Here is a 61,837-nt window from a genome sequence, read left to right as displayed (position 1 = left end):
ATGACATATAATCAAAGTTCATATATCTTATTGCACATTTAATAAAAACTCATATGTAATTTTAATATTTGAAAAATCAAACTCTTTACCATTTGTCTTAGAATTACTAATTCTAATAAAATTTTGGGTAAAGTACGCAAATGGTCCTCTGACTATATGATAGTGCTTTATTAAGTTCCTCAACTGTTAAAGTTACAAAATGGTCCCTTAATTATGGAGAGCTACTTTATTGAGTCCATCGACTATTAAAAGCTACAAAATGGTCACTCGACTATTCAATATGTTCCAAACTCGTCCTTTTTTTGCTAAAAATTTAACGATTAATTGAGTTGTATATTAGCATGTTGACTGAGATATGATAGTTGTTTGAGATTATGAGATCATATTTTATCATATCTCAGTCAACAAGTTAAGTATATCTCAGACCATCGTCAATTTTTAACGGAAAAAGATAAGTTTGGAACATAATGAATAGTCGAGTGGCCATTTTGTAACTTTTAATAGTCAAAAGAATAAAAAATAACTCCCTATAGTTAAGAGACTATTTTATAACTTTTAATAGTCAAGGGACTTAATAAAGCAATATTCTATATTCAAGGGACCATTTGTATACTTTACCCTAAAAATTTTACAAGTTAATAAATTTATATGGTGAGTTTATAATAGAAACTTAGAAGCACCTAAAAAAGAATATAATATAACTGGGTCAATTTTTTCATTAGTCTACATATAATATCTAATTTGTGAATTTAATTAATATATTACAATTTAATTTTTTTAGTTCTTGTACTTTTTAGAAATTTAGAATCTCATTCCTGACCTAAATAATAATCCCTAAATTTATTAAATTAAATTTCTTAATTGATCTCTATATCATGCGGAAGTTGTAGATTTAATTTTTATTTTCTAATTTGGTTATTTTAAGATCATGTGATTTTGTTATATTATTCTTTTACTGTTTAGATTAGTATTGAATTTTAAAATTTTAAAAATATAAGGTCTAAATATAATGAAAATAGAGTATGAGAATTAAATATGAAATTTAGTTATAGTAAGAGGACTAATGACGGAATTTGACCACATATATACATTATAGACTAAAGTAAAGACGCAAATATAGTTATGCCAAGGGCTTATATGACATTACGCTTTCTATATGCTTTTAGCTTTCTTTTTTAGATCAGAACTCCATTAGAAGTCAAGCTTTGATGACTTGAAACTTAGCCAGAAATGGTGAAACTCGTCGCCAAGCAGTCGTTGCTCCTTTTACTTGTCCTATGTCTTCACTTTCTCTACTTCGATTTCGCTCTCTCCGAGATCTACTTCGAAGAACGCTTCGAAGGTAAAAAGATGAAGGAAAATTAAACACTTTTGGATTGATTTGTTCTTAGCAAATTAGTGATGAAATTTCCGTTTTCTTCTTTTTAGGATTTAGTAACGCAAAATCTGTAGCTAAAAGTGAACATAGAGGATTCGTATGGTAGTGATAAGAAAAAAAGAAGATTCTGGAAGTTTTGGTCAAACAGTTTGACTTTGTTACTGTACTTGTAGTTTATCATTTTGATGATGGATGCTGGTGTGTTTCAATGATTTGAAGTGACTTTATATTGATTGAAGTGTGTTTATCATGAAAATGATTTTTTATTTTTCTTATTTTGGTTTCTATAATTCTTTTGGATCAATTTTTTATTTGCAAAGTAGCCGACCGAGAAGTTTCTGTTTTCTTCTTTAGGATTTAGCAACGGAAAGTCTGTAGCTTAAAGTAATTATTGAGGATTCATATGGTAGTGATAAGAAAAAGAAGATTCTGGAAGTTTTGGTCAAACAGTTTGACTTCATTACTATACTTGTATTTTATCATTTTGATGATGGATGCTGTGTGTTTCAATGATTTGCAGTGACTTTATTTTGAGTGAAGTGTGTTTATTATGAAAATGATTTTCGATTGTTTTTATTTTGGTTTCTATAATGCTTTTGGATCAATTTGTTCTTTGCAAAGTAGCCGAGAAGTTTCTGTTTTCTTCTTTAGGATTTAGTAACAGAAATTGTGTAGATAAATAAACATAGATAATTTATAGGTTAGTGATAGGAAAAGATAATTCTGGAAGTTTTCGTCAAACAGTTTGATAGTATCTTTGTACTTGTGGACTGTAGTTATCATTTACCGTGTGTTCTAATGATTTGAATTGATTTTATTAAGTGATTGATTATGAAACTGATGTTCGATTTTTCTTGTTTGGTTTATTTTATGGGATTTGGAGACAGATGGGTGGAAGAGCCGTTGGGTGTTATCAGATTGGAAAAGGAGTGAGGGAAAAGCCGGCACCTTTAAGCATACTGCTGGCAAGTGGTCTGGTGATCCTGATGACAAAGGTATATTTATACTGTTTTATGTATATATAAATGTTGAATCAGGAAGTCTAGTAATTTGAGGTAAAATATGCAGTTGCTATTATATAATTGATTCTGTAAATTGGTTGTGTTCTATCAGAATTGTTGTTGTTATTATTATTATTTTGAATTTGTTCATCTAAAAGGGGTCAAATATAGATGTCTTAATATCCAGGGCCGCATGAAACATAGTTACATATATGGAAGGCCAGCCAAATTTTTGCCTTTGACTCTGTGTGTCTACATATATGGAAAACACCACTGAGGGCTGACTATAGCTGATTTTTTTATGCTTGGAAATCTTGCAGGTCTTCAGACATACAATGATGCCAAACATTATGCTATCTCTGCTAAGATACCAGAGTTCAGCAACAAGAACAGAACTCTAGTGGTTCAATATTCTATCAAAATTGAACAAGACATTGAATGTGGTGGTGGTTACATTAAGCTTCTCTCTGGTTATGTAAACCAGAAGAAATTTGGTGGTGACACTCCCTACAGGTCGAGCAATTTGTTTGATCATATAATTATAATTGACTTGCAAATCCAGACTGAGATAATTAGTTATCTACAAGAGAAATTAGACTGTTGACCTGCAATTTGATTTTTCAAAGTATTTCAAAGATGGGTCAAGGATATAAAGCAACACAGCAATTGGCTTAGTGAGGAAACTATACTATTATTAAATGTCTGATTGACTTGGTGACTTGATTCAGTGATGCCAACTCAGCCAGTGACATGACAAAATAATAAAAATCTGGTTATAGTAATTTTATTAGATAAAGTATAAAAATGTCATTTAGTATGAAGAACTACCCACTAGCCAAAATTCTTTTTCCTCTTATGTTTATGTCGAAATCACATCTGTTACATGTGTATGCATATTTTGGTACCACATATCATTTTCTTGTTAAATTGCATATTTTACTTGACCTGTTGGAGGCATTTTCCTTTTTTATATATATTCTATAATTGAAGCCAATACTATTATAAGACTTGCTTCGAATTACTTCAAATGCTAGCTGATTGGGCTTTTGCCATGTTGCAGTTTGATGTTTGGACCAGACATTTGTGGCACACAGACCAAAAAGCTTCACCTTATACTATCCTACCAGGGACAAAATTATCCAATTAAAAAGGATCTACAATGTGAAACCGACAAGCTAACACACTTTTACACATTTATACTAAGGCCCGATGCCTCTTACAGTGTCCTAGTTGATAATAGAGAGAGAGAAACTGGCAGCATGTACACTGATTGGGATATCCTTCCTCCACGGAAAATCAAGGATGTTAAAGCCAAAAAGGTCAGACTAAGAGTCAATATGGGATATTCATTCATAGACAACAACTCTGAGATGATGCATCAATATTATCCGGAAATAATATAGTTCCTCTCATTGCTTTTTGAGTTCGCTTGTATGTTCTAATCTAATTGCCTGCTGCTTCAAAAAATTAACTCATTTTTCCTATTTCTACAGCCTGCAGACTGGGATGATAGAGAATACATTGAGGATGCTAATGATGTCAAACCAGAGGTAAGACATTCTTATTGTCTTTTCAGAATGGTGATATATGAAACGGTCATGTGATTTACTATGAACTAACTTTATTATCTGGTTTTATGTAGGGATATGATAAAATTCCTGCCGAAATTCCAGATCCTAAGGCAAAAGAGGTTTGTGCTCTTTATTAAAGTCCAATGGTCTTATTTCATATGGCTAAAACAGTTTCAGGACAGACCGCTTGGACTGATTACCTTTCTTTTGTATAAACACATTGGCTCTTTATTGATCATGTTGTTGATATGCTTTCAATGATAAGAAGTCATTCTTTACATGCCTTGTAGCCTGATGATTGGGATGATGAAGAAGATGGTATTTGGAGACCACCCAAGATCCCAAATCCAAAATACAAAGGACCATGGAAGCCCAAGGTACTTTCAAGCGTATAACATAAGATAGAAACTGACATTTCTTCAAAATTTCTAACCTTTGCATGCCTTCTGCAGAAAATCAAGAACCCCAACTACAAGGGAAAGTGGAAGACTCCATGGATCGATAATCCAGGTATGTTCTATTCACCAGATGTCAGTGGCTTGATGGTAAAATCACTAATTTGAAAGTTTGAAACTAGAGCATAAGCAGGGGATTTCAACTTCTCAAAATGCTTATTACAGTCTATTTAAGTGGTCACTGAGCTGCAATCCAAACTACTTTTTGCATTTCTAAACGTTTGCCTGTCGAAGATTGCAGTATACACATTGCAATATATATCTATGCCTGTCCTCAGTCCAGTCTCGAGTATATACTGTCTACTTTCTGTTCTCATTGTTTCTTCCTTTTTCTGTCTCCTTAGAGTTTGAAGATGATCCAGACCTCTATGTGCTGAAACCAATCAAATACGTGGGTATTGAAGTCTGGCAGGTAAGCATCAAACATTTCTTCATATGCTCCTGGTGGTTGAAGATAGAACTTCTCTTTTTATGAACAAAAGAAACAATCCTATTGTGCCAAAAGTGACAACTTTCCAAGATGGTGGTGGTTATCATTTTTTTTCTTCAGTAATGTTAAATGACATGGCGTGCCTCGTATTCCATGGTACATTTGCATGTTGGTTGGCAACCCATATTGAATGCCTAAGATCAGCTGTATAGCAAAACTAAATGGATTATATTTCATATTGCAGGTAAAGGCTGGTTCAGTTTTTGACAACATATTGATTTGTGATGACCCACAATATGCAAGAGAAATTGTAGAAGATTTTTCGGGCAACAATAGGGAGGTGAGCTGTAAATTTCCGGACTTCATTTTTACAATGAATTGAGCTGTCTAAGCACCTAATAATTTGCATTATAAATTTCAGGCTGAAAAGGAGGCCTTTGAAGAAGCAGAGAAAGAACGAAGAGCTCGGGAAGAAGAGGTTGTTTGCACTTATATAGTTTCTCATAGGGATTTGAATTGGGAATGAGCTATATTATATATGAATTTTGTTGAAATCTTTGAATGGCCATTTGTACAGGAGTCTAAAAGAGCAACAGAGGAGAGTGAAAAGCGTAGAAGAGAGAGGGACCATCGACATAGAGACAGGAGACACCGAAGAAGGGTATTTTATTTGTCTTCATCATGTATGAATTTTGTTGAAATCTTTGAATGACCCCAGGTGTTTATTGTTCAAATATGTGAGATCAAGTTAGATCGAGTTTCAATCATGATAAGCCAAGTCTATGGTTTATCTTAGGTTGCAGAATGTTTCTAGACGTCTCACAACGTTTGCTGATAATTGATTCTAATATACAATGTCATGTATATATGTGTATATGCACACATGCACAAACAGCCCTATGAATAGGAAGAAAGCATTTCTAGGTTACTTAGAAAGATAAAGGCGACGGATGTAATCACGAGTGAGTGAAGTCTGATCACTGAGACTGTCATCGTTGCACCATGTTAGAAAGAGAGGCTGAAGTACAAACTGTTAGAATGTTCCCTTATTTTCCTTGTATTCCAGTTTGATCTGATATTTATTCGATTTTGTTTTGGCAGCATGATCCTCGTGATTATCTGGACGATTACCATGTAAGTCCATTTCCCTCTGGCCCTTCACAGTAGTTACTTTTGGTTGAGTTTATATATGAATAAATCGATAAATGCAGTCGTGGTAAAAGTCTCTTTCGGGTTGAAGGGCTTGGGGTCGGGGATTTCATTCCCCTATAATTTATGGGAAACATTAAGAAATATGATATCCTTTGCATTTAGGTTTTGGGCAATCATAGATTCTTCTCTCCTTTTCATTTTTTTAAGAGCTTCGAATTAGATCCGCCTATATTAGACACGACACAAAAAAGTCAAGTAGGTATATCGGTATCCGACACTGCAGAATCCAAGTAACATATTCGAAAGCATCCCGACCAAATTTCTAACCACAGGTTCTTTTCCTATCTGTAGGATGAACTATGATGTGGCCTGCTGCTACTTTGCAAGTTTTCGGGGCTCCATTTCGATAAAGAAAAAGCGAAAAGCCGAAGCAATCTGCCGCTCTAATATAGTCAGCGTTACTGTCGTATACCGTCGACCGAAACATGTCCGGTACCGGTTATCTTCATCACTGTTGTTGTAACGTTAATGTTGTAGTGATGTGAAGATTTTAACTGGAACTGCTTATTCTATGATCCGCCATGCATTTGGATGTTAATTTTTTTTTTTTAAAAAACCTGGACCATTCAACTTAAACCTTTTCGCTCATATCATTTTAAAATTATTTTAAAATTTATTTATATAAAACTAATTTTAAATATATGTATTTTTATATTTTTCTTGTACGAAGACTTAATTAATACCTGAAAGTCCACATTTCTTCGGTCTTTTGACAATCTCTCTCTTCCCCAACACAATAATGATGGGATTGTGCCAACAAAATTTAGAAAAGTTAGGCAGCGGTTCGGTCGTCTAATCTAAAACGGATTGTTTTCTTCCATGTGAGATGAACCGGTCCCAACAAAAAAAAAACCCGCATCCATGTGATTCAAATGCACAGTTTTCAAACGACGGCCAGGATTTACTTAAGGTTGTGGGACTGTTATGTATTTATTTAACAGCTTACCTTTACGGGTTTGCCATATTTGAAAGAGTGGTAGGTAAAGCTAACGATGTCTCATAAAAAGGTGACACCAATTATGTCACCAATATGGGTCAACTTCACACTTCAAGATCATATTTTAAATTTTGGGTAAATTATATGTTTAGTACTTAAGCTATTGATTTTGTTCCATTTTAGTATTTAAACTTTTAATTTTTTTAAAATATTTAAAGTTTAGTTTCGTTTTATTTTAGTATCCGCTATTAAAAACTTTAGTTTCTGTTTCATTTTAACATCCCGTTCAAAATATAATGTTGAATTTTGAAAACAATTGGAAGTTTAGGTGCTAAAACGAACCAAAATTGATAGTTTAGGTATTGAACGCATTAAGTTTTTGACGGAGGGATACTGAAAGAAATGAAAACTAAACGTTATGTATGATTTTAAAAAAGATTAAAAGTTTATGTGCTATATGCATAGTTTACTCTAAATTTCTCCTATGTATATTTTGTTGATAACTTATTTTCATCATCCTAAAATGTTATAAATTATCTCTCCTCTAAAATTTTATAAATTTATTATCTTTAATATAAAATTCATGCGTTCGTCTCTATGTTTGATGATAGTTGATGTATATTTAAATGAATTCATCGTTTTTACGAACCAAATGAAAACAATAATTAAAAAATAATTAATATTTCTCGAGGTTCGAGTTAGAACACTATATATATTAAAAATATAAACTTTTAATGTCAAATGGTTTAATCAATTTACTTATTATTAAATGTTAATATTTTTAAATTAATATTCTATTTCGTAAATTTCCCTATAATTCCACGAAGTTTTTAGCTTTAATTAATTCTCACCGACAAGTAACTTTATAATAACTATAATAGTTCAAATCAAATTGAAAGAAGGGTAAACCACCTGTATAGTCACTAAGTTATATGAAAGGTTATTTTAGACTACTAACTTGTGAATTTTTCAATCAAGTCATCAAATTATTAAAATGGTTCAATCAAGTCACCTATTATTATCTGTTAATAAAAATATTGACGTGACAGTTAAGTAAATTTATATAATTATGCAATTGGTCCTCATTATATTCTACTAATTTGTCAATCATGTCAATAAGTTATTAAAATAATTTTAAACAAGTCACGTTAACTTTTCATGACCAGTGGCTAACAATTGACATGATGATTAAGAAAAATTTGTATAGTTATATATTTTATCAACTTGATTAACTACCACATTAACATTTTCTATCGACAATTAATTATCAGTAGCTTGTTTTAAATCATTTTAATAATTAAACACTTGATTAATAAAATTCATAGTACAATGATTAAAATAGAACATATCTTACATGCTAAACATAATTTAGTGACTACATAAATAATTTACCCTTAAAATAACATATACTAAACATGCAAGCAAACAAAAGTGTTCCTAGCCTAGGCCTGTAAATGAATTGAACGTTCAGCGAACCGTTCATGAATTGTACGGCAGGAAGTTCGTTTATTTATTAAATGAACGAACATGAACAAGATTTTGCATTCGTTTAATTAAATAAACGAACACGAACAAAGGGTTTGTTCGTTCATTTACGTTCGTGAACGATCGATTATATGCTCGTTTATGTTCGTTCGTTTATGTTCATTTATGTTCGTTCATTTATGTTCAAACAGATGGCAAGTTGAATATGTTACGAAGATTATTGAAGTTGATTGGATTTCAATAAGATTGTTTTGTTGAACAAATTCACTTTAAGACTTTATTATGTTCATATAGCTTATTTATGATTTATGTATGTTTTTTGTCGTATTCGAACAAATTAACTCTAAAGTTGCAGGTTATATTAATGAATTTTAAGTTGTTATTATTGTTGTTTACTTTTTTTACATTCATTTGTTGTGTTTGAATAAGTTTGTTTTTTGTGTTTGTGTTGTTTGTTTATATTCGTTTATTGTGTTCGTTTATGTTCATTTATTATGTTCGTTTATGTTCATTTACGTTCGTTAATCATTTAAATGAACGAACATGAACAAACTATATTCCTTAATGAACGAACATGAACAAAAAAAAATTGTTCATTTATGTTCGTGTTCGTTTATTTATTAAATGAACGAACATGAGCATACCTCTGTTCGTGTGCGTTCGGTTCGTTTACAGGCCTAAACGTTTCATTGTATGAAGTATGAACAAGAAAAAAACGTTTGTGTTAGTATTTAGTAGATTAATTAATTAATTTAAACCAAATACTATAAAAATTTTAAAATAATCTTTTATTTCAATTTTATTCGTAATATTAAATAAATATTTTTTATTAATGTCGAGTAAATACAAGACATTAAATGTTTAAAAATAACATTTAATTATTTAACATTAAATATTCATATTATTATCATTGTTGATGTTCGAATCTGATACATCAAAGAATAACGATAAAATCTTTACCACCAAAATCATTTTATAACTATAAATCAATTGATTTAAAAGATTTTTATTTCAATAAAATAGTCCCCAATTCATAAAATATCTCACTAATATCACATATTTCAAAATTTTATCAAACAAATGCAAAATCCATTTATTTAGTTAATTTTCCACCACCAATCTTTCATTCAATATTAAGATTATTATTATTTTCTCTAAAAAATGTTTTTCACACACCAAAACACACACATTATTGACAAGCTGACAGCCCACAATATTCATTGTCTCTCTCTCTCTCTATGTATATATATATTTTAAAAGAGAAAACTTTCTATAAAGGAGAAATTTTCATTTTAGAGAGAAATATGCAAATGCTCTCTAAAGCTTCGTCTTCCATGGCCTCCGTTACTTGTTCCAAGGTTTGCTTCTTTATTCATCATCATTTTTATTGATTTTTTCTTCCTTTCCCCTCCTTCTGTTTAATACTACTTGAATTTGTGTTATTTTCTGGAAAAGAAATGAAGAAATAACTGCAAAGATCTGTTTTTTTTCTTGAACCTTATCTGGGGAAAATGAAAACAGTCTTGTTGTAGCTGATTGAGGAAATGGGCTTGGGGAAAATGAAAACAATCTTGTTGTAGCTAATTGAGGAAATGGGGTGTTTTCCATTTGATTTTTTGTGTTCTTTTTTTCACTTTGTTTCTGTATATTTCCCTTTTCTTATGGCTTAGAGTTAGTCTAGTTTAGCTTGATGGGGAATCTGGGTTTTGGATTTCTTTGATCTATATTTTGCATTTTTATGCCAATCTTAACCACTTTTCCAAATTGTGTCATATGATTTTCAGTAGTTTTGCCTTACAAGAACATTTGAAGCTTTTGTCACCGCCTGTTGGTATGGATCATTTTTGTGCAAATGGGGTGATTTATAGTACAGAATTTTTGGTTGCTCGCCAACTGTCTTCGTCTTTTAAGAGCAGTCTTAAGGTGGGAGAGCTTAGTTCCTCACAAGGAAGTCCCATACTTTCCAATTTGGGGTCCAAGTACCTTCACCATTCCTTAGTTGCCTGTTGTCTTTGCGGTACACTATCTAATCTGAGATGAATGTTATAGAATATCGATTTGGCTATCCATGCTGCACGATTGCAACTAAGAACAATGGTAGGAAGCTCTTATGCCGAGTGATATGGATCTTTGGAGAACCATACCTCAAAAGATAACTATTAGGGTGATAAAGCTCGAGCCCATATATAAAGAAATTCCCTACTTCTCAATGTGAGATTCGAGCCACATACATGCAATTAGGCGCGTAATAAATTTGCATCATATTAATTGTTTCATACACATCATAAGGATAAAGCCTCAACTTCGACATGAACTTGTTGTTTTCTCTCCGTGCATTTCCTTGTATTGTATGTATGTAGACTGACATATGCGAATTGGCGGTTTACAATCATTATTGTAATTCAAAATCCTTTCTTTTGGGTGATTTTGTAGTTGACTATTATTTCAGGAACTTTATTTTGAATATATGTTGGCTTATGGTTATATTTGGAATCCTATTCTCAAATTTTATAGGTAAGGAGTGGCTTTGTGTGTGGCCAGGGTTGAGGCAGCTTTGCATAAGAAAAGGTCTCGAGTATGGCTTGTGGTTATTATCAACACCCCTCAAAACCTTGCGTGGAGCAAGTCGCTCTCTCAGGGTTGCTGAGTTTTGCAGTGTTTCCAACATGTCTTCATCATTACAAATTGAATTGGTGAGGATGCCTCTTTTGATATTCAGATTCTAAATTTTGTTATAATAATTCTTTACTTGTTTCTTTTTCTTGATTGTTTATTTGGCCTTCTCTCTCTCAACTCATAATTTCCGTTTGATATTGTTTTGACCTTGCAATAATGTTTTTAGGTTTGTTTTTGAAGGTTATAGTAACTGAATTTCATGTACGATATCAACATATTATAAATGAAATGTCACTAACCTTTTTGTTTTTCAGGTACCGTGTCTTCAAGACAATTATGCTTATCTTTTACATGATGTGGACACTGGCACGGTTGGTGTCGTTGATCCATCAGAAGCTGTGCCAATAACCGATGCTTTAAGTCGGAGAAATTGGAATTTGACTTATATATTGAATACCCATCACCATCAAGATCACACTGGTGGGAATGCAGAGCTGAAAGCAAGATACGGAGCAAAGGTATATAAATTGTTCTCTCTTGGTTCAGTTCCATAGCCCACTTGCAGTGCAAATAACGTTGTCCGTGAGCAAAGGTATACAATGTATGAGCTGGGCTTAGGCAATGAAAAATGGACTGTAGCCCAGCCTGGCTCATGGACAACATTATTTGCATTGCATTGAAAGTTGTTTTTTTCAGATAGTTTTTGGACCATGACATATATGAGTTTTCAACTGTTCCATAATGCATTTGAATCACGGATTTTTTAAAGATAATGAACGGTATAATCATAATAATAACAAACAGTTGTTGTTCATGTAGGTTATTGGTTCGGCAATAGACAAGGACAGAATTCCTGGAATTGATATTGTTCTAAATGATGGGGACAAATGGATGTTTGCAGGTCATGAAGTGCAGGTCATCGAAACTCCTGGTCATACCCGAGGTTAGATTCATTAGTCGATTTTTTTTTAAAGATTTGCTGTTATAATGTTTGAATGTGTAGCAGTCATATTGTTGTCCACATTTTTTGGTAGCCTCTACCTTCTCATTCCTCTTTATTTCACTTTTAGCTATGGGAATTTGGGTTTGAGTGTTGAATACGTGTGTGTCCAAGACTATGCTATGTTTCAATTTTTTAAAGTCTTTCATGTATTCGGAGGTTATATACCCGGACTCGTGTACAAAACATTGGATACAAGTGTCGGCCATGGTTACTTTAAGTAAAACGATGAGTCGGAGGAACATAGTTTATTATTATCAGTATTGAAAATTGAAACATGTCAAGCAGGACATATTAGCTTCTATTTTCCGAGTTCTGCAGCAATATTTACCGGAGATACTTTGTTCAGCTTATCATGTGGCAAGCTTTTTGAAGGAACCCCGGAGCAGGTAACCTACATCTATAATTGACGATATATTAATTTACAGTGTACATAACCTAAGAGTTATTTGGACTTAGGTATGGGGGTCGGATATTGGCTTGTTAAATACTTTTCCAAGTATTCCATGTATTGTAAGGTCATATTTCCATTCATGTGCAGTGCTGGACACAAGCGTCGGACGTAGATATTTGAAGAAAAAATGAAAAGTCGTAAAATGGGAATTAAATGCGATATAAGCCTGGATTTTTGATAGTATACATCATGATCTTTCATGATCCAGCAAATCATCTTTGCTGTTCTCGATACATATATTAATGGCTGAATTCTACTCTGCAGATGCTTTCTTCCCTTCAGAGGATCACGTCTCTGCCTGATGATACAAACATATATTGCGGTCACGAGTATACATTGGTTAGTCGATTTATCTTTTTGGTTAAAACTCATTAAATTTTCCCGGCTCGGAATACCTAAAGGAACTAGCCATATATGTACCTGTTTTGGCAGAGTAGTTCAAAATTTGCATTATCAATTGACCCCAAGAACAATGCGCTTAAGTCGTATGCAGCACATGTAGCTCACCTTCGCAACAAGGGGTTGCCTACGGTAATTTCCGCACTCCATCTTTTTCTCCGACCTTTCAAGGATTAATGGTAATGCTGGTGATTTTTAATTTTATGTGTGTGTGTGTTTTATGATTCATCTAAAGGATTAGATCATGAAATTTGTCGGAAAAACGACAATGGTTTATTTCACCGAGCTAAGGGTGTTCGTCGTTCCTATTTTAGAACACAGATGCTTTTACATACATGTGATAAGGACTTAGACTGCTATTTCCGTCCAGCATTCGATCTTCTTACATTACTTATTCGATAACATGAGCCTTTCTCCATTTATCGAACCATATATCGGTTCAGCTCTAACCTTGTTACATCAGTTGTTTTAGATATTCACCATTGGCATCATTTTTCTTTATCGAGTTCGAGTCGAATGAGCTCCACATTTGCCAAATAATGTTTTATTGACTATCAATATGCCGTTTCAGTTTCCAACTACATTAAAAACAGAGAAGGCGTGTAATCCGTTCCTTCGGACATCGAGTGCGGAAATCAGGCAAGCACTAAATATTCCGGTCGACGCGAATGAGGCCGAAGCCTTGGGTGTCATCCGCCGAGCAAAGGATAATTTCTAGGGTTTGTTAAAGACTACATTGGCGTATGTGTATAGATGTTGTTAGCCCTTCCAAATGTGAAATAAAAAAAAAACACAATATTTACCAATTCCAATATGCTTTGTATATTTTTTCCCCAAAGTTTGGGATTTGAATTTTTAAATCTGAAAGTTGGAGGATTAAATTTCTAAAAATAAAAGTAGAGGGATTAAATTCTGTGTACAAGCATTAAGTCTAATGATACATTTAGGTGGTGTTTGTTTTTACTGTGTAAGGTCTGCAAAGCTCTTATGCCTGTGTCGCGCAGACATTGAGCTTCGCAGACCGTTTGTTTTTTAGAAGACAGAAGCTCTTCTAACGTCTGCGCGTGGTCTGCGCGGCGCAGACGTGGTCTTAGGTCTGCAGACGTCTTTTAACTTCTTCAAAGAGGTTTTATATTTAATTTTATATTATATTATATTTGATTTTAATTTTAATATTAATTTTTTAAATAAATAAATTAATATTATATTATAGATATTAATTTTAATATTATTTTTTAAATAAATTAAATATTATTTTTTTAATATTATAATATAGATATTTAATTTTATATCATATAAATTATTTTATATATTATTAAAATTTTATATTTATTTTAATTATTTTGATTTAAATTTAAATATAATATTTTTTGGATTTGTTATTTTTAAATTATATTTAAACTTTTTATACAAAATGTAAGTATTCAAACCACATTACTTAATAAAAAATGATTTCATTATTTGATAATTAAGATTTTAAAATATAAAAAATTATAAATTATGTTTTTAAAATTTTAAAATATAATCACAATTAAATAAAAAATAATCATAAAATAATTTGATAAATTAAAAAATATTTTCTAAAAATATCATATAATTATAAAAATAAATTATGAATATATATTTTAAAAAATTAAAAGTATTACATAATTGCATATTTAAAAAAATCATATAATTTAATGATCATTTATAAATTTTATTCTATAAAACTTATAAAACTAATAATACATGTAATTATGTGAGACTTATAATAGAATTAATAAGGTGGTGTTTGTTTTTCTAAAAAATTTATTATTGTAGTTGTATGAATTATTTAAATTTCAGTATTGTAAAACTAAAATTATTTAAATCTCAGTATTGCATAGGGATGGCAAAAAAACCCGAACCCGACGGGGAAAATCGAAAACCGAATTAAACGGGTCGGGTTCGGGGATGATAAACTGGGACGGGGAAAACCCATTTATTTTAAACGGGGACGGGGACGGGGACGGGTTTGGTAATCCCCGCCCCGATTACCCGATTATCCGCCCCGATTACCTGCCCCGATACCCGACCCGATAAATATTAAAAATAATTATTTATATATATATATAATATTAATAAATTTAATTTAAATAAAAATATATATTTATATATTTAATTTAAATATATATATATATACCCGGCCCGATTCTCGGCCCAATACCCGGCCCAATACCCATTTAAATAACCGTTTATGCTAAACGGGGATACCCGTTTCCCCGGTTTTCCCCGATTACCCAACGGGGATCCCCGTTTAAATCCCCGCGGTTTTTTAAACGGGGACGGGTACCGGTTTTTTAAACGGGGACGGGAACGGGGGGACCAATACCCGGCCCGAACCCGGCCCGTTGTCATCCCTAGTATTGCAAAACTCTTTTAAGTTTAAAAAAATCAGTTTATTTATATTTTAGTTTATTTTAACAGTATGCAGACGTTAAAAAACAAGCAGTCTTCTTCTCGCATACTAGACTTTTGGTCTACCTCTTCTGCTGTAGATGTTTGCAGACTTGGTCCGCATACTGCAGACCTGATCCGCATACTACATACCTTTTACCTTTGCAAAAATAAATACCACCTTAGTCATCAAAAAGATTGATGAGGAGGATCATGCCATAATTAAGGTTGTAAACAAGAGTAGACAGATGATGAGTTATTTGAGACCGATTCGATTAAAATTCGATAAATACTAGATTTAAATGGATTTGACTTGAAAAACTCGTAAGTTGCTCGAAATATAATACATTATAATTTTATTTTTAAAATATAAATGATTAGTAATACTAATATTTATGTGTTGATATTTTTAAAAATATAATATAAGATTTTGATGTATTTAATGTTTAAGTTCGAGTTTGACTTTGAAGTTTCAATCGAGTGAAATATTTTGTCTGAATTTAAATCTAGTAGACCATATTAACACTAATATTTTGTTCGAGTTAGAATCGATATTGATCGATTTAAATTTATTTTTTTTTCGAATCAAACTCAAATAATACTTAAAATAAAAAATGTATAGTATAATAATTTCTTTCAGATCTCAAATTCTCTACGTGCTTTTCCCTTCCCACCATGTGATAACCTTCATTCGATTCCTTTCACTTTTATCTACACCACACACTGTAATCAATTCCCTCTTATTTACTTCCTTTTATGAAATGATTTGATTTTCCTGCCATTTACTCTCCTATTTAGTCTCAGGATCTGGTCTTAGATTTTCAAACCCATCATTTTCTCGGGAAAATCTTCTTTAAACTGCTGCTGTTGTTCTTCAGTCTTCTTCCCCGAGTTCTCAGTTTTTTTTTTTGCTTAATTCTTTTTGTAATTTGTTGTTTCCGTTTGTTTTTATACCCCTTTTTGTAGTTTGCTGATCTTTGCTGTCCTTAGGATTTTTTTTTGCTTGGGTTTTGCTTTTTCTTTTTTGCTGGAATGGAGAAGGATAAATCTCCTGGCTTACCGCCGCCGTCCGGTAGGTATTCGGGGTTTTCAGCTGTCGGAAATGCTTTGAACTCATTCGGTCAAAGTTCGGATTCGAATCGTTTCAGTCATGATATTAGCAAAATGCCTGATAATCCGCCGAAGAATTTAGGTCACCGCCGTGCCCATTCCGAAATCCTTACTCTTCCCGACGATATTAGCTTCGACAGTGATCTCGGAGTTGTTGGGGCGGCTGACGGGCCGTCTTATTCCGACGAAACGGAGGAGGATTTGTTCTCTATGTATCTTGATATGGATAAGTTGAATTCTTCTTCTGCGACGTCGACGTTTCAGGTCGGCGAGTCTTCGGCGGCCACTGGTGATCCGGCTACTGCTGCAGCAGCTGCCGGAGCGGGGACGGGGACTAATGGTGAAAACGCGAGTATTACTGTTGGGTCTTCTGAGAAACCTAGAGTTAGGCACCAGCATAGCCAGTCCATGGATGGGTCAACCAGTATTAAGCCGGAAATGCTTATGTCCGGTTCCGAAGAAGCTTCGCCTGCTGATTCGAAGAAAGCTATGTCGGCTGCTAAGCTTGCTGAGCTTGCCCTTATAGATCCCAAGCGTGCTAAGAGGTATCGTTTTCTTTATTTCTTTTTCATTCAGATTCTTATATATGCTAAATTGATTGAGTTGTAATCCATTGACAGCGTCTTTAATTACGAATTTAGTTAAAAAAATCATGTTTAGAAGGAAGGTAGGGATTAAGTAGGTAGGGTAGGGATTTTACTTCTTCTTACCATGATAATTGGTTACATGACTACACATTCCGTTTTACGAGCTTGCTGATTATATTTAGAATGAATTGTGATCTAACTCATGGCTGAAGATAGAATTATAGATATGTGTTACGAGTCAGTGAAAGAAGCGCACAGTGTTCGGCATGATGTTAATATTTCTCTGTGCTTGAATCCCAGCATTGAAAGACTTTCCCAACGAACATCACGTGGTGTTAATTTGTTTCTTAGCTTAAATCCCGTCATTAAGACTTTGCAACGTGTTTGGTTATGATGTTAACTTGTTCTTAACTTGAACCCCAGCATTAAGCCTTGTGCAACTTGCTCCACGTGGCTGGGTGTTAATGCTTAAATCCCAGCGTTAAACCTACGCAACGTTCTCGTCGTGATGTTGCTAATGCTTAAATCCTAGCGTTAAACCTACGCTACGTTCTCCTCGTGATGTTGTTAATGCTTGAATCCTGGCGTTAAACTTATGCAATGTTCTCCTGGTGATGTTGCTAATTGTTTCTTAGCGTAAATATCGGCATTAAGCCTTCAGAATGTGCTCCTCGTGATGTTAATTTTTTTCTTAGCTTAAATCTCAGCATCAAACCTTCTGAAATATGCCCCGTGTAAAGATGTTATTTTTTCTTTGCTTACAGCCCAGCATCAAGCCTTTTGCTGTCAGGTTAAGACCAGTTCCATAAAGATATGTTTACAGAGAGACTGTGTAACTAGGTTTTAATTTGAAGCTAGCTCGAAACTAGGGAAGTTGCCTAAGCTAGTGTTGGTTTTCTATCCACCTGTCCCCTTTTCTTCCCCTCGAATAAAATCTTCTTTGTATTTCATCTTTTCCCGAACAGGGATGAATATTGTTACCCTGGTATGTGTTTTCCGATTTTGATGCCATCTTTTCTTGTCTTTCTTTGTCAGGATCTGGGCAAATAGGCAATCTGCTGCTAGATCAAAGGAAAGAAAGATGCGATATATAGCTGAGCTCGAACGGAAAGTACAGACGTTGCAAACAGAAGCAACATCTCTCTCTGCCCAGCTGGCTCTATTACAGGTCGTTTCATCAGCTCAGCACCCTCTCCTTGTGTGCTTTCTAAATGTTGTGAAATATGCACACGCATATATAACAGGAATTCATGTCCTTTTGGTTTTTATTTTTATGTTTTTGTGTTCTTTTAATTTATTTAGATCTAATGATTCATCCGGCTCTTTTCTGGTAAATTACGAGCAGGGAGACACCAATGGTCTGAGTTCTGAAAACAGTGAGTTGAAACTGCGGTTGCAAACAATGGAACAACAGGTTCATTTGCAAGATGGTGAGCTCCTCCCGATTTTTTTTGTTAACTACCAATATCCTTTTTGCTTTTCTTTCCATATTATTTTGCCTGTCATCTTCCTCATCCCGATGAAAATATGGTGGTGATACAATGAACAAGGCTCTTGAATAGATTCCTCAATATGTGCTTAAATTGTTATTTCGAGCCAATTGTGATTACCTGTAGAACAAAGAGTAGGAAAAAGCATTGTTCAGAACATAAATGTATTTATTATTCCAATGTTATCGAGTGGCTCTCGATGTAGTTGTTCAACTTTTGGCTTTGCATATTGGTTACGTTTTAGCTACTTCCACTGTTTACCTAAATTAATGTACTTTTCTTTCTTTCTGTTTGATAGCATTAAATGATGCACTGAAGGACGAAATCCAGCATATGAAAGTACTGACTGGCCAATCTATGCCGAACGGTGGACAGATGATGAACTATGCATCTTTTGGAGCTAATCAACAGTATTACTCGAATAACCAGGCTATGCATACCCTTTTAACCGCACAGCAGTTCCAGCAACTTCAGATTCAATCCCAGAAACCTCCGCATCCGTTCCAGTCGCATCAACTGAATCAACATCAGCCGCATCAATTGCACCAGCACCACCAACTGGATCAGCCGCAAAATCAAACGGGAGACATCAAAGTTAGAGGTTCCATGGCATCCCCCAACCAAAAAGATGCTTCATCGGACGTCAGCTCGACAGCATCCAAGGATTGATGAGTTATATATGCCCATAGGACCAGGTATTTATGGGCATTCTCTGTTGTTAGATGTAGGACATATATTTCCTTTCCATTTGTTCACATCTCTGTCTCTTTAGGCTCTCCTATTATAACATCTATTTCTAGGTGTTATATTTATTTCTAGCTGGAGATGGACCTAAAATTTATGATAATATCATCCAGTATAGTTTATCGCTTATGAATTGTCCGATTTAGATTTGTTTTGTTGCATTTATCACTATGTTGAATATGTATTAGCTTGTCATGTGCTATGATATACAGATTCGATCTTGTGTCCGGCACTAGTACTTGTCATTTTTCTTATTGGAGAGTCGTATCTCCAAACTAATGTTTGAACATATATTGGACATTGAGTACAGTAGGAGCAACATAGATCATGATACTTCTATTCTATTGTATTGCATTTTAATAGAAATGTCTACAAAACAATCTGTGTTATCCGGATTCGGGTTTGAAAAACTGGTTACTCGTATTTAACATGGATCCCTAGAAGTTGAATCAACCCCTTTCAAGAGGATTTCCTGGTCTTCTGTCTCTACAATTTACTTGTAACTTTGTTGGTTTGGTTCATCAAAATCGGCACAAACATTCTCCGTCACCGGAACATTCTTCGCAGCCGGAATTGTCGTTATCTTCATCATTCAACTTCAGATTATAGGTTCCGGCATCTTTGTTCTGTTATCGCAAATTTCATTGTTCGAATCGTTGCTACTCGGATTTGGAATCCTAAATCGTATGGCTTCAACCGTAGGCTTAAATCCAAACCTGCAGCATCTCTGTTTTTGACCTCGCGGGAGGAGCTGTCGTCTTTGTTTTGTATTTTGCAAATGTCATCATTCGAATCGTTGCGACTCGGATTTGGAATCTCTAAACCGTACGGCTTCAAGCGTAGACTTAGATCCAAACCTGCAGCATCTCTGTTATTGATCTCACAGGTGGAGTCATCGTCTTTGTTTTGCATATCGCCAATGTCATCGTTAGATTCGTTGTGACTCGGATTTGGAATCTCCAAATTGTTTGACATAAGGCGTAGGCTTAGATCCAAACCTACACAATCTCAGTTTTTGACCTCGAAGGTGGACTCTTTGTCTGGAATCGACCTCGTCTCTTCACTGCCATCCGGTTTCCGACGTATGTCACAAAGAATCCGATAGTTGGGATCCTCTTTCTGTAAAGAGTACTCATGCATAATCAAATGGCCATTATCTTGGTTCACCGACTGCTCATCTTGGTCTTGAAAGTGAAAAGCTTATGAATCCCCAGTATCCGACCCTGTTTGTCAAAGACTTCTTCCTTGGAGCCCTGAGCAAGCCAAAAACCTGAACCGGCGATCCGATCGAATCTTGATTTATCCTTCTTCCTCAACTTGGTGACAACCCAAAACGACCGTCTCGAATGCTTATCGAAAATATTCCAAGGCTCTTTGTTTTCGCCGTAGATCTCGAGTTCGATAAGAGGCGATGGCAAAGGATATCCGTTGACGACTGCTGGTAAAAAAAGAAAAGAAAAGAAAATGTCTTGTTTGGTAAGACGGAATTGATATCCTTGGGGTACTGAAGATTTTGTCGATGACGGACGAATTTGCAATTTGTTATTTCTTTTTTGAGAAAAGAAAGTTGTAGACCAAGCAATACGAGTAAACTACACTTTTTAGTACTTAAATTATCAATCTTGGTCATTTTAGTACCTAAATTCTATTTTTTTTTCAGAATCTAATGTTTAGTTTTTATATTTCATGTTAGTATCATGCCATTAAAAACTTAACGCATTTAGTACCTAAACTTTCAATTCCCCCCCCAAAATTAACGTTAAGTCTTTAACGGGTTACTAAAATGAAACAAAAACTAAGCGTTAGTTATGGTTTTGAAAAAACTGAAAATTTAGATACTAAAATGGACTAAAATTGTAGTTCAGGAACTAAACACGTGGTTTACCCAAAAATGTAAAATTGAGAGAAATACAGTTTTCTTATTCATCAAGTTATTCAACAATTATATAAGTGTGATGAAATTGAATTTTCAACATCACAAATTTGTCCGATCACAGCCGAGGTCTAGTGACCGAGAATGTCCTGGTACCGTCGTACCCGAGAAAGCGAATCACGGAGCATCGTTAAAGGATTACTCAACGATCCAGACCTACATTGTACATATAACGGCAACATCTTCGGACACGAACCATACAACTTCAACGCCTCCAGTGAAACTGTACTCTACCATGTTTTACCATTTCCGATAAACCGATTATGAAATTGTCCGACTTAGATCCGTTACGCCGCTTTTATGACTATGTTGAATGGCTGAGCTGTTGAGGCCAGATATGCATTAGCTCATGTGCTATGTTATTCAGATTCAAGCTTGTGTCTGGTACGAGTACTTGTCATTCCTTTCGGAGTCGCTGCAATGATTAGATGTCATTTGATATATACAAAACAAAGATGGCGGTCTGAATGATGAAGAGACGGAGTCCGTTCCGGAGTGTCCTCCGAATCAAGAAGATTCGATCGATACCGTTATTTGCAAGTTAAGAAACAAAGAAGTCACATCCTAAACCAAATACAAAGAAGACTGGAACCCAAAATCCGAAGTTGAGTGATGAAGAGACATGACAAATCTGGTAGCGACAAATCTGGTTTGATTCCTCAGAATCGGCAAAAACATTTTCCGTTATCGGAACATTCCTCGCAACCGAAATTGTCATCGTCTCTTCATCATTCAACTTCAGGTTCTGGTTTTCAGTTTCTTTGTATTTGGTTTAGGATCTGAACCTGTGACTTCTATGTTTCTTAACTTGCAAATCACGCTATTGATCGAAAACTTCTTCCTTCGAGCCCCGAGCAAGCCAAAAACCAGACCCTGCTATCCGATCGAATCTTGATTTATTCTTCTTCCTCAACTCGGTGACAACCCAAAACGACTGCCTCGAATGCTTATCGAAAATATTCCAAGGCTCTTTGTTTCAGCCATTGATCTCGGGTTCGATAAGAGGAGAGGGCAAAGGATCTCCTTTGACTACTGCTGGTAAAAGAATCACGAAAATGTCTTCTTTCTTTATTTAAGAAACTAAGGTATATTGTACATATAACGGCAACATGTTCGGACACGAACTAGACAAGTTCAATGCCCCCAAGTGAAACTGTACTCTGCAATGTTCTACCATTTTCAATAAACTTAACAGAAGGCGACGAAGGATCGGTAACGGATTCGATCTCGTGAAAGTCGAAATCATATGCACCGGAACGCATCAAACTGAAAACGAAGACGAGCAATCCATTCCAGCATGGAAGCAGCCCAATAATTAGTCATACCATGGATCAAACCCCAAGCTATAGCACACCCCACAAGGATTCCAGACAAATGCCCGAGAAAGCTCGCTTGCAGAACGATGACCGAAGTGAAAATCAACGACCTGAAAGGTGCAAAACTGATTGGCAGCGAAACAAATTCGAAAAGATCCAACTTCGGCGAAGGTTGCTTAACTGACAGATCGTCATCCTGCAGAAAACAACACAAGAATAACCGACGGCAGTCACTTGCCGGAAATACTCGATCTTAAAGCGTCGAATCAAGACATGGTACGTTCCCAACACAAGCAAACCGGATAATACGACCAAAACAAGCGTGTACTGAAGATAATAAGCAACTCCAAGACCCAAATGGCCTTTCCACAACACCAAGACTCCAAAGGACACTCATATTGGAAACAAGATGAATAACACTTATATGCGAGAAAGCTGAAGTAATTATCCGCCAATGGTGGCCGTCGTCGGTGGTTTCGTAACTTAAACCGACATGCTTTTATCACTATGTTGAATGACTAAGCTGTTAAGGCCAAAGATATGTATTAACTCGTGTGCTATGTTATTCAGATTCGAGCTTGTGTCCGGTAAGAGTACTTGTTATTTTTTTGGGAGTCGCCGCAATGATTCGAACGATGACATTTGCGATATACCAAAACTTTGGACAAATGGTCTGTATTCAATGTATTAATATTTTCAGTCTGCATTTATAATGGAGACAAATACCAACTTTTTTTTCTTTTTAATTTTGTTTTACAGACGATTATATCGATTTTGATGTTGGTTGTCGTTCGTAAGTTATCTTTTTTTATTTTTTTGTTTTTAATAAGAATAATTATGTCTTTGTGACATGTTTCTTTACCTTTATGACACGTTTATCTCTACATTTATGATATGTTTTCTATGCCTTTCGATAGCTTATTGTTTTTCGTCGTTGTTTTCGTTTATTTTTTTCAGAGTTCAATTTGATATCGTCACGACTGATCAAGATGACGCTTATTTATTATCATGATGATCTTCTCTGCTTTGGACCCTCGGATTTATTTAGATATGCGTTTTGTGTTCGTGGACAGTTTTTTCACGTCACTTACCTCTGATTTACGATTTGTCGGTGGGCTTCAGTAGCTTATCCCTTTTAAATTAATGTAATTCATATATAATAATATTTTTTTTGAATTTATTATAGTTTAAATTGATATGATTCATATATAAGTGTAAATATAATTTAAATGTTATATTTTAAATTTACAAAATAGTGTTTATAATAGATATTTTAGCTTTTTAAATTTGTTTTTAACAGTAATTTCAAACAATTAAATTTTAAACTGCGTCAATTTAAATTCGTGCCACCTAGATAAAACTGGCCACCTAAATAGTTTAAATAATTCATAGATGAATCATATCCTAATCAATTCTACGGTCCAAAGCAGGAAAGATAATCATGATAATAAATAAACGTCATCTTGATCAATCGAGGCAATGTCAAATCCAACATTGAGAAAAAAATAAATGAATGAAAACAACGACAAAAAACCATAAGCTACCAAAAGACAGAGAAAATCGTGACATAAAGGCAAAGAAACATGTCACAAAGACATAATTATTCTTATTAAAAAACTAAAAAAAAATAAAGAAAAAAAAAATAACCTATGGGCGGCAACTAGCATCAAAATCGGCGCCGCCGTTGATTAAACAAAATTAAAGAAGAAAAAATTGATATTTGCCTGAATACCACCGATGCCAGACATACTTTGTTTTCTTTACAACTTGTGCCAATTTTATTTATCAATCTAACTTTTTCTTCTTTAATTTTGTTTAACCAACGGCGACACTGATTTTTTATATTGGTTGCTGCCCGCCGGTTATCTTCTTTCTTTGTTTTTTTTAGTTTTTTAATAAGAATAATTATGTCTTTGTGATATATTCTCTGCCTTTATGACACGTTTATCTCCACATTTGTGATACGTTTTTCTCTGCCTTTTGGTAGCTTATGGTTTTTTACCGTTGTTTTCGTTTATTTTTTTCTCATGGTTAAATTTGATATTGCCACGACTAATCAAGATGTCACTTATTTATTATCATTCAGATCTTCCCTGCTTTGAACCTTGGGATTAATTTGGATACACATTTTGTGTTCGTAGACCGTTTTCTCATGTCACTCGACTTTGATTTACGAATTGTCGGTAATCTTTCAATAACTTCATTCCCTATTGTAGTTCATTTATTGATGCAGTTAGATTTGTTCGTTTCTTTATTTTGTTCAAGCTTTTTGATTAGTTTTTTAACCTTTTCATTCTTTAGTTCTTATGTGATCTAGGTGACTTGTTTTTGTCTCTATGGTAATAAGAAAATGCCATAATTATATTTTAGATTTACGGTTATACTTGTAAATATTCATTGTAATTTTAAATATTTTTTATTTTTAATAAAACTAACGAATTTCTATAAAAATAAATAAATTAATTGATACAAATTTCATATTAAATTTATTAAATAAACGGTTTTGAATAAAGATGTGCTCGAACAAATTAATTTATTAACTAATTTATTTGAAGTTGATATTTCTTCTATAAAACATACTTAAAAATATTATTTTTTTACATCAAGAAAATAAGAAATATATTTATTTACTTATTGTATGATTCATTAATATCTTCTTGTAAGGTATGGCTCATAAATATACCGGTAAAGAGGACGTAAGCACATTGCCGAACCTCGTTAAAATTCTTGTGTTCTTTCGTTTACTTTGCCCGATTTATCAACAGTTCTTAAATAGAAAAGGACAAGCAAAATACACACAATTTTAAATAAACAAACACAAACATAAATTTATAATTCTTAATCAACAAGATCAAACACAAACATAAATTTATAATTTTTAATATGATAAAGCAATGTCAAAAACAATGCCATCCCTTTATTTATTTATTTATCGATAATTCATATAGCTTAAGTTGTAAGATCCGCCATGCTATGGGGACAACCTTTTTTTCAGCAGTCCTAAGTAATTTGTTCATCTAATTAATCAATATAAATAGGTTTCAATGTTCTCAAAAGCAAATCAAACCAAAATCTCCACACACAAGCACGCACATATATATATAGCAAGAAGAGTTAATACCTGCTCTCTGGGGCACATTTGGTCGTCAATGGCTAGGCTTAACATCAAAGCATCAGTGCTATTTAACTTCCTTCTGTTCCTGTCTTTTATTCTGATAATGACCATGGCTGAGAGCAAGCTCGTGAACAGTAAGTAATCATAAAATACAAGAATCTTCTAAATGATAGATTTCATGTTAAATCTTCAGCCTTTGTGTGTGTATGAAAGGGTTGCAAATACCAAGACCCGAATCTCGGGTTTACTAATTGTGATTGTATGAACCAACTAGGCTAAATCCGGGTTCGGCTTTTTGCATCTTTTGTTACCGGTTATGATTAACTCGTGGTGATGTTTTTGTGCAGATGGGATGGGAAGAGTGAAACTTCCGGAAGGGAAACAACCAAGGCTAGGTTGTGTAGGCATCTGGTGCCCAAAGAAGAGACACTAATAAGCTTTGAATTCATCAGAGTACTTTGGATTTCATGTACTTCTGGCACAAGAATAAACTGAATATATATATATATATATATAAGCAATGTTGAAGAATAAACTGTCGGATAAAACAATGTTTACTGGCACTAGATTATATTTCATGTACTTCTGGGCATGTTCTATTAATATTTTGTCATTCTATCAACATCAAATCGCATACAAGGGTAACAACTAGATTACCCTTGTTCCCCATGGTATAAGAGTCAAAATTTTAAAAGAGAATCGAAGAATTGACTTACGACTAATTATACGTACTCTTGTAATTTTTCTATAATATTGCGGTCAACTATACTTGCATAAAGTTGAATGGTAATAACTCGGTTTCCGAATTATGAGAATCATAGTTTGTGATACTGAACCTCTAACACGCTTCCATAGAGGAAAGCTTCCTTTTGAGGATCTCATTCTCCTTTCTTAGTTTCATCATCTTTAGCTTAAGTGTTTCAACTTGCCGACTTGAAGCTGAATCTTGTTGTTGTTCACCAAGCTTCGTTCTGATGATCAATACTGCACCAAACTCATTATAGTTGTATCAATGTCATTTCATGCAAGGAGATCAGAAATTCTTAGAAATGCAAGAACATCTTAATTTCTTATGCAATGAAGCTGAGTTCAGGTACCTCAAACTTCACTAGGTTTTTGTGGAAAACCCCATCATAGTGTTAAGAAAGAGTACTATTTACCAATCAGACGCTGTTTTTGGTTCAGATTTTACTTAAATGAACTAAAGGAATCTGATTTAAAATTGCAAATAGTTCTGTATGTCCAAACAATTGTTACGAATGCTATATGAACAGTTTGAATGTTGAAAAGCAAACACAAACTCACATTCCTTTTCAGCCTCTTGTAGTTTTTTATTCAACTCATTTTTCTCTTCTTGTTCAACCATCAGACAATCTTTTAAGTCCCAAATCTCGTGAAGATCTGTCAATGTTTAATTAGCATCTGTATGATTAAGCAACAAAATCTGGTTGAAGAAAATTGGACCAGTTTTGAACTTAGGGTCTCACATTTTGATTCCTCGTCAGACTGTAGTTGATCCAGCTTCTTAGATAGCACTTCTGCATGGGATTTATGCGCTGCTAAAACTTCACGCAGCTGAATTATGGTTGCTTCATTTGTTGCTTTTTCAAGTAGAAGACCTCTAATAGAAGGCAATTTATATTTACAGCCACAAAAACAGAGTACATGGGAAGCAACTTACTGGACACTGACCTGACTTTAGCCTCTAAGTCAGCAACTTCCTTTACATGTTCTTTCTTCAGCAATTCCATAGCTTTCCTATGTTCCTGCTCAAAGATTCCAACTTCTAACCGTTATGAAACTTGTTTAAAAAGAATGATTTAACCTCTGTATTTTATTGGGACACATATATCGCTTAAAAAGAACTCGCACAGTTGGTAAAACTAAAATTGCTGATTGAATAGGACCAGTCAAGAGTTTGCATCGAAGATGCTATTGCTAACCTCTTCTTTACTCAGATATTCATCCTTTCTTCTCTGGAGTTCGTCTTTCAATCTCTGACATTCAGCATGATTTTCAATCTGGTTTCACAAAATTAAAGCGGTTATGTTCAGTTACCAACAAAAACTGAAATCCTATTGTTGGTTTGACTTCTTACTACTAAACTTGGGTACATAAAAGAATGGTGCACCTGCTCAGCAAAATTGTTCAAGGATTCTGTGTACAGTTTTGTAAGTCGCGCGTTATCTACATTAATGGCGGAAAAGTTCAATCCAAGTTTTGGCATGCAAAATTCCACTGAAATTCTAGAAAAAAAATTGATCTGTACAAAGCATTCTTGCAAAATATCATCTTCACGCTAAGAACATCCAAGTTGAATACAAAATTAGAAGGGAAGAAACTTGGGTCCTTCGTTTCAACGTAATGTAAAAACCAGTAATCACTACATGCAAACTCACCAAGAAAAGTCCAAGGAAGGGCCGATATCGAAATTCCAACAGATTTATTAATAGCAACTGGAGTTGCAGCAAAGATTGATTCGTTCGCCTAACATGGAAATATCATGTGCTAAACTAGATCTCTCAACCTAAATTACACTTATTGGAGTAGATTTGCACGCATAGGATTTGTACACGTTTCTTCCTCCAAATTTACACCTAATTCCCTCCTTAATCCTATACATGACAAGAATATCAGAGGAAAATTTCATTTAATTTACACTTTCCCCCAATCTCTTTCTTTCCCTCTATTTCTCATCTTCACCATTTCTCCTTTTCCTTCCTATCAAACAATAGTGTAACTAAAAAGCAATAGAAATACTAGGGACGGCTAGCAGATAAGAAAAAGCTTAATCAGGTCATGATCCATGAATAGATCAAAAGGATTTAAGGAAACAACCTTGTTGTAGAGAGTCACAAGTGATTTCAAGAGCCTCTCCTCTCTTTATTTCTGCATTCCAATTCGATTTCAGTAACTGAATCTCTTCGATTCCCCTCTTGAAATCCTGAATGATCAAAAAAAAGCACGTGAATTCCTCTACTTGTGAATTCAAAAACGTTTCATCACGTATAACTCCATTTTCAACCTTAAATCAGGATCCAAACACAAAAGGAAAACCTCGATAAGCTAAGATAAAAGAAATTGAAAAACTAAAAACCGGAGAAGCAGAATGGTTTACCTCGTAAATCTGATCGAAACCGGAAAGAATCGAATCCATGTAAAGATCGCTAGTTGCCGCCATCCCCACGATGAAGCTGCAATAAGAGCAAAAAGATTTAAAATTCCCGCGCTTCGTCAATTAATGGCTTTATCAAATGCAAAGAATGCCACGTGTAATCTTGCAGTTGCTCATGTAATTATGTTCAAACTCAAAAAGATTAACCGTTGTTGAATTTTTTAGTGGGTTGGGTTGATGAATTATATTTTATAATTTAAATTTTATTTGAATATTTTTTGTTGAATTTACGAAACTAATCGAGTTGTATGAATTTTTGTTTAAATTTAAGAGTAAACTATGCATTTAGTACCTAAATTATCTGTTTTATCCGTTTTAGTATCTAAAGTTATAATTTTTTTCAAAATCATACATAAAGTTTAATTTTTTGTTTAATTTTAGTACCTACATTAAAAACTTAGCATGTTTAATACCTAAACTATCAATTTTCATCCGTTTTAGTACCACAACTTTCAATTTTTTCAAAACTTAATGTTAAATTTTGAATAAGATACTAAAATAAAACAAAAACTAAAGTTTTTAACAAGTAATGATAACATGTACTGAAATGAAACAAAAATTAAATTTTATGTATGATTTTAAAAAATTAAAAATTAAAATACTAAAACTGATAGTGTAAATACTAAATATATAATTTACTCTAAACTTAATTATAAATATTTATAACCATTACATATGAGAATAAGGGTCAACTAACTTAAAAAGCAACCCGTTAATTACTAAAAAAAAGTAACTAATCGACCTGAATTTCGAGTCAAGCCTATTTAACCTAGAAGTAAGAAAACCAGAAAACTAGTTTAATCTGCAAAAGAAGTGTTAAGAATCCTTCCAAACCAAACGTAGAAGCTTTTAATGTGTACATTAAAATATGGTCATTCATCAACCGTGGTCTAAAGATAAAACTACATGAAAAGATGGTGTCATTGATTCTTTGTTTCGCTGACCGGAAAATTCTCTTCAGGGTGTTTCTGCCACAAGAAATTCGCAGCTTCGATCCACCGGGGATGGACCAAAAACTTGTTCTCTTTCACCGCCCAACGGGACTTCTCCGTTCCAGCATCCGTTGAAACGACATGTGTCACTGAAGAATCGGTTTCGGTCGAGCATGTAGCTCCCAGCTGCTCCGCCATCTTCCACAGAAGATGATTCTCTGCCTGGAACTTCGTGGGAAAGACGCGGCTGAAAATAATTTTACAATCCTTCAGCACTTCCCTCCGAACCGTCTTCAAAACCTGCAAGAGCGGAGGAAAAACATGGAATCGAAGTCACTGACGGTCGTCTCTGGAAACGAAAGATATTCATTTGATGCCTCGAGTAGTGTCTAAAAGTGATGCATATATTGAATCTCAAGATCATGACAAGGCATACCTGCCTAACATCTCGACTAGCAAGATTGGAATCGAGTTCCTGCAAGAGGTTTAAATGAAGCTGAATAAAACTTGAAAGGTAGCCACAACTTAAAGATATTAATAACTATGAGAAATGCAACATACATTGAAGAAAATATGGTGGACTTGTCGGAGTACTTTAATAACAGAAGCAAGTGCTCCATCGGGGTCGCTTTCGTCGCTCTTCAACTGCGAAAGAGACTTGCAATTGAAGCCGAATTGATGACAACTCGAAGCAAAGAAATGATATCTCTCCATCAGTATCAGATTGTCTTTATGCTTAGTCCATGCCTATGATAAAAGAATGCAACAAATACATCAATCTTCTAACGATTCAAACGTTTTTTGGTATGTCATTGAAGTTGCTATATGCTGCTCAATCTCTTCATTTTTCTGAAAGTAACCCATGTCCCACACATATTCGGATACGGTTGTAGAAATACGACATACAAAGATAATATACAAGAAAAAAATTTAGCATACCCACCTTGTGCACATATCCGTATCTCACGCTCGTACCCAAGTTCAACTAAAAGTAGACATGGCAAAATTCCCAGTAAAACTAGTTACCAATGTCAGCTCATTAAAAGTGAACTCACGTTTTCGGTATCGTCAAGGATCACAACAGCACTGTCTTGCCCTAGTACCACATCAAGGCCCTTCTGATGCTTCTGGGTGCCATCATCTCGTGAAATAACTCGGCCACTGAAGTATTCTTTTTTGGGATCAAGCAGTTTAGCCATTTCTAATGCATAGGGTCTGTCCCCCATTGTATAAATGTACATCTCAAACATTTCACTTGCTTCTTTGAGAAAGGTTCGAACAAAAGGCCTCAGTTTGGTCATCATATGCATAAAATCCAACATGAAGAGGCTGCCTTTTGAAACATCTGCCCAAGAATCCCAGAGAGAACATAGAGAGTGACTCCATTAAAACAGCTCGATCATGTATGTACATATTTAAATTTGTTTTTTTTTTGGGGGGGGGGGGGATTTATGACTACCAACCAAGTAATGACATACAAAAATTGAAATTTTCAAGCAACACGCATCATAAGCGCACACAGATTAGCCAACATAACTTTATCAAACTGTTGAGTTCTTATAGAATATTTCTTTTTAATTTCCAGAGAATGCATATTATCCCAATCAACTAATAAATATTCATTTTCCAACCATAAAGCCTCAGGTTTCTATTCATCTTTCCATTGTCCGGTTTAAGCTCGATACTAATAGTTTAGGATGCTTAGTCCTCAGAATTACAACCTCTGCAATTAATCGAAACAGTGAATCAAATTTGATCATTTCTTTAAAAGTTAATATATATATATATAATTGAGCTTAAGATCATTCACTGTTACATTTGTATAAAATACATTATTGTCCAAGTGTAACTTATTCCAACAAATATGGCATTGTCCAGAAAAAGACTGATGCGTCCTGCAACACTTTTGCAGATTTTAATCCCAAAAATAAGGGTACACAAACTTTCCATCCTCATGTTATAACCACAATGTTGCAGTTTCTTCAGATGAGAACTTCACAAAACTTTAGAAATTTGAATGAAAAATTATGCATCAGTTAAACAGACAAAAATGTCAATCAAAACATACCAAAATATTTCACTCATAGGCCTCCTAGTTGATCAACTAATAAATATTCATTTTCCAACCATAAAGCCTCAGGTTCTATTCATCTTCCATTGTCCGGTTTAAGCTCGATACTAATAGTTAGGATGCTTAGTCCTCAGAATTACAACCTCTGCAATTAATCGAAACAGTGAATCAAATTTGATCATTTCTTTAAAAGTTAATATATATATATATAATTGAGCTTAAGATCATTCACTGTTACATTTGTATAAAATACATTATTGTCCAAGTGTAACTTATTCCAACAAATATGGCATTGTCCAGAAAAAGACTGATGCGTCCTGCAACACTTTTGCAGATTTTAATCCCAAAAATAAGGGTACACAAACTTTCCATCCTCATGTTATAACCACAATGTTGCAGTTTCTTCAGATGAGAACTTCACAAAACTTTAGAAATTTGAATGAAAAATTATGCATCAGTTAACAGACAAAAATGTCAATCAAAACATACCAAAATATTTCACTCATAGGCCTCCTAGTTGATTTAAATTTAGATTCAACAAAGCAAGCTTTGAAGGAAAACTTATTTTCACATGATATATATCACAAGAACACACCTAACATGATAAAGCTAGTGGCCTGAAAAAGAAAATTGATCATAAAAGGTAAATTACACTACCACAACATGGAATGCAGGAGGACTTAAATAGCTTAACAAAAAATACCTTGAAGAGAATCAGATTGGGCCTTTAAATATTCTTCCTCAGATGTTAGGTGATTGAGTAGAGTAGAATTTAGCAGTGTGTGATCTAAATCAAGAACCAAGTAAAGCTTCTTATGATGTAACAAATTTTTCATGTCTGTGCTGCGTAATCTAACAATTTCATCATTACCGAGCCTTAAACCCTGCAAAGAAAGTCGTTCCCACGTTTTAGTCCAGAGACAAACAATATAAACACGGCTAATTATTGTTATTTGTATTCTTATGATTTGAAATAAATGCTTGGAATTACAGAGCAAAACTTTTTTGTGACTAATCATAGTTGATCAGAAGCACATCATCACGTCTCAGCACATAAAGAATACAAATAATGAAATAGTGACAAAAAGTAGAAAAAATTCCGCAATCTGTCATTTCTATGAGTGACAGTTAAGAGAGATGATTTCACCTTATGTATATAACCAAATGTTACACCGGATTCATCATCCACCCTTTGCCCGCAACGGATACACATTTGTCCAAACGAACCAGGATGTGTACATGTATCCTTCTTCAAAGGTATCTCTGCATGTATAAAAAGTGAAATTAGCAAAGAAAGTAAAACACTAATGACTAAACAGAAATTAAACTTGCCAGCTGGATAGATACAATTTATGTATGTAAACCTTTGTCTCGTTTTTCTTTTCTAACTGTACATTCAAAGTGATATGCGACAACATGCAATTTCATCTCTAGACACGTTTTTTTTACAGCTTTACACAAAAATGTCAATCCTTGAGCAAAAGCCTTTTTCTAATAGGTGTTCTCAATGGTAGTTTCTAGGGGACAAAAGACAGTCCAAGAAAGAGCGAGCATATGTTGATGCATGAATGCATCGACAGTATAAAAACAATTTCCATGGAGAATAACAAATAAAGCCAATTAAGGTTTCAAAACTTTGAAAGCTTCAGTATGGCTCTTATCAAAAAAGAAAAAGAAAAAAAAAGCTTCAGTATGGCAAACCATCTAAAACAGACATGTCCCATTTGAGCATTTACCAATAGAAATCTTAAGAATAGGCTTGTTCCAGCCAAATTGGTCTCTTTCAGTATATCCTAAAAGCCACTATCAACTTGTGACATTTCAGAGAAGGTCTAGTCAATTGTGGTGAAGTTCAGGGAGTGGAAAGCATCCAAGTTTCAAATAAACTAGAGGGGCAGCAAACCAAATTAAGGAACATTACCTAACTTTTCTTCTATGAAACCCTGAGAGGTTGACCCTCGAAGTTCTTCTTGGGCTTCCAACTTCTCGATCTTGCACCTTTTCTTCCTGCAAGTTAAATTTCTACATGACCTTTAGTTTAAACAGTGAATTTTATAAAGAGAAAGGGATAAATTCAGTAAGTTCAATTCAAAACTCAAATGATATATCCAATAAGATGCTGCTATAGCCAATCCTCAATTTCTGCCAAGAACATAGCCAAATGGCCACATGATTCAGTACCATAGTAGCTCTAAAATCAATAGGAACAAAACTCAAAATACTTTTTACTTACTTTACTGGAATTTATCTTATCTACACATTAACTGATATTACAAAGAATTGCACAAAAACCCCAAACAAAAACTTATAGGAACCCAACCAAGGAAAAGCTTATGATGTGTGTATCCTTCGAAAGATCATGGATCTTAAAATTAACAGAGTTGCATGCAACACAAGAAAATATACAAACGCTGTTAGGATAACATAATTATTAAAACAGTAAAGCTTCCCACAGCAACCATTAAAACACAAAGTTAATAATGAGCTCAAATTTTACTATTTGCAAATTTCTTTGATAGTAACTCCAATAAAATTAAAAGTTCAGTATTCCTAGAAAAAATGTACCGATGACCATTAAGCTCTTCATCTCCATCCTCCTCATCCTCATCTTCCTTGTTCTCCTCGTTGTTTTCATCATCATCATCATTATCAGCATCAACTCCTCCTTCATCAGAGGAGGAACCTGAAGAACCGACTTCAAGCTCTGCGTCGATCAATGCAGCAAAATCATCGCTGCTGGAGGAGTGTACCGGGGAATCAGCTGCAAAACTCATCTGCAAAATTAAAGTGCCGAATGAAAGCTATATAATTCAAGAATTTGAGGGGAAAAAACAAATATGAACTGAATCAGTTACAGAACTCCTTCACGAAATTACAGAGTCAAATAAAAAAAACTATATAATACAAACATTCATAAAGGGGGAAAAATCAAATAGTTGAACTGAACCAGTTGCAAAACTCATCCGCAAAATAACAGAGCCAAGCCAAGGTCTATAATTCACATTTCAAACATTAAAGAGAAAACAGGAATCAAACACGTGAACTAAAAACAAAATCCCAAACAAGCCATAAAAAAAGATGCAGAACCAGATATCATATACCAAACACAAAAACTTCACGGTGAGGGAGAAATCTATTAGTTTAGGCATTCAAGAATTACCTCATTGAGTCTCCTTGCTTATGGGCTTCGGTTTGAGCCGTCGAGAACTTGAAGGCGGGACCGGAAGAGAGGAATCACGAATCGGGCGGACCGGAGCAGGATGGGCGGGGGCGGGCGAAGTAGAGGGGAGAGGAAGAGAAGGCGAGGATATGGCACGCGCAGAGAAGGAGCGTGAGCAATGGCGTGGCCAGTGCTGGTGTTGAGAGTTTGGGGCGGGCGAAACAGGGAAAGGAAGCTGAGCGTGAGCTTTGGATATAAATTGTGAGAAGTTGATGGGTCGGGTTTATTTGAGTGACCCGGTCCAATTTTTTAATTGAGAAAATAATAATGATAATCATTCATTAATTTATCAGGAAATTAACAAAATAAAACCTTTTTATTTTATAAAATTTTAGTAAATAATCTATAAAATAATTTTCCCGTAAAGTCACTCTAATAAAAATTAGATGGGGAAAATCCAATATTGCCCTTGTAACTCAATAAGGATGAAGGATTCTTATAAATCCGTATTTTTTAGTGAATCGGCTTCTTCGCTCTAGGTATTTCTTTAATGGAGATTTTATGAATGCCAAATTGGGCACTCATCCTTCTTATATTTGGAGAAGCATTTGGTGTTCGAGAAGTCTGTTAGGAAAAGGCCTGCACTGGAAAGAGGTTCAGGGATGTCGATCTCTGCGTGGAATGATTCCTGGTTCTCGAGGAGATCTTCTTGTCGCTTGGAGTCTCCTCATGTCATTTCGATAGAGAGAGTTTCGGACCTTATTCGATCAAGACGATATTGTGTGTGGGGTGGTGAAAGATCAGGCATATACGGTGTTCATAGCGGCTACAGACTTAATGATGTATTTCCAAGCCTTCGGGATTCAAATTGCAGTCGCGGTCGCGTTTTCGGTCGCGTTACGTTTACCGTAGTCACTGTGGGTATCGCGGATATGATTTTTTTTTAAATTCGCACAACTTATTATAAAATATAGTAATTATAATTATAATTATAAAAAATCAATTTTAATGATTTTTAGAGTATTTTGTAACACTTATAGACTTTTATTAATACATAAACACAATTTTTATCATAATTAATTATTTTTTGTATTTATTTATAAACTTTTTAAAAATATTATATTAACTCATAAAAAATAAAAAAATAGAAAATAGTGTATTTTAAAATTAATGAAATTAAAATCCAATTTCCTTAGTTATTAGGATTTAATTATTTTTAAGACTATATATTTTGTTCTTAAAATAACTGCAGGATTTTATTAGAAAAAACTAAACTAAAACAAATAAATTCCTCCAACGGTAACCCATCCCGTTACATCTTATCTAAAGCAACCCTACACTGGTCAACAAAAGAAAATAGGAAACTAAAACTTATCCAGCCATTTCACCATCTTCTTTCTTTCCCATTGAAAAACTTACAAGAAAACTTTAAAATTTTTGTTGAACCTGAAGTACTCTGAACCTCTATCTTATTCATAAAGATTCTGTAACCGGCGTCTACGCCGACATATCGAGAATTTCCTCAACTCAGAACAAATCTTCTTCTTCATCCATTTTTCTTGATGTGAGCAAGTGCGCAACTTGATTCCCCTCTCTCGGTGTAAACCTAAATTCAAAGGTATGTAATTCTTTTATGTATGAGTTGCTATTTTATTTTAAGTCTCTGTGCTGTAGTGATGTTTGGTGTTGTAACGGGTATTAACGGCAAAAACGGTCCGTTATAACCGCGATCGGCCGTTACCCGTTAAATTACGGTCGTTATCGACCGTTATGGGTGTGATTCCGTTTCACATCGTGATTTCGGTTGATATCGATAACGGGACCGCCGATACCATGATATAACGGCCGTTATAACGTTACACGGCCGTTTTTTGAATCCCGGCCTAAATCAGCGCCCTCGTCGGCTAAGCGAAGGGTCAAGCTAGGAAACTCCATGCATGCTCTTATCGATTGTTTTTTCGGTTTCTGGTATTTGGGTTAGATTTATCTTTGCTTTTAATGTTGCTTAGTTATTTCCCTCTTTAGCTTTTCGGGTTTGGGTAGCTTTCAGTTAGTGTTTTTGTTATTCTTTAAGTTGTACCCTTACTTTTTATTTTATATAAAGCCAACGACTCCAGAAAAAAAATATTATTTGAAATAAGTATATAAATAAAATACATCTTTTAGAATTATGGTAAACAAAATTTCACTCGACTCGAATGGAAAAATATTTTTTTTAATTTTGAATTATTAGAGTCAATTCGAATTATAAATTCGATTTTCGAGTTCGAGTAGAGTTTAAATTAATACTCTCCAGTAATCAAAAGTTTCTCTTTAAATACTCTCCAGTAATCAAAAGTTTCTCTTTAAAATCTGGATTTTGAGTCTAATGCGAGAAAGTAATAAACAAAGTCATTCGCTTTGGATAATCTCCCAAAAGAGAAAAATTGTCCTTTATTTATTTTCTAAATAGTGAGGGCAAAAACATAATTTCAAACACAATTTAATTCTATTAAAAATATAATTAATTATCATTATGAAATGAGTTATATTTTGAGCATTAACCAACATGTTTATAATTTTTTTGATTTATTTAAAAACAATATATTATTTATATATATATACATTTAAAAATTTGAACATGACAAAATTTTATTAAATTTTTAACGATAAACACATAAAATTATAATAAAAAAAATTAAATATCTATCTTTAACGAAAAATTCTTTCGAATTAGACACTTATTTTGTATTAATCCTAGCCTTAACAAATTACAAAGATTAAAATGCAATTGAGGAAATCTTGACTGTGACTTTGATTGGTCCATGACTCAAAGCGTACCAGGTGGATGACACGTGCCTCACAAGATTTCCCATATTTTTCGCTTATATTCGTTCTTTCTCTAGATCTTTCACCGTCCCTTCTCCTCTGAGTTTTCTGCTGCCGCCCGCAGTTCCTCGTGGGAACCCTCACCGGATTCTAGTCGGATCTCCGATCTATATCGTCGGGATCTTCATCGAACCAACAACTTTCTATTTACTCGAAAGGTTCTTTTCTTTTCCGATTCAAATGTATGATTTTATGTGGATATGCATTTTGCCTTGATCTGATAACTCTCGATAGTTTTGCATTTCGGAAAGTGATAACTAAGTTAAAAATTTATAAATCAGTGGACATTTTGTTGCTTTTGTTCAATCTGGATGTAAAGATTATATATTATGATGTGAAATGGCGGTTGTGTTGCTTGTCTTTGTTGTTGTTACTTAAGGGCGTAGGTCTAATTTGAACCAAATTAAAAGAAAGAAAAGGGATTTTAAGTAATTGAGATGATTAGGCTATGTGGTATGAAAAGAAGTTGGAATTCCATTTGGGTCTGGACAATCTTTGGACTTTGTAAAATTATCAAGTTGCAAAGAGAGGCTATTTGCAATTGAAAGCAGTTCCCGTGATTGGGCATTTTTTTAGAATGATTAATAAACATATATAGTAAAACAAGAGAAAGATACTTTAGATTTCATATGTTAAATAGTCTAAAAAATTTTAATTATACTCGTAAACAATTAATAATGTTATGAGATAAAATGATTTATTTTTTGAGAGGTTTAAATTTGCACGAATGGGGGAACTTGAGCTAAATAACCACCGTGTTGGGTTTTAAATAGAGATCCGATTGATGTATTCATCATTTTCTGCATTTCATTGAGCTTTTATTTTCCCAAATGCATTTTGGCATATAATAATAGCAGTGGTCAATGAGCATTACTAATTTTCTGAACAGATTATGCATGCATGTACACATATATGTACAAATGCGTCTATTAATGTATAGTCTTATTATTATGATTATGTCATATTGTTAAACAGAAGTATCAACTTTGGCTTCTGTTTATACCTGTGGGATATAATAACGCTTTCAATTTTTGAAGTTCACTACTTGCTATTCTTCCACCATGATGAGATATGGTTGTTAAATAAAGTCTCACTATGTTTTGTCACCTTATATTTGATTTTAGAAATGTATAATAACATGGGAGCCCAGCCTGGGGTGCCAATGCAGCCTACAAATCCTCAGCCAACTCCTTTTGGTAATCCATTTTATGGTGCTGGTTCTGGTCTTATCCGAGGTGGTCTAGGTGCGTATGGAGAGAAAATTTTGGGATCAAGTTCCGAGTACGTGCAAAGCAATGTAAGTGGCATCCTGGTGCAGTTATCATTACAATTGGTTAAATAATGTATTACTTTTACTTGCTGCATCATAGTACTGTTTTCTTGAAGTTCCCATGTCAAAACCCCTGCCCAACACAAATCATGATATGGCTGTTTTTTGTTTTTTGTGGGTTTTGTGTTTGGGGGGGGGGGGGGCTTGATCCTACAAGGACCCTCCAAATACGTTGAAACCTTGAAAAAATAAATTAAACATATCTGTATCTGCCTCACACTGACGGACCATGAGTAACATAGCCGTTTGTTGAAGTTTGTGATTGTTTTTAGGGGTGCACTTGATTTGTCTGTTAAGTTTTCAATGAACTTCTCAATCAAACCAACATATCTGCTTTTTAAATAGAAAATTGAAACCTAAGAAAATTTCTTGAACTTAAGTTTCATGGTTCAATTCAATTATCTTGGCTTTCATGTTTCAAGGGGAAAAATTATGCAAGTATTGAATCAAAACCAAATTCAGTTCAGTTAGAGGATTGGTTATTTAGGATTTTCAGTAGACACTAAACACCCATCATACCAAATATTTCTTACTATCACCCGAGCTGAAATTGATCTAAGAACTGTCAAAGACTGAAGCAAACTGACATTATGTCTTTAATAAGCATTGTTTAATTAAGTAATAAAGAGTTGAAAATGCTTGCTAAAATGGCAGAGATAGTTGAAATATATTCCTATTAGATAAAAGTGATAAAGGCCCTTCAGTTTAAAACGTTATAAAGATTAGGAAGGGATGCATATCTTAAATTTTCTGAAATTTTGAATTTTCTTCGGGCCTTGTGATTTTTCACTATTTACATCTTGAAATGAGCAGATAAGTAGATACTTTTCTGATCCTCAATACTACTTTCAAGTGAATGATCAGTACGTGAGAAATAAATTGAAGGTTGTTTTACTGCCATTCCTACACAGGGTAAGCACTTCCATCTGTGATATTTTCCTTGTTTTTATTCAATTCACCTTAAACTGTCACTTTTCCATCAGGGCCATTGGACAAGAATAACTGAGCCAGTCGGTGGCAGACTTTCCTACAAACCCCCGATTTTTGACATAAATGCACCAGATTTATACATCCCATTTATGGCATTTGGTACCTACGTTGTTCTTGCTGGATTATCACTGGGTTTTCAAGGGAAGTAAGTAATTTTTCCCTCAGTCTAATAGCTTCTTCTACTCGTACCTCCCCCCTCCAACTTTGCAGTGTACAGTTCAATGATTTTAATCTTTGTTTTGTTGCTCCAATTTTTCATTTTTCTTTAAGAATCCATGTCCAACGCCAATGTGTGACGCATACGGATATAGGTATGGAGATATGACCCTTCAGGGACCATCACCATCCATATATATATGTAAAAATTTAGAGAAAAACTGAAAATATCTGTGTAAGACACTCATATATGACACACCCGGGTCGGAGTAACATAGGTTTTAATCCATAAACCTTATTCCGAACAGTTTTTTATGCTTTGTTGCAATCTTTGATTAGAGTACTTCCAATCACTTATTAACAATACCTTGGCAACTTTGAGGGGCTTTACTTCTTTATTGTTTCCTCTTTGGCCAAATATTGTGCTAACCAGAGAGGCTTTCCTATCGTGTAGCCAATGGTTAAACCAATTTGTATGGAAGCTAACATTTTTTATTCTATAATGGAATACTCCTGTGGCATGAAGGCAAGTTAAGGATTTATGCATTCAGACACCGTTGAATGAATCTTTAGATAGCCTTAAAATTATGAAGGAAAACTCAACTGTTGTCGTTATTCTTGTACTTCAATCGTCAGTTAACATTTTTCTTAATTTTATCTTTTGTAATTGCAACCTGCAGTAGGCTTCAATGGTTATGCTGTTTATCCCTGTAGTTACTGTGTTGTGATTCATAATTTGATGAACTTGATTTCGACCGCTTTTTGTTTTTTTTTCATATATGGTGCTTGCTTGGCTAGTCTTTTTCTTTTTCTCTTTCCCTAGAATGATTTCTATTCTCTTCTTTTTCCACCAGGTTCAGCCCTGAAGCACTCAACTGGCTGTTTGCCAAGGGATTGTTCGGCTGGTTTCTGCAAGTCATGCTGCTGAAAGTAACGCTGCTCTCATTAGGCAGCGGCGAGGCACCTTTACTCGACATTCTGGCATACGCCGGGTACACATTCACGGGGATGTGTCTGGCCATCCTCGGAAGGATCGTATGGAGATACTCGTACTACTTTCTGATGCCATGGACGTGCTTATGCATGGGGGTCTTCCTGGTGAAGACGATGAAGAGAGTCCTCTTCGCCGAGGTTAGAAGTTACGATTCTAGCAAGCATCACTACCTTTTGCTGCTCATCGCCCTGGCTCAGTTCCCGCTTTTCACATGGCTCGGCAATATCAGTGTCAACTGGCTCTTCTAAAACCCTTGTCTAAATTGTGTGCTTGTACCAGCCTTTTGACTGTGATTTTAGTCCATTTTTACCATAGAGAATTCCCTCTCTCTGTTTAGATTCTTTTGTATAAAAACCAATGTCCATGTTCAGTGAGAAATCTAAAATTAGTTCTGTTTGAACTATCTGTGTTTGTAAGCTCAAAAATTAGAGTTTCTATGGAGTTTAATTGATGAAAAACCTGAAAATTTACCGTCAGTATATAAGGTTATGTTTTCGTCATTCAACTTTAAAAAATTATGTTTTCGTCACTGAATTTTGTATCATTTCAGTCGATGATGACTGTTTATAATAGCATATTGCGTAAACTATACGAATAGCCTCTTTGTTCTCAGTGTGGTTGATTTTGGTCACTGATTCAAAAATAAAGTGTTTGGTCTCTTATATTATCGATCCGTTCGGTTTTAATCCCTTGACCGTAAACTTGAGTTGGCGATTAAAAAATAAAAAGTAAATCACGTGTGTCCTTTAACATTAAGGATCAGAAGTACTTAATTTTTTAACCACTAATCAAAATCGATTTGACCGAAAACAAAGGGTTACCCTAACGTATTTACTTAAAATTTATGCATAATTTCTGTTATTTACCCCAACATATGGATTTGACATACAAGTAAAATAAAGATTTAGATCCATATTCTTTTTGTTTAAATGTAAATTAAATTAAGATTTGGTGATTTGAAAATCATATTCATAGATAGTATAGATATGCTATAATTTAATGTGGAGATAAAGGTATATACGTCTTCATCCTCAATACGGTTAACCTATAATTCTATCCCTACTCCACATTAAAATTTCTTTACATATATGGATAAGGGCATATAGGTCGGCACTATATGATTATGTTCTTTTTGCCTCGGTATATAATCATGTAACACTGTCAATGTCTTCAGGTACCATAACTGTTATTTAATGAATAGTTATTGTAAGTATTAATTCCATTTCAATTTCCAAAATTTCAAATTATTTGTGAGATATGGTTTAATTTTAGGGTAAATTACAAATTTGGTAACTGAACTTTCATATGATCCCTATTTTACTCACTGTACTTTCAAAATTTCAATTTGGTCACTCAACTTTATAGATTGGGTTTTTGGTCACTCTGCCGTTAAACCTCTCATGCCGTTATGACGTGGCTTAGAGAAATAATTTTTTAATCGTTAAAAGCCACAGATGCGATGACAGGTCAGGAAAAAAAATAAAAGGTAAATTACAAATTTGATAACTGAACTTTCATATAATTCCTATTTTACTCACTCAACTTTATAGATTGAGTTTTTTTTTTGTCACTCTACTGTTAAACTTTTCATCGCCAACGATCGTCCACCGCTGTCGTCATCACCGTTGGACGGTGATCTTCGTCACTGTTGGACGGTAACTATCACCGTCAGTATCGATGTGAGTGCCAGGCCACCGCGACCAAAACCCTGGTGGCCGATTGTCAAGACTCCCTGTTGTTCGTCGTATAGAAACTGTTTAAAGTTCATTGGGAAATCAAAGCTTCCCATCGGTTTTCGTCAATTTTCAGCCACCTTGGTCGTATATTCGTCTCATCATCGCCACTGTTGAAGTCCTCTCCTCTTTTAGACCAAAACCCAGTCGATTTGCCCTCTCATCATCACTGCCTAAGTCCGACGCTATTTTCCAGCCACCCCGGCCAAAAACTCAATCTATAAAGTTGAGTGAGCAAAATTAAAAATTTTTAAAGTACAGTGAGTAAAATAGGAATCATATGAAAATTCAGTTATCAAATTTGTCATTTACCTTTATTATTATTATTTTGTGGAAATTTGATGTGACATGTTTAATATTAAAATTATTCTACGTCAACGAGTTGTTAGTGATATAACAATGAAGTGACAAAAAAGTTCAATCCATAAAGTTGAGTGAACAAATTGAAAATTTTAAAAGTACGATGATTAAAATGGTGATTAAAATAAGAATCGTATGAAAGTTTAGTTGCAAAATTTGTAATTTACCCTTAATTTTAATAGATATAAAATTTAATTGATATATATATTCAGGAGGTTATAACGTAAGAACTAAAAGTTTTGGAGTCAAAAGGTTGGCGATAACAAATGATGATGGCCGGTAGTGACCGACGACGAGAGAATTTGAATGAATTTATGGGTTAAATTAAAATTTTCTTTAAATTAATATGTTATCTAATAAAAGAATAATCCTTCTACTATCGCATCACATCACCAAATTAATAGCCTTTAAAGTCTAAGTAATCACACTATTATAAATCAATAACGTAAGTGATTAAAGTGTTGTAAATATATAATATAAATGATCAAAATTTTATTTTTTTAAATTCAATAACAAAATTAACACTCACAAAATCAACATCCATTTACCTTGTTTTGGAGACGAGGTCCATTCATTTGTGATGCATGTGGCACCGAGGGAAATCATGTTGCCTATCATTATGGTCCATAAAGAATGCATTTCATTGCCACGTATTAGCAAAAGCAGGTGGCATGATGATCGTGTTTTTCACACATATTTCCTTCGCAAAGAAGATCTTGGATGTTTGAATTGTCTAATATGTCATGATGAGGTCAATACAGAGTACGGCAGCTACTACTGTGCAGATTGCAATGTCATGTTCCATGTGAAGTGTGCAACGGAATACAGTGCTGAGTATTATGTTGTTTCACAAGAAAATGAAGAAGAGAAGCCTCTTGACGTTAACTCCATCACTAATGTTCTGGAGAGGAACGTTGCCGGAGAAGCCACATTAATAGAACATTTCAAGCATAACCACCACTTAACATTAAGTGAGACAAGCAGGGAGTACGATGACAAATGTTCTGCTGGGTGCATGTTACCGGTCTCGGATTCGTTCTATTCTTGTTCTTGGTGTGAGTTCTTTCTTCATAAAAGTTATGCCGAATTACCAAAAACGAAGCCTATATGGATTCATTATTGCAAATTAGGTTCCCTCGTCCTATATGGATTCATTATTGGCTTTGCCTATAAATGTAATGAATATGGAAGCCGCATCTGCCTTCGATGTGCCACTCTACTCCGGATGCTCTAACATGTCCAGGACACCAACATCCCCTTCTTCTCTATATAGATGAGGAAGGGAAGTGCAATGGTTGTGGTGAGAATAGATAGTCAATATATTGTTGTAAAGATTGCACAAGCTCTCCACCACCACCCCATACGACGCAACCTATCTCTAGTACCAAGCCTATCCAACAATGTCAACCAGAGATGATCGCATGCCTAGGGACACCAATCTTTGCCAAGGAACCTTAGCATTTCTCTCTCTAATCTCATTCCATATCCATCTTGTCCGAATCACCGGGTATCTAGGTGCGAGCACAGTCCAGCAGTCTCCCTGAGAGAAAAGATCTTCCTTAAGCTCCAGATAGTTCCCACCTTAGGAATGAAACTCCACACATCATACCCTTCAATCACGTAACATCTCACCCAAGCAACCCAAAGAGAGCCCTCATTAGCCAAAAGTTTTCTTAAAAGCTGCAGCATGCAAGCACGATTCCAACACCCCCCACATCTTTTAAACCTGAACCCCCTCAGATTTGAGAGTGCAAAACTGATGGTTTAGCTATTAAACGGATTGAGTTTTTAACGGCGAGTATTAAAATAAGACAAAAATTAAACGTTATGTATGGTTTTGAAAAAATTGAAAGTGTAGGTACTAAAACGGATATATATATATATATATATATTCTAAATCTGAATAAACCGAACTTTTATTTAAAATAAATGAAACCGTAATCGAACAGTAGATTGTCTTGATCTATAGGAGAATGATGTCCTTGTACGTCAATATAGAGCACTAAGACCACCACCTTTCATCATTTGTTTGAATTCATTAAAATTAACCCTACCATCGCCATCTTCGTCCACTTGCATGATCATCCTCTTACAATCCTCGATGCTTTTCCCTTGCTTAAGCCCTAGAGAGATCAAAACCGATCCCAACTCGTCGACGGAGATGTAACCGTCTCCGTTCCGATCGAAAACCTTAAATGCTTCTTTTATATCTTCGTCTTCGTCTTTATCTCCCATGATGAATTGATACAACTCGTTGAACTCGTTGATATTGACACAATCGTCGCCATCGATGTCGAATTTTTCAATCATTTGTGTTAAGTCGCTTTCGGGAATGGAGATGCCTAAACTCTCCAACGACTCAGACAAGTCTTTCTTTGTGATCTTTCCGTCTCCGTTCTTGTCGAACAATTGAAAAACCCTTTCTAACTCCGTTAGGTCCATTCCAAAATCGATGTCGGTGTCGGTTAGGTGTCGTTGGGATGAAAATGAACTAGAGAGGTTTGTTTTCGATCGGGAAAAGATTAATCCAAGAATGAGGCATCAAGGATTTTAGTTTCTTAGAAATCTAAAAAAATTCTAAGAATGATTGTATGGTTAGAATGTGAACAAGAAAATACATGGCACTGGAAGAGAAAGATTGTTCTCAATTCGATGGCGGGGAGAAATTTTTGGAGAAAAATTAGATACAAAATTGAACGAAAAGCACTACATTATGTTTTGAAAAAGGGTAAACTACGTCAATAGTCACTAATGTTTGGGTTAATGTTCGTTTTCACCACTGATGTTTCAAAAATCACAAACGGATCATTAACGTTAACGTTTGTTACAAATTGATCACTCGACGTTAACAATCGTTACCGTGGGTGACGGAAAGTTGATCTGTACCATTAAATATTTACCTGGCCGGTTAACTGCTTACATGGCCCGTTGACCAATCACTAATCCAATGAAAATTGTTGACCTTTTTTTTATGGAAATTACTTCTTCTTCCTCTCTCATTCTTCACGACTCATTCTTCACTCTTTCTTCTCCTTCTTCACAATCCATTCTTTACTCTTCCTCTTCTCCTTCACTGCATTCATCATTTTTCTTAGTTTCAGATCCAAAACAAATAATTATTTTTGTTTAATTTATACACCAAAAACACAGAGGGTAAAAAATTCTAATGGAGATATTCTCCTTCACCGACATAACTTTATCATTTTTCGGTGTTGTCATTAGGGGTGTGTAAAATTATCCGACCCGCCGACCCGGATCTAAAAAAACCGGGTAATTCTCTAAAAAAAATTACCCGGCCGGGTACCCGGCCCGACATTTCCCGGGTCAGGCTCGGGTCACAAAATCTAGTTTTTTCGGGTACCCGGTTACCCGAGTACCCGGTTAGTTTTTATTATTTTTTATTTTTTTATATATAATTATATAAAATATAATGAATTATTTATATTATGGATTATTATATTTTGTATTTTAAACTTTTAAATTTTATGTTCGGATATTAGAGTATGTAATTTGAAGTTTAAAACATTTAAATTTGTGTATATATTTTTTTAAATTAATAATTTGAAAATAAAAAATTAAAAACCGAGTATCGGGTACCCGTAACATTCGGGTCGGGACACGGGCCGAGAAATCGTCGACCCGAAAGTTTCGGATACCCGAAAATCCGGATACCCGAAAATCCGGATACCCGAATTTGCACACCCCTAGTTGTCATTACATGTCTACCGTCTAACCAAGAAGCATTGTCGAGTTTAATGGTACACATCGTCGCCATCGCTGAGCTATGGAACCCTCTTTGCTTATAGACAACTTTCTCACTAACTGACCAAGTTTCATCGGCCGCAATTAAATGCCCCCACAAAATCCACAGCTTTTCATCAACCCATTCAAATTATTCCGCCATCTAATGATTGTTTTGGTCATAGAACTTTTAAAGTTATGAAATGATTATTAAATTTAGGGTTAAATACACGATTGATTATTTATGTCTGTGTTTTGTCCACTTTTTTCACTGATTTCAAAAAACATAATATATGATCATTTTCGTTTTTATTTAATTAAGACATGTCACTTTCGTTATTATTTGATTAAGATGTAGTCACCACTAGTTAACTGTCGTTAGCAGTTAACGGATTAGGTGATGTGGTAGTTAAATATTTTGATATAATCACACATTTAGTCCTTATTATTTACACGTTTTCTCAATTTAGTCATACTTTTAATAAACTAAAATAAATTTAACTGCCACTAACTCTGAGAATATGTGACCAAATTGAGACAATATGCAAAACAATAGGGGCCAACAATGACCATATTGAGAGAATATGTAAATAACAAAGACCAAATGTGTGATTATATTAAAATATTTAACTGCCACATAACCTAATCTGTTAACTATTAACGGAAGTTAACTCGTGATAATCATATCTTAATTAAATAAAAACGAAAGTGACCATATATTAGATTTTTTGAAACCGGCAAAGAAAAGTGAACAAAACACTAACATAAGTGATCAATCATGTAGTTAACCCTTAAATTATCAAACTGTTATAAAGCGATCAGTGAGACATTATAACAAGTATAAAAGTTTGATAAATTTAATCATTCGTTTTATAACAGTTCGATAAAATTTAATATATATATTTTTTATAATAGTTTGATAAAATTTAATGATCATTTCATAATTTTTGAAAGTTTAATAACTAAAACGATCCTTTAAATATAATTCAAGAGCCTGTTATATATTTTAACCTAAATTTTACTGTCCTTTGGGTTCACACGGGGCCAGATCTGTGATGGGCATCTTCTAAAACAGTGACCTTAGTTCGAACGAGATCAAGTTCATGGTGATGTGACCCAAAAATTCTAATAATAAAGAATAATAATATTTTCCAAAAGAAACCTTTATTATTAATATAATAATTTAATTGAAATAAATCGTTAATTAATTTAATATTTGGGGTAACTTAAAAGAGTACTCTCACTTATAAAGAGTGATGTAATTTAACATAATAAATTTAAAACAAAGAAAGAATGGAAATAATTAAATAACTATAGATCGTATTATTAAACAATCAAATTATTTAATTAAATATTAAAATAATATATTAATGTAGTTAGTTTAAGTGGTAAGTAGCTTGATATTGTTTAAACAAGTCTTAAGTTCGAGTCCTTATGTATACAGAAAATTCATGTACGAAACTCACCCATTAAAACTAAGTGTGCGATACGGGTCGATCTATATTAGTTAGGATAAAGTGCTAAAACCAGTAGAGCAATAAATATGTTAAAATAATTTGAACACTATGTTTTTTATTTTAATAAAGTTGGAACATAATATATTGTTTGTAAAAGGGAATAACATTGAGAGGTGTTTAAGCAAGGCTTAAGTATAAAATAAATGCCTAAAATATACATGTTTTCATGAATATGTGCCTAAAGTATTTTTCGGTCTATCCAGGTGTCTAACGGTACCAACGTTATCACTCAAACATTACCACTTTAGGTGTTAGGGTCGTAACAACCTTTAAATGACACTGTTATCCATTCATTTGTTAACATGTAGCCATGATGCCTAAGTATAAAATAAGTGCCCAAAATATATTGTTTTTCCCTAATAGGTGCTTAAAGTATTTTTAGCCCATCCAGGTGCCTAAGTTATAAACGTTATCACTTGAAGTGTCTGTCGTTACAAACGTTATCATTTTAGGTATTTCGATATTAACGACCGTTAAAAAATCTCGTTAAGTGACATGCGTCACAAAATTTAAATTTTGAAATATTTATTTTCTAAAAAAATAAATATATTGTTAAAAAAACGTGTGCTTCCCCTCCCCTACCCTCCCCTACGCTCCCTCCCTCCCTCGCTCCTCCCCTATCATTTCGTTATTTTAATGTTCATGTCCAAACAACTAAAATTCAAACGGCTGGCTGATCAAATGGCTAAGGGGGCCGGTTTCTACAATCGATTAAAAAACTAATTACCAAGATCAATCAAATAAATTTAAGGGATTGGGTATTTAGAATTTTAACGATTGAAATTTAGGGATTTGAGAATTTTATGTTTTAAGATGATATTAAGAGTTGTAACCGGTTAGTGGGTGGTCGACGATGTATGGGTGGTCTGTCACGGGTGAATGGGTGATAAGAGATAACCTTAAAATAAGAGATTTTAATAGTTTAGGTTTTTTTAGTATTTTAGAAAAAAAATGGAGGCTTTCACAAACAAAATATTTTTAAGTATTTTTAAATAAAAATTATCAGATTGTGACACATATTACTTAACGAGTTTTTAACTGTCATTAACACTGAGGCACCTAAAATGATAACGTTTATAATTTAGGAACTTTGATGGGCCGAAAAATAATATAGGCACTTATTCAGAAAAACGGTATAGTTTGGGCACTTATTTTACACTTAAGTCAAATTCAAATCATGGTCATGTGTCAGCAAATGAATGAATAACTATTTTCATTTAACGATAATTACAGCCCGGACACCTAAAGTGGTAATATTGATAACGGTAGGTATTGTAACATTAGACATCCAAATAAATCAAAAAATACTTTAGGTATCTATTCGTCAACATATATACTTTAGTCCCTTATTTTATACCTTAGCCTTTAAGCAATTGAGGTGGGATTTGTACATCTTTCAATATGTGGTTGAAACTATTTTGAAGTCGTGATTCGATCATCCAAACCAGCACTTTTGCACTTTAGAATTTACTTTAAAGACCAAAATTTGCAAGGAATAACTAGGGATGATAATGGGTAGGATTAAATCGGATTTTTAATCAATTTGATTTGACTCGAAAAATATATATCTTCCACTCGAATTCGATCTAACCCGAAAATAATATATCCTCCATTTGACCCAATTTAAAAAATATATATCATCCATCTGACTCCGACTTGACTCAAAATTTTAAAATATAAATATGAATCAATTCATAATAAAATAAAGATCTAATTAAAAATAATATTTTAAAAAAAATTACATTATCATGCCTAGGATCTGGTCATAATATTTTCACCCTCCACCCAAACACAACTAGGGATGGGCATAGGTCCCGAACCTGACCGGTCCTGACCCAACCCAACCAGATCAGGTCAATTTTTTTATAAAATAATTAGATTCAGTTTGGGCATTTTAAGTCTATGTTCGAGTCGGGTCGATTTTGGGTTTAGAATTAAAATACCCGACCCAACCCAAAAAATTAAAATTTTGCCTTTTATATTTAAGGGTAATTACAATAATATCCCTCTATATATTATTTTCTTTTAGATAAATCCCTATTTTTATTGGATAAAAATAACATTTTTTAATAAATATATTATTTCGAATTGAGTCGGATTCGAATTTTATCTCCAAAAATCGAGTCGCGTTCGGGTCGGATGGAGATTTATAATTTTTGGGTCGAATAAGATGGACTCAAAACCCATCCCAAATCAACCCAACCCATGCCTATCCCTAAACACAACCCTTTTTTTAATCTAACCCTATCAGATTAGATCAGGTCAGAACCTATCAATCTCAAGTTAAATTTTCATCCTAGGAATAGCTTCAAGTCCAATGTGGCTCAAGACAGCTTAAGCTTCACGTTCTATATACTCTAAACTCGGTTAATTATTATTCTCAGAATATATTTTTTAATTACTCGCGGGCACTTACCCTAAGAACAAGGGCATCATATTGATATTGTTTCCTTGTTTTAATGGCAGAAACAAAACCATCCAATACTTTAATGGAAGACCATTCTGGTTCCATTCATCTTTCTCATATGCCCTCCTTCCCCTTCCTTCTCCATCACCATTTCTATCGCTCACTCGAAATGGAACGCCCCTTCCTCCATCTTCGAATTATAAACTGACGTCGTCGACAACCCAGTGATCTCCATTAACACCTTCGAATTTTGATCCATGGTTTAGGCTAAAGGGGCCCGGTTGGCCAAACAGGAAACTTGCTGAATTTTGTCAGCAAATCCAATACAGATGGCTCAATCTCTTCAACATTGGTGCACAACCACCCGATAGACTTCAGAGAACCAGAAATCTGTGGCTGCAACAACCCATTGAGTTGAGAAACATGAAATCTGCATCCGTAGCGGAACATTATAGGAACATTTTCCGATGAGGAATATTAAACCACAACGAAACATAAGCCATAGTCCCATAAGCACCACAGGTCCAAAACATAACATTTACAGTTCACCCGAGAACGCATCCGAAATAACATAAATAAAGGAGAAGAATGTACCAATGCTCATAAATATGATGTCATATTCTTACAAATCGGCAACCGAAATTACCCTCTAAAAGAATCTCCATAAACTGAACAAAAATAATGTTCATAAAGAGGTAGAAGACCGGTCTCCCTAAAACAACCAATCGGGGAGAATATCGGAAAAGACCGAGGAAACAACACAAACTAGTGGAGAGTGGGGCATCTTCTGTCAAAGAATAGCCCAACTCACCAGACTAACCAAAATCACAACCTGATGAAGTGGCAAACTCGGAGTTCCCTAAACCCGAGTTCTGTGGAAGACGAGTACTTTTTGTACACAAAATTCCAAGCATATGAACCTGATAACTTCAGGACTGAATGGACAGATGAATGACTTGAATGGACTGGAAAACTAATCATGGTTTCATACAACCATTTCTAAATGAACATAAATTATCAATGTACTTGAAGCAAAAAAAAACCAAAAATTCAATCCAGAACCGAACTCATGATGGAGCAGCAGCTGCAGCATAAGCCTTCTCCATTTTCTCCTTTTCGATCTCACTTCTCTGTTCAGCATGCTGAGCAACACCATTTGCAAGAGCTTGATAATGGGGATCCAGAGTCTGCATGAGGCCCTGAAACTTCATAGGATCTGATGCTTGCAAAGCTAAGGAAAAGAAAGTAAAAGCCCTCGTCTCAAACAATGCCGTGAAAAAATTGACGAAAAAAGATGCATGAAAACAATATTAAAGACGGATTAAAAGTTTACCCTTGACAGTATCTACAAAGAAAATAAAAGGGTCAACATCGTCGATCGGTGACTGCATCTCTTCATCATCACTAGAGTCATCGTCAGAGTCGTATTCGTCATCGTCGTCGTCATTTCCACGGAAAGCTTTAGCCTACAGAGAAAACAAGGTCAACAGGAGTGAAATTTATGATAGAATGGAGTATCGAAGTATAACTTCAAGGATCAAAATCGTGCATACCTGGGCTGCTAATTTTTGAAGCCTGAGGCTATCAGCTTCATCTTCATCCTCTGTATCGACTCCCATTTCCTTATCAGAAGCATCCTCATCATCATCAGTCTGGAAACCATCCATGTCATCGTCATCTTCAACCTCTTCCTCCTTTGCAGCTTCTGCATGCACAAATAATGAATGGAATTAATAACAGAGAAAGATAGAAGGATACAGTCTCAAAAAGACGGCACCCCCTCCCCAACAAATACGAGAAAGAGAAGGAACTCGAAACCTGCAACTTGATCCTTATATGCAACTAGGAGGTCAAGGGCGGCCCTGAAAACACGCCCAAGAGCCTCCCCGGATATCTGTTCACCAGGGAGTGCAAGAAGTGTCGTGAGACCCAAGCAGCAGACTTTCTTATCTTGTTCCCTGTAGAATCCAGATAACTTATAAGAATAGCCAGACAATACCTGAAGTGTGAACTTCGTTGTAAAACTAATGATATTATGCTCAAGGCTTGCACAGACTGATACAGAAAATGATCAAAGCAAATACAAAACCATCTACCGCTTAAAATTAGCCCGCACGCCACTCTTTCTAACTTGTTGCAACAACTGGAACCAAAGGTTGAACACTTCCGTCATAAAAGCGAACTTATTCAATATGCCGAGTGTCAAAGCTGCATTGTAATATACTGCATTGGCAATCTGGTCAACGAAAGCGAGTGTTGTGTTAGGAAATCATAGACCAAAAACGTTTTCACGAATACAAAAGCATTTCTGACCGAAGGAAAGCAACAAGCAAAATGTGTAATATATATAAGACATGATGTTATCATGACACTTTACCACTTTTATAAAAAGACATTTCAACCGTGATTTCTCTGTTTGATTCAATCGATCGAGTGTGATTCTTAAATATGGCTCAACCCAGTGATCCACCTGCCCTCTACAGTTCTGAAACACAACTTCAATCAGCTTGGGGGCTGGCTCAATATCATTGTCCTCTAAATTTTTATCTGCCATAATCTGCAAAAGAAAAAGTACATGATATAGGTGTTATAAACCAAAGAGATTGACATATAGGTACGATAGAAAATTCACAAGATAAAGACTGAAGAACTTGTACTTCATTCTCATTATCCCTTGAAAATTTTCCATCCACACGCAATTTATGACTAAAAATGAACTCACAGATGAAATCATATTCCAAAGACTGTGCTGGTAGTCCGGTTCCTTGCAAGCAAGAAAGTGTGCCGTACCCCTGGATACATAGTTGTCCAAAGGAACCAAAATGTCTGCATGAAAACAGCTACACTTTGAACAACAAAAATATACAGATAAAGGGGAACAAATAATGATAAATCGAAATTAAATGAACAAAATGAGTATGGAATTTCCACTTTCTGTTATTATAATGTAAACATAATCGTATGAACCTACTAAAACAAACATAAACGAATTATCCATATTTTATTATAAACAAATCTGGATGCCTAATTTGCAGTGGCAATCTCATATTAAATTTAGGGATGATTGTCTTCACACCTTTTCCAGTTAACAAACACAATTAATTTATTAGGCAATGTAGATCTTCTGAAAACATGCAAAAAGCAGTAGTTCCAGATCGGTAGGTTACGAAAGCTTTTCAAGGAGCAAATAGGATTACTATGTAACTTAGGCCGTGACGAATTTCAGCTAATATAGATAAGAAGAAAACACTTAAAAGTGTTGATATATAGAGCCAAGTTAACAGATTCAAAAATATTCGGTTATTAGAATAATGAAGGAACCAAGGCAAAAAGAAAGTCAAAGCAAATCATACTTGGAAAGAAGTCTATTGCCCAATCAGCTAATGCTTCGATCATCAAAGGCCAAAGGCTCCACATATCCAACGAAATAGTCGGAGTAAAGAAGGTCATATATGAAACAATCTCCAAGACTTCTTCAAAAACCTCTGCGGAATAACAAAAAAAAAATTCCGATGTAACGACCCCATAAAACGATATAGTCCAAATATCGTCTCATACAACTCAACTTTTACATGTATGAAATGCAATAGCCGATCCAATAAAGTATTTGATAATGTATTTTATAAACTCAATTTTACAGTTTCTTCAGCACAATAAACCTAGGTTTGATTTTAACTGTACATACCTTGTCCATCAGTTGTCAACATTCTTTGCATGATCGGAAGCAAAGTCGGCTCAACCTGAACAAACAGGTGAGGAAGCCCGCTAACTGATTCAAGTATTGTACTTACGGCACGCAAACAACCAACTGCAGCCAGAGCACCAGGATCATCAGCTTCATCATCAACTTCTGCAGTGTTCATACACCTCCAGAATGCAGCTGCCTGAAAGCAGAGACGTGATGATAGTTTCGGGCATGGACAATTGAACTTAACAATTTAAAAGAATTAGCGGAATCATGCATTACCAAATTCTGACATAATCCAAGAGCATAAGGTGCCATCTCCTCCCCGAACTTGTCAATTATAGTCTCCAGGGTAAAAACAAGGTCCTCGTTCTCAATCTCATTCATAAGTTTAAAAATATCTGGAAAAAAATGAAATTGAAACTATTCACCAAGACGCTTGAATAATAAAAAACTGTGTATCGTGTGAACGGTCAATATAATCATATACGTGATCTGAAAGTTGAGGAAAGAAAAAAGAAAGCAACAGCAGTCTACCCAAGAGCCAAGTTAACATTGAGACAACCATCAGATAATAAGAAGCTACTAATAAGATATTACAGGTACTAACTACCTCTTACCGTCAAGTAGTTGAGGAAGAATAGCCCGAATATCATTTAAATCTGCATATAAAATAACTTCTTTTCAGTTACAATGTTAATGACAAAAGCAGACATGTATAGTATCCAGCTGACTACAAACACAGGCTTAATCGAAGTTTGCTCTATCCAAAATCAACTCATAGAATTTCAAAAAAAAATTCAAAGCAAATCAGCTACCTACCTTTGCAAGCTTCAACAAATGATCTCAATGCAAAAACTGAATCAACGCGTACTGGAAGTTCTGGATCACGCAACCCAGAAATAACACAATGCAGTGCTTGGAGGAAATTATTCTTGTCAGAGAAGTTTACATTGGCATATTGTCCTGCTACCCATGCCGCCTAATAATCAGATAAACGAACGGTATAAACGAAGAAAATATCCACAAATGCAAATGTGTGTGTTTGTGTAGATGAAACCTTGAAAAAGAGAACTGAAAAAGATTAAAATTGAATACAAACCTTGGCTCTCAGATGACCAACAGGACTGCGGAACTCTGGGAAAACATGTTGCGTCAACATATGTTCCAGTTCAGATTTATAGGGCTCGGCTTGTTTCAGTTTATCGCAAAGTGCTCCAACAGCAAGTAGAGCACCATCCTTCTGTCGGTAGGGTTTATATTCTAGAGGTGCTTCATTATATCTGTGCAACAAGAAAAGGATGACATGAATATACGAACAAAACATAAAACAAGTCAACATCAAAGAATCCAAAATCCTGTCTCTATAGGGGCTTCGAATGGAAAAGAATACCTCTTGAAAATTTCAACAATGAATTGAATAAACTTTTGAAGATTTTCTTTTCCACGTTTTCTGACTAACTCATTGATGAAGTCCATGGAAGCAGTCCTTGGACTATATAAATCTTCAATGATATCTGGAGAACAAAAATAGAACGTATCACAAATGTGGCTCATACAAGGTTTTGCGACAAGCACACCAGATTTAGGAGCTTACCATAGCCCTTCCTAACATACTCATGTGGATCTTCCTCCCAAAGCTTCTGGTCGTTGTCATTGAAGCACATGAGTGGGAAGACAATCTCGAAAAGAAGAACGTCAAGCTGCGGTTGCAATAAAGTATACATGCTATTTTTCGATATGCTGCATATAAATGAATGTTAATTCAGTCAAAAAATACATATGAAACATTTCTAACAAAAAAAACGTTAGAGGTATGGGAAAAAACAGGCGATGCAGAATGCAGAAATTTCATCTTGGTTGTGTGATGTAATCAAAGAACCCTACCATCATAAATATATGGCAATGGAAAGAAAACATTCAAAACAAATCTTAATCTTTCAGTTGAATGCTGCTAACTTTTAGCCTTGAAGAAGTGGATGGCCTAGTTATCCCGAAGGAAATGCCGGCTCTCACTAAACATCTCAAACTAAGAAGAAAATCAAAAGCACCAGTTACTGACATGATTCAAGCATAAACACATGGCAAACCTGTTGCTTAGGTACTGAAGAATAAGGTTGGTAACTCTGTCAGGGAGATAGCCACCAACACGAATAACTCCCAATAAGTTCAAGTGGCATTCCAAAATCTTTCCTGCGTAGTTCTTTTGAAACATTTGGGCAAAAGCCCTGTTTTCTGGATTCCTAAGTTTTAAATCTCCAAACCTATGAAAAAGCCACCAAAATCACAAATCGGAAACACGAGGACTACAACAAATTACTCCAAACCATGTTCGAATTTTCAAGCTTACCTAGTATATAGCCTATTCAAAATATGAACAATCCATTTTTTCACCTTCCACCACCCCCATGACTTCCTGAGCTCAGGATCCATAGGTTGGCCTTCCAGTGGTACAGACCTCTCCAAAACATTTAAGAAAAGCATCATCCAAGCACTGAATGCATTAGGATCAAGTAACTGCTTAGGGATCTCCAACTGAAAAGTACAAACAATATCCCAAAGACAGCATGTCAGTCGTAAAAACAAATCGCATGGAACTAATTACAGTAGACATAAAACACTGAATAAGAATGATAAAACCAATTTGATAACTTACATATATAGATGACCAGAAAATTTTACAAATAAGCTTTATTAGATCCGCTACTTCTACTGCTGGTTTTTCAATCTGGACAAGTCTGTTGAATATAATTAGAAGCTGAGGAAATGTCTCCTCAACGATGCGGTGAACTGGAGTTCTCTCCTCGTCCAACTTAAACCTAGAATGATAAATAAAATTATGATATTAGTATCCAAAATCAAACAAAAACAACATAAAGATGTACTGAATTAAGAGAGAGAATGATTAAAACATTATAACATTTTCGAATGGAAAAAACTGCATCCTAGCACATATTCCACTCGAGGCCAACGAATAATGTTAACGGAATTAAGCACACAAATACACAATTCGCATCACCTTCAGTGAGCAATTTACATTCTGAAAATATCAAAAGCACAAACTGAAAACAAAAAGAGAGAAACTTTGAAACCAAAAAATAGATAAATGTGATATACACTTACTCATATTTTCTAGCAAGTATCTGCAACACAAACAAGGCCCCATAAACCTGCTGATCCTGCAAGTTATGCTTCACCCAATCCAGAAGTAGTGGCCACTGCTCCGGATAATCGGCATGGATAATAGTCTTGAGACACTCACCCAATTGCACCCTGCATTAAAAGTATAAAACCAATATGATGCATAAAGTAACATACTAACATATGCATGTAATCTATACGAACAACCAAGAGGGACAACAAACAATGTTACCTCAACAAAGGAGGAACTTGAGCTACAAATACAAGAATATGATCACGAACCACATCTTTATCACTTAGCAGAATTTTCTGTGGCTCATCTACATTCATTAAAAACAAAGCAAAGCAAAGCATGTTCATATTCATAAACATAAACATAAACATAAGCCTAAAATATGCCGAATATATATATTTTAAAAAATGATTGAGAGAATTTATACTATGATCAAGAGGAGCCCAATTCTTGGCAATGAAGTTTTTGAACTGAATAGAAGCAACTTGACGAACCGCCAAAGGACAATTATTATCAACGACGATCTGTAACAGTCTCACCAGATGCTGAGGCGTATGCTGAAACTAAAACCAAACAAAATCCAAAAATAAAAATTCAATCTTTTGATCTAATAATCAAAACAAATTAATACCAATTAAAAAATCAATGAATAAAATAAACCTTATTGAGGCTTTCTTCAGCAGCTTTTCGTTCAGCGGGATTGGGGCTAAGTGCAGCTTGAAGAATCACAACAAGACTTGGAACATCCATTTTCTCCAATATTAAAAAAATCAAAACTTTAAAATTTAAACAAAAATCTCTAAATCTTAGTCACTCAAACTCAGTTCAATGAGATGAGAATCTAAGATTTAGAGCATCGGAGAAATTTGAAAGAGAAAAATATGACTGATGTTTACTAGGGAAGACAGCTACAAACTCAGAGTGGAGTCCTATGCCATTTAAACACTAGGGTTTTAGCTATAAAAATAAAAAAAATGGATAAATTATGTTTTTATTATCTAAATTATCAGTATTGATCCGTTTAAGTCTTTAAACTTTTAGTTTTTTAAAACTATACTTAATATTTAGTTTTTATTTTATTTTAGTACTTTGCTGAAACTTTAGTTTTTGTTTTATTTTAATATATTTTTCAAATTTTATCGTTAATTTTTAAAAAAATTGAAAGTTTAGGACTAAAACATACCAAAACTGATAGTTTAAGTACTAAAATGAAATAAAAACTAAATTTTAGGTATATATTTACAAAAATTAAAAGTTTAAATACTAAAATAAATCAAAACTAATAGTTTAGATACAAAATACATGATTTACCCAAAAATAAAATATTTTCTTTTAAAAAAAAGCATTAATTCGGTATTACACGTGTGGTGGAATGTTATGTTTTCTATACCTTAACCTTTCAAATCGGTGTCGTCGTTCGTGCTTGACTCGAGATAATAAGACCTTAGTCGCACGTGTCTCTATGTAAGCAAAGTTTCTTATTTATTAATAATTTAAAGGGTAAACTACACAAATGGTCACTAATGTTTAAATTTTTATTTTTCCTATTAAAGTTTTAAAAGTAACATATTGGTCACTAACGTTATCAATTTATAATAAAATGATCTATCTCCGATAGCAACCGTTAATGGGGTAACGGAATATGGCATATTATATCAGTTACCTTAACCTTTGTAAATGTTCTTGTCGAAACGATTTTTTCTCTTTAAAGGTGAAAATGTGAGATTTTGAAAACCACATTAATTCTTAATTATCTCTTTTTAATTTAAAAACAAATGTGATTTAAAAGACCTCTCGTTTCGAAAAATTTTGAATTTCCTTTACGATCGAAAAATACAGTTCGAAAAGTCGCCACCAATATTTGATTAGGGTGTGATTGGGCACCCAAAAATGCTTTGTCGTTTTGAATAAAACTTAATTTTAATTAAAACAATAAATTGAGGTCTGCATTACCAAAAAAAGAGTTCGGGAGTCAGTTACATGTGGGGAAGGATTAACACCCCCACAACGCCCTAAATCGGTACCTAGTCGATTAATTAACGTCTTTGCAATGAACTTTACAAATTCGAACTTAATTTGATTTTTGATCCAGTAAAACAAATATATAAATTTAAAAAATATTCAAAAGCACTCAAATAAATTAAATTAAAATTACCGAGTCGTTTTAGAAAGATAAAGAATGTTCGATTATTTACAAATATTGAGACCATATCTTAAAAGTTATAATAACCTTTTCTCGATAAATTTAAATAAACGAACATTTCCTTTTCTTTCGTTCCCAAATTTTAAAGCGATGGATCGATTTTTTTAGGTTTCACTTTCGGGATACACTTTTAATTTAAAATGATCATAACGGCCCTCTAATCAGTTAAGACAGGCCACCCAAGACAATTTTAAATTAAAAGGGTATTACCCTTAGTCCGATTATGTAATATGTCGAGTTATGCAAATGAAGCTATCATGCATATTATGCAAAATGATGTCATGCAAAAACTAATTAAATAACGTCACATATTCAAATGAACACCTAGGTCTAAAATAATACATACACATGCACTTATGGTTATCTATTTTACATAGGAATTTTACAAAGGGTATTACCCACCAAACAATGCATGAAAAGCTATAGCAAAGACGCTCAATCAATACCACGATAACTACAAATTGTGACCGAACGAATGTTTGTTTTACGACCACCAAGCCATCCCAGTACCATCGACGCCTCACCTTATACACCACACCCGACCCTAGACATGACCCTAGCATGACGACAAGATCTCGACCTGAAACCCAACTATTCTTCCATCATCTGCGTAAAGACTTCAATACAGAACTGGATATGATTCCTGAAATTAATATAATTTGGCAACAGCTTTTAAAAGTGAAAGCATATTCGAGCAAATGATTAAATATGAATATGATCAGATACCTATGTTATCGAGAAAAACATAGAATGCTTCCCCTAGTAAAAGGAAAAAAGAAGAATGCATGCGAACAGCAACATACCGATATGTCTCATCCCCCAGAAAGAGCAGTCAGTATTGCTACAATGGATGCTCATGATGATTGTTTATCAAGCCCTCGAAAGTCCTGGTTTTGATATTTTGCTGCCATGGTGCTCTACAGTCTTCTCCTGTTCTTCCATTGCTTAGTTCATTCGGTTTCACAAAAATCTTGCTTCTTGATGACGGTGGTGATGGAACTCAGACAAAAAAGAGCAATTGGGGATTTGAGTTATAAAAAGAAAGTGAAAGAGGCATAGCAAAGAAAACATAAAAAAGTAATTTGACCTCGTGTATTTGTATAGAGGGGTATTTTAGTCAAAGAACTTTGCACAGGTTAAAGTAACTGATATAACATGCCATGTCAGCATTCCGTTACCCAGTAACGGTTGCTGACGGAGAGTGACTATTTTATTATAAATTGACAACGTTAATAACTATTATGTTACTTTTGAAATTTCAGTGGAGAAAATAAAACTTATTCAAACATTATTGATCATTTGTGTAGTATACTCTAATTTAAATCTACATATAGATTTATCTATTGATAAAATTTAAATTTAAATTTGATTTAATAAAATTAACCCGTCAGAAAAATCAAATAAATAAAAGGGTAAATTTCATGTTTACTATATAAACTGTTAGTTTTGGTCTATTTTAGTATCTAAACTTTCAACTTTTTCAAAATCATAAATGAAGTTTAATTTCTGTTTCATTTTAGAACCACGTTCAGAATTTAACGTTTTGTTCTGAAAAAATTGAAAGTTTAGGTACTAAAACGGACCAAAACTAATAGTTTATGTACTAAACGAGTTAAGTTTTTAACAATGGGTACTAAAATGAAACAAAATGTTAGATATGATTTTGAAAAAAAAATGAAATTTTAGGTACTAAAACGGACAAAGATAATAGTT

General features: G+C 34.3%; 7 protein-coding genes and 2 pseudogenes across 8 annotated transcripts; 4 read left to right on the top strand and 5 right to left on the bottom strand.

The window, feature by feature from the left end:
- Window positions 1–1,166: 1,166 nt before the first annotated feature.
- Window positions 1,167–6,623, top strand: LOC120115147 (calreticulin-3-like). The gene is made up of 14 exons (XM_039135922.1): window positions 1,167–1,342; window positions 2,266–2,373; window positions 2,700–2,892; window positions 3,440–3,698; window positions 3,873–3,929; window positions 4,022–4,069; window positions 4,241–4,327; window positions 4,403–4,460; window positions 4,750–4,817; window positions 5,080–5,175; window positions 5,257–5,313; window positions 5,413–5,496; window positions 5,937–5,969; window positions 6,339–6,623. The coding sequence occupies exons 1-14, from the start codon at window positions 1,231–1,233 to the stop codon at window positions 6,348–6,350; spliced, it is 1,272 nt and encodes a 423-aa protein (XP_038991853.1). The 5' UTR covers window positions 1,167–1,230; the 3' UTR covers window positions 6,351–6,623.
- A 3,074-nt stretch (window positions 6,624–9,697) lies between these two features.
- Window positions 9,698–13,744, top strand: LOC120115145 (annotated as a pseudogene).
- A 2,249-nt stretch (window positions 13,745–15,993) lies between these two features.
- LOC120115143 (probable transcription factor PosF21) lies at window positions 15,994–19,411 on the top strand. Its single transcript, XM_039135920.1, has 4 exons — window positions 15,994–17,008; window positions 18,086–18,218; window positions 18,396–18,480; window positions 18,839–19,411. The coding sequence occupies exons 1-4, from the start codon at window positions 16,386–16,388 to the stop codon at window positions 19,207–19,209; spliced, it is 1,212 nt and encodes a 403-aa protein (XP_038991851.1). The 5' UTR covers window positions 15,994–16,385; the 3' UTR covers window positions 19,210–19,411.
- Window positions 19,412–22,308: 2,897 nt separating this feature from the next.
- On the bottom strand, window positions 22,309–25,759 carry LOC120115190 (annotated as a pseudogene).
- Window positions 25,760–26,319: 560 nt separating this feature from the next.
- LOC120115146 (protein At-4/1) lies at window positions 26,320–28,829 on the bottom strand. Its single transcript, XM_039135921.1, has 8 exons — window positions 28,767–28,829; window positions 28,487–28,592; window positions 27,780–27,835; window positions 27,592–27,669; window positions 27,341–27,414; window positions 27,136–27,269; window positions 26,954–27,049; window positions 26,320–26,632 (listed from the first exon to the last, which is right to left on the bottom strand). The coding sequence occupies exons 1-8, from the start codon at window positions 28,827–28,829 to the stop codon at window positions 26,487–26,489; spliced, it is 753 nt and encodes a 250-aa protein (XP_038991852.1). The 3' UTR covers window positions 26,320–26,486.
- A 790-nt stretch (window positions 28,830–29,619) lies between these two features.
- On the bottom strand, window positions 29,620–35,219 carry LOC120115142 (RNA polymerase II C-terminal domain phosphatase-like 4). Of its 2 annotated transcripts, none has more exons than XM_039135918.1 (9): window positions 34,987–35,219; window positions 34,392–34,600; window positions 33,748–33,848; window positions 32,974–33,089; window positions 32,530–32,710; window positions 30,811–31,100; window positions 30,317–30,502; window positions 30,192–30,230; window positions 29,620–30,055 (listed from the first exon to the last, which is right to left on the bottom strand). In XM_039135918.1, exons 2-9 carry the CDS (start codon window positions 34,598–34,600, stop codon window positions 29,744–29,746), a joined length of 1,434 nt encoding a protein of 477 aa, XP_038991849.1. In that variant the 5' UTR covers window positions 34,987–35,219; the 3' UTR covers window positions 29,620–29,743. The 2 variants fall into 2 exon arrangements, with proteins under 2 accessions (XP_038991849.1, XP_038991850.1); XM_039135919.1 differs by having other exon boundaries at window positions 33,748–33,833.
- Window positions 35,220–37,756: 2,537 nt separating this feature from the next.
- On the top strand, window positions 37,757–41,824 carry LOC120115141 (protein YIF1B-like). Its single transcript, XM_039135917.1, has 5 exons — window positions 37,757–38,012; window positions 38,979–39,151; window positions 39,998–40,096; window positions 40,168–40,319; window positions 41,185–41,824. The coding sequence occupies exons 2-5, from the start codon at window positions 38,981–38,983 to the stop codon at window positions 41,570–41,572; spliced, it is 810 nt and encodes a 269-aa protein (XP_038991848.1). The 5' UTR covers window positions 37,757–38,012; window positions 38,979–38,980; the 3' UTR covers window positions 41,573–41,824.
- A 3,552-nt stretch (window positions 41,825–45,376) lies between these two features.
- LOC120115152 (calmodulin-like protein 7) lies at window positions 45,377–45,976 on the bottom strand. Its single transcript, XM_039135925.1, has one exon. The coding sequence runs from the start codon at window positions 45,857–45,859 to the stop codon at window positions 45,407–45,409; it is 453 nt and encodes a 150-aa protein (XP_038991856.1). The 5' UTR covers window positions 45,860–45,976; the 3' UTR covers window positions 45,377–45,406.
- A 5,857-nt stretch (window positions 45,977–51,833) lies between these two features.
- LOC120115136 (importin beta-like SAD2) lies at window positions 51,834–58,801 on the bottom strand. Its single transcript, XM_039135915.1, has 22 exons — window positions 58,582–58,801; window positions 58,349–58,484; window positions 58,141–58,228; window positions 57,891–58,040; window positions 57,424–57,586; window positions 57,118–57,302; window positions 56,858–57,031; window positions 56,365–56,510; window positions 56,161–56,284; window positions 55,870–56,050; window positions 55,590–55,749; window positions 55,388–55,429; window positions 55,050–55,168; window positions 54,768–54,966; window positions 54,436–54,567; window positions 53,805–53,908; window positions 53,460–53,639; window positions 53,179–53,318; window positions 52,901–53,040; window positions 52,636–52,787; window positions 52,416–52,548; window positions 51,834–52,313 (listed from the first exon to the last, which is right to left on the bottom strand). The coding sequence occupies exons 1-22, from the start codon at window positions 58,669–58,671 to the stop codon at window positions 52,150–52,152; spliced, it is 3,102 nt and encodes a 1,033-aa protein (XP_038991846.1). The 5' UTR covers window positions 58,672–58,801; the 3' UTR covers window positions 51,834–52,149.
- Window positions 58,802–61,837: the final 3,036 nt, after the last annotated feature.

This window comes from Hibiscus syriacus, unplaced genomic scaffold (assembly GCF_006381635.1).
Source record: "Hibiscus syriacus cultivar Baekdansim isolate YM2019G1 unplaced genomic scaffold, ASM638163v2 tig00110258_pilon, whole genome shotgun sequence".
Taxonomy (NCBI): domain Eukaryota; kingdom Viridiplantae; phylum Streptophyta; class Magnoliopsida; order Malvales; family Malvaceae; genus Hibiscus; species Hibiscus syriacus.
This window is presented reverse-complemented; position numbering and strand designations above follow the sequence as displayed.

What these genes read in the sequence shown, in the direction of transcription:
- LOC120115152 (XM_039135925.1), bottom strand. Translation starts at nt 45,859, where the DNA reads ATGGACCTAACGGAGTTAGAAAGGGTTTTTCAATTGTTCGACAAGAAC.
- LOC120115146 (XM_039135921.1), bottom strand. Translation starts at nt 28,829, where the DNA reads ATGGCGGCAACTAGCGATCTTTACATGGATTCGATTCTTTCCGGTTTC. An exon ending in AATATCTGAGTAAAGAAGAG is followed by an intron (nt 27,415 to 27,591) that starts GTTAGCAATAGC and finishes ATCTTTGAGCAG; the next exon opens with GAACATAGGAAAGCTATGGA. An exon ending in GTCTGACGAGGAATCAAAAT is followed by an intron (nt 27,050 to 27,135) that starts GTGAGACCCTAA and finishes AAACATTGACAG; the next exon opens with ATCTTCACGAGATTTGGGAC.
- LOC120115141 (XM_039135917.1), top strand. Translation starts at nt 38,981, where the DNA reads ATGTATAATAACATGGGAGCCCAGCCTGGGGTGCCAATGCAGCCTACA. An exon ending in TACTGCCATTCCTACACAGG is followed by an intron (nt 40,097 to 40,167) that starts GTAAGCACTTCC and finishes CTTTTCCATCAG; the next exon opens with GGCCATTGGACAAGAATAAC. An exon ending in TCACTGGGTTTTCAAGGGAA is followed by an intron (nt 40,320 to 41,184) that starts GTAAGTAATTTT and finishes TTTTTCCACCAG; the next exon opens with GTTCAGCCCTGAAGCACTCA.
- LOC120115143 (XM_039135920.1), top strand. Translation starts at nt 16,386, where the DNA reads ATGGAGAAGGATAAATCTCCTGGCTTACCGCCGCCGTCCGGTAGGTAT. An exon ending in GATCCCAAGCGTGCTAAGAG is followed by an intron (nt 17,009 to 18,085) that starts GTATCGTTTTCT and finishes TTTCTTTGTCAG; the next exon opens with GATCTGGGCAAATAGGCAAT. An exon ending in ACAGGTTCATTTGCAAGATG is followed by an intron (nt 18,481 to 18,838) that starts GTGAGCTCCTCC and finishes TCTGTTTGATAG; the next exon opens with CATTAAATGATGCACTGAAG.
- LOC120115142 (XM_039135918.1), bottom strand. Translation starts at nt 34,600, where the DNA reads ATGAGTTTTGCAGCTGATTCCCCGGTACACTCCTCCAGCAGCGATGAT. An exon ending in TTTCATAGAAGAAAAGTTAG is followed by an intron (nt 33,090 to 33,747) that starts GTAATGTTCCTT and finishes TTATACATGCAG; the next exon opens with AGATACCTTTGAAGAAGGAT. An exon ending in CCAATCTGATTCTCTTCAAG is followed by an intron (nt 31,101 to 32,529) that starts GTATTTTTTGTT and finishes ATTCTTGGGCAG; the next exon opens with ATGTTTCAAAAGGCAGCCTC.
- LOC120115147 (XM_039135922.1), top strand. Translation starts at nt 1,231, where the DNA reads ATGGTGAAACTCGTCGCCAAGCAGTCGTTGCTCCTTTTACTTGTCCTA. An exon ending in AGGATGTTAAAGCCAAAAAG is followed by an intron (nt 3,699 to 3,872) that starts GTCAGACTAAGA and finishes CTATTTCTACAG; the next exon opens with CCTGCAGACTGGGATGATAG. An exon ending in TTTCGGGCAACAATAGGGAG is followed by an intron (nt 5,176 to 5,256) that starts GTGAGCTGTAAA and finishes TATAAATTTCAG; the next exon opens with GCTGAAAAGGAGGCCTTTGA.
- LOC120115136 (XM_039135915.1), bottom strand. Translation starts at nt 58,671, where the DNA reads ATGGATGTTCCAAGTCTTGTTGTGATTCTTCAAGCTGCACTTAGCCCC. An exon ending in ATTGTTGAAATTTTCAAGAG is followed by an intron (nt 56,051 to 56,160) that starts GTATTCTTTTCC and finishes CTTGTTGCACAG; the next exon opens with ATATAATGAAGCACCTCTAG. An exon ending in TTGGTCATCTGAGAGCCAAG is followed by an intron (nt 55,750 to 55,869) that starts GTTTGTATTCAA and finishes TCTGATTATTAG; the next exon opens with GCGGCATGGGTAGCAGGACA.